At 42.5% G+C, this 71,723-nt stretch overlaps 3 protein-coding genes across 3 annotated transcripts in view; 2 read left to right on the top strand and 1 right to left on the bottom strand.

Annotated features, from left to right (window-relative positions):
- Window positions 1-17,422: 17,422 nt before the first annotated feature.
- PROK2 (prokineticin 2) lies at window positions 17,423-32,558 on the top strand. Its single transcript, XM_059387873.1, has 3 exons — window positions 17,423-17,727; window positions 21,326-21,451; window positions 30,850-32,558. The coding sequence occupies exons 1-3, from the start codon at window positions 17,632-17,634 to the stop codon at window positions 30,952-30,954; spliced, it is 327 nt and encodes a 108-aa protein (XP_059243856.1). The 5' UTR covers window positions 17,423-17,631; the 3' UTR covers window positions 30,955-32,558.
- Window positions 32,559-42,336: 9,778 nt separating this feature from the next.
- Window positions 42,337-44,895, bottom strand: GPR27 (G protein-coupled receptor 27). The gene has a single exon (XM_059390159.1). The coding sequence runs from the start codon at window positions 44,812-44,814 to the stop codon at window positions 43,681-43,683; it is 1,134 nt and encodes a 377-aa protein (XP_059246142.1). The 5' UTR covers window positions 44,815-44,895; the 3' UTR covers window positions 42,337-43,680.
- A 25,188-nt stretch (window positions 44,896-70,083) lies between these two features.
- The window catches only part of EIF4E3 (eukaryotic translation initiation factor 4E family member 3), a 44,851-nt gene continuing 43,211 nt past the window's right edge, over window positions 70,084-71,723 (top strand). The window contains exon 1 of the mRNA XM_059390160.1: window positions 70,084-70,231. The gene's annotated coding sequence lies outside the window, so the exon portion shown is untranslated. The remainder of the gene's footprint in view (window positions 70,232-71,723) is intronic.

The following is a 71,723-nucleotide window of genomic DNA, read 5'->3' as shown; positions in this document are numbered from 1 at the left end:
AATGGCTGCGTGGAAGAGTGGAACAGTCCCTTGTTTCTGATGGCATCATGGAGCCAGTGTACCATCCTGGAGAGTCACCTCCAGACTTCTATTTTTGTGAGGAAGACAAAAGTCCTGTTTGTTGAAGCCAGAGAAAATTGGGTATTTCTGTAATGGTGCAGCCAAATGTATTTATTTTTTTTAAGATTTTATTTATTTATTTTAGAGTGAGAGAGCATGAGCAGGGGAAGGAGCAGAGGGGGGGGGGGGGACAAAAGTGTCCATGCTGAGTGCAAAGTCTAACATGGGGTTCCATCCCAAGACCCTGAGATCACCTGAACTGAAAATAAGAATTGGACATTTGACAGACTGAATCACCCAGGTGCCCCAGCAGAATTTAATCTTAAGCAGCTCCCAAGCTGTGGAGGAGACATTGACCTTCTAGGAGAGAAGATCAGTTTCCCAGGAAGGAAGAAGCAGAGGATAAATACAGAAGTAAGCTGGAAGGCTTCTCACATTAGCTTCTCTACAGAGATACAGGGTCATTATGACACTTTAATAGAGTAGCGCTGAACAGACCAAGTACAAGAACATGGTTTATTATCTTTGTGGGAATCTTTACCTGCATTAATGGGTTCATTCAACCCAGGCTTTTCTTCACATCAGCACTAGTAACTTTGGGGGCTGGATCATTCCTTTGTATAGAGGCTGTCTTGTACCTTGTAGGATGTTTCCCAGCATCCCTGGCCTCTACCCACCAGTGGCTGAATTGTATCCTCTCCCCCTTGGTTGTGACAAATAAAAATGTCTCCAGAGGTTACTGAATGTCCCCTGAGGGCCAGCCAACATCACACCCAGTTAAATGCCAATGGCTTAACCTGTAATCTTTTCCTTTCAAAATACAACTTAAAACCTCTAAATGTTATCTACAAACTTTGTAATTAATGATAAATTACAGGGCCAAATGGGTGGCTCAGTCCCTTAAGCATCTGCCTCTAGCTCAGGTCATGACCCTGGGGTCCTAGAATGGAACCTCTCATCTGGCTCCCTGCTCTGTGGGGAGCCTGCTTTTCCCTCTTGTTCTGCTTGCCGCTCCCCCTCTCTATGTCAAATAAATAAATAAAATCTTTTTTTAAGTGATAAATTATGTTTAAACTACAAGAGAGCTATGAAGAAAACAATTCTCTTTTGTTCCTATAGGCTTATGTTCTTTTAAGTAAACATTGAAAACAAAATCTGCATTTACCAAAAAAAAAAAAAAAAAAAAAAAAAAAAAAGAATAGTAATACAAATCACAGAAGAAACTCACTTTAAGTGTGCCTTAGGTAAGACATTCTTCACCATGTATCTCAGTTTCCAAAACTACAAATGGAAGAACTTACATAGGATAGCTCAGAAGTATTTTTTTTCCTTTAAAATTAAAATTATTCCATGATACACTAAAAAGTTTTTTGGTGTCACCCTGGACTTGAAATGATGATTCAGTTTATAAAGATGTGATTCACATGCAAATTTGTGGAAAACAGGTCTATAGAATGAGGCATACTATTTTTTCTTCCAAAAGTCTTATTGAGGAATATAGGAATATAATTATTTTAAAGAAGGGAAATAGTCATTGATTTATATCTATATGTAAATATATATTTATATATCATATATAAATATGTTATAATATATATAAATTTTTATATATAAATTTACATATATAAAGTCTACAAAGCAATTGTCTATCATTGATTCAAGGTCAGGTTTTGATATTGTTATCTTCTGAAAGCATTCATTATCAGATTCTCTGCATTCTTAAAATCTGACATGGCCACAGTTAAAAAGAGAATAGGCCAAGGAAAGGTCAGTAAATGCTGAGGTGAGTCAATTTGCATAGGGGAGAAAAAGAGGGGGCTGTTTCCATGGCTTCTAATAGAAGCAGAGAGAGAAATGTGAAAAATGAAAACTAGTTTGCAGTGGCAAACAAAATGAACTGGTCTATAAATATTTCATCATTTTAGCCCCATAAAGTCTCATTGTTTGGTGGTAATCTTTATTATGACTAATCATGGGTTGCTTTTGTGTTTGTTTCTGGCTTGTTCTGCTGATCTCTGTGCCATACATCTCTGAAATAGCACCCACTAATTTCTTTTTAATTTACCTCACTGTGGTATAGAAAGAATATATGTAGTCATCAAGTAGGAAGTTAGAGTCGTAACTATCCAATTTAAATGAATAAAGTACATTTTTAGAGTCAAAGAGTATTGCATGGAAAATGGAAACCCAAAGATAAAGTCTTCAGTCGTGTTTTCCTTTTGGAATAGGATAATGATTTAAATATCCTAAGAGGTTAGGTCAACCATACCCAGGAGCAGTTATCTTGTTTCTTGTGTCTTGGTTGGGGAAGTGGGGGGTGTATACAAGGCCCATCAGCAACAGAGATGTGTAGAGTAACCCTTGCCTTGGCCTGGCTATGCCCACCCCCTTTCTTTGTTAACAGCGCCTTCATTTTCCCAAGGAAAACCAGCTCCTCTCACCCTAAGTACAAACAGCCTGGTGGGGTTACTCCCATATGTGTATCAGCATCACACCCCCAAATCAACGTCCAATAGCCCATTCTATCCCTGTGATTATAGAGATTGGTTCAGAGATGCGCACCTACCCCAGAATAATCCACTGAGACTAAGTCCTAGGATTTCTGTTGGAATTGTTGGGGCAGGGAACAGGTATAGAGCCCCGTTTTGGTAAATAAGAAACAGTGAGAGTGTCATTGTAGAAATGCTGGGGTTGTCCATTCAAGAGAGTCTCCTGGAGGAGACTGACCCAACCCAAAACCTGATTAAAGACCAACCTGGACTCACGCCTGGCCTTCTTTTTTGAGAGTGCACATATTCTTTCTTTGCCTAAACCAGTTTGCATTGGATTTCATTACTTGCCATTGGAAGGTTCCTGAGGAATTCAAAAGTCAGGTTCTGCAAACCCTAGAATGGACTACGGGCTCAGAGATGCCTGTGGATTGGAGTTAGAAGAAGAAAGAATCCACCTTAATTTAGGGATCTGCACGTAGTTGGCAAAAAGACAAAACACAACTGGGGAAATGGTTAACAGACCGGAAATTGAGGATACGTATTTGGGGGGAACACCCAGAGAGGGTTTTGGGAGCACCGGCAATATTCAAATGCAGCAGCTTTGCAGCAATGTGGAAGAATTTTAATTTGTACCTATACTGTACCACATGGTAGTCACTAGCTACATGTGGCTATTTGAATTTAGATTTAATTGAAAAATGTATTCCTCAGTTACGTTTGCCACATTTCAGGTGCCCCGCAGGCATATGAGACTCGTTGTATTGTTATGGACTGCAAGGATGTGGAATATTTCCCTCATTGTGGAAAATTCTTTTGGATCACACTGTGCAATTCTGGGAGTGACTGAAACCAGAAGTGGAAGAGCATAAAACTCTCCATGTGTGGAGCTTGGAGAAAATGCACATTTAGGGGAAGGTTTTCTGGCTGTATCCTGAAAGGGGCCACAGGTGACTGCTCACCTTGACCCAGTGACAGTAGTCCACTGTCTCCTTGACCTGTCTGCACCTCCAGAGAAGGAGCAGAGCACTTAGGATAAAAAGGCCTCCTCAGTTTGGGTCATGAAATCAGAATGCCAATCTGTTGCTTTAGGATGAAAACCCTCACTGCCCACGGACTGACACTCAGGCCCTCTGGTTCCCAGAGCCTCTTCCTCCAGGCATAAGCAGAGAGCTGCAGTGAGCCAGAGTCCGAGCAAGGGCAGCAGTTTGTGTGGTCTGAATGTGCTGTTCCCCAGGTTCCGGGGAGACCTGCCTGTCACTGGAGCTAGACAGGCAGATTCTTAGGCCAGAAGCCGCTAGCCCAGTGATGGTCAGCTTTGCTGAATTTGTATTCAGAGACTCCCATTTCTCTCTCCTTCCTTCCTTCCTTCCTCCCTTTTTCTTCCTTTCTTTTTTCTTTCTCTTTCTTTCTTTCCTTTTTTCTTTCTTTCTTTTCTTCCTTCCTCTCTCCCTCCCTTCTCTCCCTTTCCTTCTCTTCCTTTTTCTTTTTCTTCCTTCTTACCTTCCTTCCTTCCTCCCTCCCTCTTTCCTTTCTTCCCTCCTTTTTCCTTCTCTTCCTCTCTTTCTTTTTTTAACTCTTTATTTTGAACTGATCTTATACTCACAGACATAGCAAAAATGCTACAGAGAGCTCCTGAGCCTCCCCCCATGCTCCCCCAGCAGTACCATGTACATGGCCAGAGCACCTTTTCAGGACCAGGACACTGACATTGACACCTCTTCCTTTGATAAGAGCAAATGTCTCATTGGGTCGTTTTTACTGCATCAGGCACATTGTCTATTTCTCATAACAGCCCTGGCCTGCAGGTATGCCCATATTTAGCTCCATCTTCTTGATGAGAGAACTGATGCTCTAAGAGCGTAAGTGTGTTCCCCAAGAGTGGTCAGGCTGTCGGTGGCTGAGCTGGGACTGGTCGCCATCAGATCTAACCCCAGAGCGACACTTTCCAACTGTGACGGGGGTAAAAAGACTAACAAGCAGGCCTCAGAGACCAGACGGGAAGGGCTTTCTGCTTGTTTGCTTTCGTATTCTCCATCTCTGAGCGGATTCTGTGTCTGTTAAACCTGCACATGCCCCAGGTGGGGGAAGGGAGGGCAGTTGACTGTAGGCCCCAAATTGTGATGACATGGTTAACCCCCAAATTCGCTAGAACTTTCCAGTAAATTTATTGTGATATTTAAGAAAAGGAACCAATGGCATTCCAAATATAGAGTATATTGTAGATGTATTTGTATACCGTGTGAGTTCAGGAGCTCATCATTTGATATTATGGTTCATTATAATTGAGACAAATATTCAATAATGAAAACATACCCACCAGAGGCCCAATATTGAGGAAAACCAGAAAAACTGTAGATAGGCTTACTCTGAGGAAATATAATAATACAAAAGAATACACAGTGATAATGGCTCACATTTTTCAAATGCTTATATGTCAGGCACTGTGCTATACTTTAAATATATTTTAAATATTTTATATTTATATTAAATATTTATATTTATATTAAAATATATTAAATATTTTAAATATTTAGATAGGTCACTTCCTTTATTCCTTACTCCACAGCTCCATGATCTGAAAAAAATCTCCATGGATTATACATGGGTACTCATCCCTAAGAGATTTGACAACACAGAGTTGACAAAACACGATCTCATCATCATCACCATCATCTAATAGGTATCAAGCCACGTATGCCATGCAGTCTGCTTTCTCATTTAATCTCGTTTTAATACTCTCAGTCCTTTTGTTCTTGCCTGCCTGTCATTTCCTACCTGCTAGGGAGGTGTGAGGATACTTTAGCTTACAGTTATTGCGCTCTTATGACAATGCAGTTAGTGGATCACAGTTAGTCATTATTTCATTTAGTTCCCATAACAGCCCCCTGAGGACGGAGCCATCATGATCCTCGTTTTACCAATAAAGCTCAGAGACATGATGTCACAAGCCCTGACTCAGGCCGAGATGTATCTCAGGAGTGTTCGAGGGGTACATTCCAAGTGCTCTCGGGTTTTAGAAAAGGAAGTTGAATGTGGACTGTAGTCACGTGGGTGCAAGGGTTGCAATGCTTTGGCCTTCAGGAGCCAGTAACTAGTAAGACAGGCAAGGGACAGTCCTGCAAGAGTGACAGCAGGAGGGGTGTGCATACAGCTTGTGTGATGTCCAGGAAACACATCTGCCTGCTTGGAATTCAGAGGGGAGACTGCAAGACAGGGAGCTGGATTCCAAGCAGAGAACCTGGAGTGCTTTTCAGAGGGGTGTAGATTAACGAGTTCTTAGTTTAGAAAGTCAGCCCCTGTCGTGAGGAGCACCCTGTGATGTATGGAATTGTGGAACTGCTATGTTGTACATCTGAAACTAATATCACTGTATGTTCACTGTCCTGGAATTTAAAATAAAAGAAAATCAGTTTAGGACTCTGAACATGGTAATGGTGAGATGGTTGCTCTAAAGAGAGCCATCTGGTACAGGCATGTGGTGTGGACTCGTTCTTGGGGCACTTTCCTCAAGGTGCCTACAGACCCAGTGTGTCTCTAGTGGGTAAAATTGCTTGTGCTCTCTCTTCACAGCTTCCCCTGCCCTATCTGCCTATAAAAGCATCAGGAAAAAAGGGCAATCAGGAAGAATTTATCTGACAGTGGTCTTCCCAAAACTTGGATGTTCCACTAAGGGGGGAAAAGAAAGTTTGAAGTCCACTATTTTACAGAAACTGAATATATAAGGGATCCGTTTGCAAATCAGATTAGCTGTTAAGTAATTTAAGAATAACTGAATCAGGGCACCCGGGTGGCTCAGTGGGTTAAGCCTCTGTCTTTGGCTCAGGTCATGATCCCAGGGTCCTGGGATCCAGCCCCACATCAGGCTCTCTGCTCAGCAGGGAGCCTGCCTGCTTCCCCCTTCCCCTCTGCCTGCTTCTCTGCCTACTTGTTATCTCTCTTACCCTCTGTCAAATAAATAAATAAAATCTTAAAAAAAAAAAAAAAGAATAACTGGATAACCCCAAGCAGCTTGTGCTAGGATAAGATTTGGGGGGTTTCATCAGCTTTAAGGAAAACTGTGAGCTCCTCAGTCAAGGCGGGTTTCTGAAGCACCACCTGCTCTACAAGGAAAACACTTTTTAGCGCCCCAGTAAACCCGTCTTCTGACCTCACTCGCTCTCCTCCACCTCCAGCTATTATGATGGGGGTCTATTAAACAGACAAACTCAAAAGAAGTGGAGGGGAGAATGTGTAATAAGATCATAAAAGCACAATTACTATGGATCATTGGCTAGGGCTTGGAAATACTTTCATTATGGAGAATTGCATCTATCAATTCAAAGACATTTTAGAGGTAAACAAATGAGTTAGCAGTTTACCACTTAGGGTTTAGCTCATCAAAAGCCATTTTCCAAAACCCGGCATCCCCTAGCCTATGCTATCCTATTCACCAATTCACAGACCAAATGTTGGTAATACTTATATATACCTTTACTCTTAATATATATGTATACATTTAATTATATATATATATTTACTCTGCTGAACCATGTGTAGGGCAAATGACACCAGTAGATAGAGGCCAAGGGTGCTTTCACATCGAATGCATGATCTGATGGTCTTCTCTCACTGTAAGGACAGTGGAGCCCATAGCTAGCATGGCTCAACATACAGGGCACAAATATCCACAAACTAGTTTCCTTTTTTTGGAAAATGTGTCTATAACTGTTTTGTAAATGGGTACCCATACATCAAAGAGGTGCATGTATAGTTGGGAAATTTTTGAATTTTGAATTAGGAAGCAGGAGAACCATGATCTGCTCCCAGCTCTGTCTTCTAGTTCCTCTAAGGTACTATCTTCCAGATTCTTGGTTTCCTCATCTGTAAAGCAAGTTAGATGAATCTGAATATTTCAGCATTTCTTGTATTTGATTGAGGAGTTCATCTAAGACTCACTACATGGTCAAAGCATTTATTCTTAATTTAGTGAGTTTTTTGTTAAGGCTAGCATGTGGTCAAGTTAGGGGATTTAGATTTACCTAAAATTTTATTCCTGACACATGAGGAAGTGCTCCATTAACAATTGGTTGGAAATGCTGGGTTGCAGCAAGTTGGGCTGGTTTATTTTTGCAGGACTTCTCAGGGCCTATAATGTATTGCCAGAAATGGTGACTTCTTAGGAGGTCTCTTCCTACCTCGTAAGCAAGCAGGATGACTTTGACAGGGTAGTTATGTTGTAAGCAGAGGTACCAGTATTCTCTTCCAACTCTGACAAATGAAGCTGAAGAGTAGAGATATTGCTCACCTGTTTACTTACAAAAATAAAGAATAAAAATAAAAATAGAAAATAATAGCTCTTCTGACCTTTGCTGTTGTTGAGGGAATCCTTTTGGACAAAAGCTCTAACAAAAAATCTAGGATTATACCTGCTCTCTGACATTTTGTTCTTGAGTTTGGTCTCTTAGTTGATAGAGAGAGAGGGAGAAAGAGAGAAGGAAGGTTTTAAGATAAGTGTGAGGAAAATTCACATGATAGTCATAGTTCCTTGCTTCTGGTTATTGGCTACCTAAATTTTGTATGGCGATGTTTATGTAAACCAGAAAAACAGGGGGCAAAGCTATAATACTGAAATATTTGGTATTTGACTGACTGGCTTGAAACCCAGCTCTACCACTTAGAAATTATTATGATTCTGTGCAACATAGTTCAACTCCCTAAATCACTCTTTTCTCATCTGTAAAATGGGGATTGTGCTAATAGCTACCCCAGAGAGTAACTGGGGGTCTTATACAAGCTGTATTGAAATTTATTTACCATGTGCAAAGATAGAAATAGTCAGCCTTTACTTTTAGAAATAAAGGCTCTGTGAACTGGTTTGTGCCTTAAGTTCCTATGCCCACATGCCTTCTTATTCCAAGTCATTTTCCTCAGTGGAAAAATATGATCCAAAATTAGGGGAGAAAAACAAATTGCTAAGTGAAATTTACTTGCGTGGGATAGCTAATGAATGTTGACCTAAAATAATAAAGCAGTAATTACCTAGCCCTGGTTTTTATCTTAAAACTCTTTACTATATGAGCTTTTTCTCTTTCTCTGTGGAAAGTTCCTAAATATACTACAGATTTGCATAACAATCTCTTCCTTTTAGTAAAGTACGTAATATATAAACCTTAGCCTTAAGCCCTATCTTCATTGCTAAAAATGAATATTAAATACATTCAGCATTATAATGAATAAAACCTAAATCTTTTAGAAACAACTATTCATCCTGACCCCTCCTATTCTCTCAGATGAGTTTTCTAATAATTGTTTTAAGAAAACCTTTTCTCCGGGATTATATTCCAACTATTTAAAAATAGGTAAACTTTACTGTACATTATCACTTGAATAGACTAAATAATTTTAGTGCCTCTATAGACAATTGGCTTTCAAATTGAAGCACGGTGATTTATTTTTAAAAATAAAGAGAAATCATCAGCATTGAAGTAGATTAAAATAGGTGTCTTATTTAGAATTAGAAAAGTGGTTCATTTTTCATAAGTCACATTTAAAGCCTGGTTATTATTTTTAAAAAATATTTCAGTCTGATAATATGGGCTTGTTAACAAGAAAAGCCACTGTGTAATAGTATGGTGGTAAAAGATGAAAAGTGAGAAAACAAGCAGAATATCTATTTTACTTCATTTATTTATGAAGAGAGAGCATACACAAGGAGGAGGGGCAGAGGGAGAAGTAGACTGAATATGTATGTATGTATGTATGTATGTATGTATGTATGTATATATTATATTCTGTTAGTCACCATACAGTACATCATTAGTTTTTGATGTAGGTAGTGTTCCATGATTCGCCGTTTGCATATAACACTGTGCTCCATGCAATACGTGCCTGCCTTAATACCTATCACTGGGCCAACCCATCCATCCATCCCCTTCCCCTCTGAAACCCTCAGTTTGTTTCTCAGAGTCCATAGTCTTTCATGGTTCATCTCCGATTTCCCACCTTTATTTTTCTGTTTCCTTCTAATGTCCTCTATGCTCTTCCTCATGTTCCACAAATAAGTGAAACCATATGATAATTGACTTTCTCTGCTTGAATTATTTCACTTAGCATAATCTCCTCCAGTCCCATCCATGTTGATGCAAAAGTTGGGTGTTCATCCTTTCCGATGGCTGAGTAATATTCCATTGTATATATGGACTGCCTCTTTATCCATTCGTCTGTTAAAGGGCATCTCTGCTCTTTCCACAGTTTGGCTACTATGAACATTGCTACTATGAACATTGGGGTGCATATGACCCTTCTTTTCACCATATCTGTATCTTTGGAGTAAATAACCAATAGTGCAATTGCTGGGTCATAGAGTAGTTCTATTTTTAATTTTTTGAGTTCCCTCCACACTGTTTTCCAAAGTGGCTATGCCAATTTGCATTCCCACCAACAGTGTGAAAGGGTTCCCCTTTCTCCACAACCTCTCCAACACTGGTTTCTTGCCTTGTCATTTTTTGCCATTCTAACTGGCATAAGATGGTATTTCAATGTGGTTTTGATTTGAATTTCCCCTGATGGCTAATGATGACAAATATTTTTTCATGTGTCTGTTAGGCATTTGTATGTCTTTTTTGGAGAAGTGTCTGTTCTTGTCTTCTGCCCATTTTTTGACTTGATTATTTGTTTTCTGGGTGTTGAGTTTGAGAAGTTCTTTATAGATCTTGGATATCAGCCCTTTGTCTGTAATGTCATTTGCAAATATCTTCTCCCATTCCATGGGTTGCCTCTTTGTTTTGTTGACTGTCTCCTTTACTGTGCAGAAGCTTTTTATCTTGACGAAGTTCCCAAAGTTCATTTTTGCTTTTGTTTCCCTTGCCTTTGGAGACATGTTCTGAAAGAAGATGCTGTGGCTGATGTTGAAGAGGTTATTGCCTATGTTCTCCTCTAGAATTTTGATGGATTCCTGTCTCACATTGAGGTCTTTCATCCATTTAGAGTTTATCTTTATGTATGGTGTAAGAGAATGGTCGAGTTTCATTCTTCTGTATATAACTGTCCAATTTTCACATACCATTTATTGGAGAGACTGTCTTTTTTCCATTGGATATTTTTCCCTGCTTTGCTGCAGATTATTTGACCATAGACTTGAGGGTCCAAATCTGGGTTTTCTATTCTGTTCCATTTGTCTATGTGAAGGAGACTGAATCTTAAGCAGACTTTGTGCCTAGCATGGAGCCCAACGTGGGGCTCCATCTCACAACCCTGAGATCCTGACCTAAGCAGAAGCCAAGAGGCCAAGGCTTAACTGACTGCACCAACCATGCACCCTAATTTTACTTTTTTTAAAAAACCCATCTAAATGAAAATCATTGACTAAGACAAATGGGAGCCAGCTTCATATGAAGTTAACAGGCCCACCTATTATGCTATAATAATCAGAAGTCATATGAAGAAGACACACAAGAAAGTAAGTCCTCAATCAAGCTGGAATCACTTTAAAAACTAGAATTTAATATACAATAGTAATAATAGTTTGCTTGGTGTATATGGTGGAGAAAGTGTTTCTGGCTTCTAGTTCAACATGGCAGAAAAAAACACATTTATTGTCTTTCTTCCTCCAGCTCTACCAGAAAACATTCATCGAGTACTACTATGTAAGAAGCAGTTGAAATGGGAGTACATACAACAAGGTGAACATGCTAGAGGTCCATCAGGACCCCAGCATTTGGGGTAACTTTCCAAACCTGGGAAGCTGGTGGATTAAACTGATAAACCAGGAGAATTAAAGTACAGCCCATACAAGGCCCAGAAAATTCTCATGGTAACAAGTTTGACCTGAGGAACAGTAGAAAAACTCCAGATTCCTCCTTATTCTCTAAAGCAAGAGTCAGCAAACTTTTGATAAAAGCTTTCTATAAAAGGCCAGATATATGTTTTTAGCTTTGTGGACCATACAATCTCCCTCTCAAAAATACTGCACTCTGCTGCTTTGGTATAAAAACAGTCATAGACAATACATAAACAAGTGTGGCTGCGTTCTAATACAACTTGATTTACAAAAACAGGTAATAAGTCACAGTTTGCCAACCTCCAGTCTAAATTCTTACCATTGGAGCTATATTATATGATACAAAGAAAGGAAAAGATTTTAATGGAAACAGTCCAGAATTATTCCCAGCCCAGCCTTTTTTTCTATACCCCAGGCTTGTCTGACTGCCTCTCTCCACACTTGGGTATATTTTCTGCATCCCCAGCATCACTACTGTTGATACAAGGTGAATCTTGGGGATAAATCTGATTTTTTTTCTTCTCCACTCTTTATCTTAACCAATGGTAAACTCTACCTGCTTCACTTTTAAATTAATCAGTTGACTTTTACCCCTCTTTACTGATAAAGATGTTAGTAGAAGCCCCGTGGACCACTCCAGTAACCTGTCATTGGTTCCATCCTTGTCCATTCTACCCCACCGGCAATCTCTTTTCCACATTCCCATTAACTTGTTCAGCAAATATTTGTTGATTACCTACTATATGACAGGCATTCTTCTAGCCATTGGAGATAAATTGGTAAACAAAAGATATTTTTTAAAAAATTCTTGACCTCATAGAGCTTATATTCTGGTCTATGTGTAGGGTAAGTGGGACAAAGCAATGAACCTATTAATAAATAACAGAGTATGCCAGAAGATGTTCAGTGCTATAGGAGAAAGCCAAATATGGAAAGTAGGGTAAGGGGCTCTGGAGTGCTGGGGCAGTTGCAAATTTAATTGGAATGGTTAGTAGAGGCCTCCTTGAGAAGATGAGATTTGAGCAAAAGGGAGTCAGTTGCATTCCTGTCTATTTGGTAAAAGAGCAGTCCTGACAAAAGAAGTTTCAGGACAAAGTTCCCATGGTGAGAGCATACCTATGTGTTCAAGGATCTCCAGGAGGCCAATATGGACAAGCCAGCAGGAAGACAAGTGGTAATCAGAGTAGATGAAACTGAAGAGCTCAAGTCTCTGTGAAGGAAATGGGAAACCACTGCATGGTTTTGAGAAAAAGGTCTGACTTACAATTTTTTTAAAAGATGTATCCATTTATTCCAGAGACAGAGAGAGTGTGTGAGTCAGGGGAGGAGCAAAGGGTGAGGGAAAGAGGGAATCCCAAAAAGACTCCCTGCTGAGCACAGAGCCAGATGTGGGGCTCGGTCCCTGGACTCTGGCATCATGACCTGAGCTGAAAATCAAGAGTCAGCCTCTTAACCCTGACTGAGACACCCAGGTGTCCCCTGGCTTGTATTTTTAAAGAAGAGCTTAGGCAGCTGGGGCAATGATGGGATGTAGAGGGCAGGGGTGAAACCAGGACACCAGGCAGGAGCTGATGGCAGCAATCCAGGCTGGAGATGATGGTGGCTCAGAACAAGGAGAGTGGCCATAAAGAGGGCAAAGTGGTCAGATTCTAGATATATTATGAGGGCAAGGTCAACAAGATTCTGGATAGATTGAATATGAGTTATGAGAAAGGGTCAAGGATGACTCCAAGGTCATCCTCAGCAGGATGGATCTGCCTTCAACAAAACAGGTTTGGGTGGGGGCCACAGGAATTTGGCTCTGGACATGTTGCATCACACTTCAATGAAGGTCTTCTTTTCAAAAGCTAGTCTCATCATGCCTGGTTCATCCTTATGTTTTCTGTCTTCCCTGGCCACATAAAGATGGAATTCCTCTAGGCTTATGACCCTGCATTGGATTTCTACCACTTCTCTGCCCCATATTTGTATCAGATTTCTCCTTAGGCTCATTCTTCCAACCACGCTCGTCTCTCTTCAGCTCCTTGAACACAGATGCTCTTTCTAATCTCCAGCACAAGTTGATTCCCCTGCCTGGAGTACCCAGCACTCTCCACTTCTGCTGCCCCCATTCTCCATCCCATTTAAATCCTGCTCAAGCTTCAGATCTCAGCTTCTGCTTCTTTACTTGAAGGAAACCTTCAGGTCTCCCCCTGTGTCATGTCCTAATGCACTACATTTGTTTCCTGTAATTATGTAATTGTATGATTATTAGATTCACGGCCTTCCCACTAGACTGTAAGCTCCCAGGGGGCTGGATTTACATCTGTTTTACTCACCATGGTACCTCCAGTGCCTCACACAGTATCTGGCATATAGTTAGTATTTAGTAAATGTCTGCTGAATGAATGAATGATGGCTTATTACCCACCCCCGCAAAAAATGTTAGCCTATACATTTACTCTCTTGCAGAGTCTTTGTATAATTCTAGCATAAGGAGTACTGAACTAGGAAGAAACACAAGGGAAGTAACACATTATCATTTATAATCACCCAGGGTTTAGTATGCTCATTCAGGAATCCAAGCCATGATGGATCCCTCCTCTCCTGTAACATATGGCCTTGCTCACCAGACTTCTAGTTCCTCTAATATTTACATTGTCCAGTCCTTTGAAGACAGGCTGAGTCATGTGATTTGCTTTGCTTTGGCCATTTAAACTTGAGCAAAAGTGATTGGCATCAACTTGAGGCAGAGGCAATCGAAAGCAGGCATGCAACCCTCCAGTTCCACCCGCCTGTATTTGTTTCTGGTGGCTGCTGGAAGAATGCATCATGACGGAGTGGCTTAAAACAACAGAAAATCATTCTCTCTGGTTCTGGAGGTTAACAGTCCAAAATCAAGGTGTGAACAAGGCTATGCTTCCTCGGAGGTCTCTAGGGAGGAATCTTTCCTTTGACACTTCCAGGTTCTGGGCTTTACTGGCCAATCCATGGCAGTCCTTGTCTTGTGGAAGCATGACTCCGATCTCTGCCCCGTCTTCATGTGGTGGTTTCCTGGTGTGTCTCCTCTGTCTTTCTGTCAAGGTCCCCCTTGCCATTCTCTCATAGGGATGCCAGTTATTAGATTTGGGGCCCACCCTAGGCCAGGATGACCTCATCTTAAATTGATTACATCTGCAAAGACCTTCCTTGCAAACAAGGCCCCACAGCCAGGTACCAAGGGTGAGAACTTGAACATAGCTTTCGGCAGGGGTACAAGGGAACCCGTTCTCCCATGCAGCACATGCCGAGGTGGAAACTTCCTCAGCCTGGTTCCCTGGGTCGCTGCAGTGGGACAGGTTTGTGTCTCCCCATTCACCTCCATTCAGATCAGTGACACCCCCTGAGTTAGAGTGGTAGGCTGAAACACCTGCCCCAGGTCAAGTATTTATCACGATAGCTATTTGATGATGACGTTTTGCTGATTCATGCAAATTAAACATGCCTGTGCTGTATATCTATTTCCTGTGACCTGTCTCTGGACTGTCTTCCATACTCTATATTCCTCTTGATCCCTAGTTACTGAGTGCCTGCCGTATGCCTATCCTTGTGCTGTGTGCCAAGAGGGATGTATGGGATATTGGACACAAGGAACCCAATTATAAGAAGTATATAATCTAATCTCGTGGGTGAAATAGAAGAAAACTATCAGTGTTGGCTGAAATTATCAGAGGACACCAGATAATATGGCTTAATAAGAGGGAACGACAATAGGACATCTGGTTCGTTCTAGGTTTTATGGTAAGCCGTTTACAGGTGTTATATCCTTTCATCCTTGTGGAGGCTATACCCTGTTGGGCTGGTATTTTGTATCTGTTTTACAGGTGAGGAAACAAGCTTAGAAAGGCTTAAGCAGCTTGCCCAGTGGTCATTGAGGATTCAAATCCAGGTTGGTCTGATCAATGAATTTGGGTTCCTATGGACTTGACTGACCCTTCCATTCAGATCAGCCTTGGTAGCCTGCTAGTATATGGTAGTCTACACTCTTGAACTACACCAAGTTTGGTTTTCCTTATACAGTTATCCCTGGGCTGAACTTATCATGTCGCAGTATCAACGGCTTGCAGTAATAAATAGAATAAAATAGTTAAGCTACTCTTCAATTTCAATCTCAGCATTGTTAAATGGGCCTTTCCAACTGATTTGTCTGAACTAACCCAAACTCAACCTTTCATCTTTCCCTTTTAAGATGGCACTTTCAGACTTTAATTCTCTAAGCTGGCCATGGATGCAAAGATTTGTCATATCAGGAGCCATCATTTTTCCTCTACAGCATTAAAAGTAATTAAAAGAAACATGATCAAAAGAAACAACATGGAACCAACCAACCACCCCTATTTTTAAGTGTTTCCAACCTTGTTTCAAAACAGTCTTATGACGATTGTTTTCCCAACAGCCATGTATGAAGCCATCCACTTTTGAAATCTGATTTTCCTGTGTAGACACATCCTGTTTTCTATGCTTGGAGAAGCAGGGAATACCCAAGCTGGCACTTAGTTGTAGCAAATATGAAATAGACCATTTTTAAAAAATCATAGGAATGTTAAAACCCATGTTGACTGGTTTTTACATTTCCCCGGCAGCATTCCCATGCTAGTGTTGGCATGGAGACTGGAAAAGGAAACTTTCCACCAATCTGCCACTTGCTACTGTTTCCACTCACTTTACTGGGAGTCTAATTTTAACAATTTTTTAAAGTTAAAACAAGTTTAATTCTTTTTTTGTTTTGTTTTGTTTCGTTTCAGAATGTTTCTCAAACACAAAAACACAGGCAAAAAGATTTTAAAACTCCGTCAAAATTTTGGTTTTCCAAATATTCAGCTGTTTAACATTCAGATAATTGCCTTCTTTTTTTTTTTTTTTCCACATTTAGTCTGAATGCTTTGGCATGGGGAACCCCACAGTCTGAAAGTAACTTTGTCCTGACTCTCCTCCCTGCCTTTATTAAAGAGGCTGAAAGACGCATCTGCTTCCCAACAGTTTTTGGTCCCTAAGGGACCAGGGAAAGCCAGAGGTTCTCACCATACAGGAACATAGTTGGGCTTCCCAAAACCTCTGCGCAAGCAAAGTTGGCAGTGGTCACAGCGAGGTATTCTTGAAATCGTTTTCATTGAAGAAAAACTGGCCGTGATTCTTGGATCTAGGCTTGGGTCAGAGATGGAAGGCAAATTTATCACTCATTCTCTTGTGGGTAGCCTAGAACCCAGTAGGCACTCAAGTCCTGTTTGCGTGAATGAATTCATCACAGTGATGGTGTATGGCATCTCCCAAGACTGAAGGGTGATTTTCCTGGACTGGAAAGTAAAAGAGAGAGCTGCTTACCTACAGTTCAGGGGGCCTCATCCTGGCGGCCCCGAAGCCAGGCGTTCTCATTTCCATCCTCCTGAACTGCTCTGCCTGACGCTGGCGCTGGCGCGACGTTACAGAAGGGAGGAAATGCATGTGAGGAGAATCAGGGAGGAGAGGGTCGGGAACAGATGTGAGCATAAAGGGAAGCATTAGAAATGAAAGAAAGAAATTGGACGCCCACAGCTGGAAGGACAAACCGCACAGTGTCGTCAGGGATGTGGGATTAGGGGTGATTTTGCTTGCCCTTTGTTCTTTTTTCCTGTCTTCCACGCTTCCCCGTGTATTTGATGTGTCTTTTCTGTTCGGTTATTGGACCATGAGGCCAGACCCCAGTGGCCAGTACCTGGGCCCTGTGAAGACCTGCTGAACAACTGAACGGGTTCGGAGGCTCCTGTCCCTCCTCTCGCTGCCTCCCCGGGGTGTCTAACCGCCTGGCACGTAGTAGGCGCTCCCTAAACATCTGCACAGCAAATGAGCTGCAAGTTTTCGGCGCCGAGCACGTGGAGCTTTGGAAACCAGGGCAGTGAACGAGCGCGTCTCAGACCACAAAGCGACTGCGGCGCGTGCGAGGAGCGGCGGCGGGCGGAGGCGAGAGGCGGGAGGCTAGGCGCGGGGCCCGGAGCGGGGCGCCCCGCGGGGGGCGCTGCCTGCGTGGCGCCCGGGGCGGGGGCGCGGGGAGCCGCGCGCCGGCACGTGCTCGTCCCGGGGACGCCGGGCCGGGGTGGGCGCGCGTGTGCGCGTGGGGGCGTGGGGTGTGTACCCGCGCCGTGTCCCCCGCGCGTGCTGCCGGGCGGGCGCCGGCGTGAGTCACGGCGGGGCTCGCCTTTATAACGGCCCGGAGGCTCGCGCCAGCCGCCCGCCAGTCCGCCCTCCCGCCGCTCCGCGCTCCAGCGAGCGCGCCCCGGCTCCGCGCCCCCAACGGCCCCCCAACCGCCGCGTAGTCCCGAGGGCGCCATGAGGGGCCCGCGCTGCGCCCCGCTGTTGCTCCTGCTGCTGCTGTCGCCGCTGCTGCTCATACCCCCCGCCGGGGACGCCGCCGTCATCACCGGGGTAAGCAGCCCTGGGCGCACCTGTCCGCTTGGGATGCGCGCCCGCGCTGCGCCCCGGGGGGCTTGGGAGGGGAGCGGCTCGGGGAGGGTCGCCCCGGGCGGGGACATCTGCCCCAGGTGCCCTTTGGCGCTCTGGGAGAGGTGCCGTACTCCAAACGCAGCGGACGGCCCGGGATCTTAGGTGCGCTATGGAAGAAAAAGTGACCAAAGTGTCACCCACCTCCTTTATCACCACCTTCTCCCCCTTGCTTCCCTCTTAGAACCCTGCAAGCTCTCTCCTCGAGTTTGATCTGTTTTTCTGTTAAGCTGAAAGAAGTTTGCTTTTAGAGTCTTCTCTAGCACTTCTTCTAGGCGTTCCAACCTCGAACCGTAAAATTTGGGAGGCCCTTTCTGAAATGCACAGGGGGCAAGAGGAGTATCTCCCATTCCTGAGACTTAACCCTCTGGTCAAGGAGTTTGCTGCCCTTGCACCCTCCACAGAAACCCCTTGAAATAACTTGGTCTGAGGCCCTGTGTATGTTTTGAAAAGCAATGTGGGCGCTTCCTTCTGGTTTCCAGAGGGTACCCCCCCCCCAACTTCTTGAGGCTTTCCTTGTAAAATTTTTCCATTTCCAATTCCTGATAAAACACCACCAGGGCTCGGGCATAATTATGGAGTAGGTTACAATGTAGATGTTTGTTTCAACTTAGTGTAGTTGTCCTCATCATTTCTGAAAGTAGGAACTGAGTCAGTTCTCTTATTCTCACCAACAATTTTCTGTGTGGCTCTGAAGGATGAGTTTACTGTAGTTTACTTTGCATCAACAATGCAAAATCCCTACCGTTTCCTGATTGCTCAACTGCTTTACTCTTTTAATTTTTTTTTAAAGATTTTATTTATTTTTTTGGCAGAGAGAGACAGCGAGAGAGGGAATACAAGCAGAGAGAGTAAGAGAGGGGGAAGCAGACTCCCAGCTGAACAGGGAGCCCAAAGCAGGGCTTGATCCCAGAACCCTGAGATCATGACCTCAGCTGAAGGCAGACACTTATAGAGCCACCCAGGTGCCCCTGCTTTACTCTTTTTTTTTTTTAAGTCTTAAATTATTTTACACCTCCATTAAATTACCTAAATTATCTAAGTGCACATTATAGGATTTTAAATAAAACTTAACATGTTTGAATTGATGATACATAATGAAATATTGAAGTTTGAGGGAAATCTGTCCTGGTCTTGAGAAAATAAAAGTTCCATAGTCTCCCAAGTGAGTTCATAGATTTATAGCATCTTGAAAGCCCTTGTACAATAACAGTATTTGGTTATATCCAATAGGATTATAAGCATTGTGATATTTATTAAAATAGTTAGAGGTTTTTTGAAAGTGTATTTGAATAGCTTTGTCAGTCAGTCAGTGTGGTTGAAAAAAACTTTTTACAGGTCTTTCTAATATAAGAGCTGGAACATGATTGGTTTTTTTCTCCCACTCTTCCCCTGCTGGCTCATTTTAAATTTCTGCTAATCCTCTGAGCCCAGAATTCCTTTGCAATATAAGTATCTTTTTGTTCCATTCACAGGACAACACTATTTGAATAGATCTGCAATGGGTTAAGGATGAAGGGCATTAGGAAACAGCAGTCTAATTAAAATTATATAAACCTATGCATTTCTTTGTAAATATTGCCAAGAAGTGAAGTTTTTTGTTACAAAAGTGAAATTTTATCATATGGGGTATTTATCCGTTAGAGAGGCTTAGAGTGGACTTCTATGAGCTGTTTTTGTTTTTTTAACTCAGTGTAACCAAAAGAGAATCTTTTTAAAATTCCTCTAAGCAATGTAACAATAAAGAAACGTATTTATGTCTTCACGACAGGAACCATATGGAGCCAAATGAAAAACCTGGTAACTTATCATCCTCAGGATGTTAAATATCCAAGTGATTGACTGAATTTTGGAAAAATTTTGGCTGGATTTTTATTGTCTTTTAAAAAGGGCTAGTGGGGTCTCTGAATTCCAGGTCTTGAGCATCTGTTGACAGAAAATACTGCCTGAAACCTCCACCTTAAATATTTACCTTTTTTGGTAATAGGTGTAGCTATTTTGAAATTGATTTATGTTCCACATAGATTTGTTAAAACCATATTGGAAAAGATCACATACTGAACTTCTCATTTACAAATTGTCATGGCCACGTATACATGTCTCTGGCATACAGCTAAAAATTGGAAAATGGAAATGTTTGGATGTTTTCCTCTGAATGTCCTAACACCCCAAGGTGAAAATTGGAGTTTTGTCCACACAGTCATTTTAAATAGGCTGAGAAAAAAACTCTAATGAGGGAAATAAACCAACCTTAGAGTAGGATGGCTGATAATTTTAAACAAAAAAACATGAATGAGGGTAAGCCCATATACTTATGTTTCGAGACTTGTGGCTGGCCCCCAAACTTTAAAGGAGAAAAGCCTTGAAGGAATGTTTTAGTTGTTTCCAATAAATATAAAAAATTTATATTTTTGTCTAAATTATAGACTTTTTAGTTTTTTATATATATAGTACAGCATGTTTTTACCTTATCACTAGCAAAACAGATTATTAACATACCGTTCAAACAAAGCATCCTATTTTTTTGTTGGTTCTAGGAAGGAACAATAGTTCTTCAGATCTATTTTCATGCAAATAAATTCAGACAGCATTATTTATTTCTATTTAGATAGAGTATAAAATCTCCTCTATAGTGGATTCTTTAATTATTTGTATTTACAATTTTTATATTGAGAACAGATGCCTCGAGTAACTGTTGTTAAGAATTGCATCTGTCATTTGAATTTCTAAATCTGATTAATCTTAAAGGATAGTTCCAACTGATTTTGTAATGTACACATGATTATACCTTAAGCCAATAATTTCCTTTTTGCAGGTTACTCACCTGAAAACAAAACAGTAACCTAAGGCAAAAATCTTGGTTTGTCCATTCCCAACCTATGAAATTTCTTTCTTTAAAGATGAAATGTGAAAACAACCCAGTGGTTTGAGAAACATCAAATCTCATGAACCAGAATGCAAATATATTTGAAAGGGAAAATGAGCATTTTTAAAATTTACATCAATACCTTTGTGGGTCTGGAGCATTTCGTGCCAGATTTGGAGACCATTTAAATCCCTTTAAAAATAAATAAATAAATAAATAAATAAGTCCTTTTTAAAAATTGGGCCCAATGTATTCTGCGGTTAATAGTCATAAAATCTTGTGATTCGAATTATGTAGTTCGTAATGGCCATGTGTGGTATAAGACTAATCCATACTTGTTTTTCAAACTCAAAGCCAATTCAGCCACAAAACACTAGAAAAAGAGGTGATTTTCTGTGTGCTTATTTAAGATTTTCGTAATGTGTGGGCCATTCTTTAGGCCATTTTTTTTTTTTTTAACTAGGAAAATCTCTTCTGTTCAGATTTTATGGTAAATATGTGCAAGCAAATGAAGATTACAGTCCTTTTTTATATGTGTGATTATTAAAATCCTAGTGGTTGGAGATATAAAGAGCATTTTTGACTGCTAATTTTAGATTTCCTCAGCCAGAGTCTTGCCCGCCATCCACATTTATCTGTTTGTTTGTTACATTTCAGGCCTGCGACAAGGACCCCCAGTGTGCCGGAGGCATGTGCTGTGCTGTTAGTATCTGGGTTAAGAGCATAAGGATTTGCACGCCTATGGGCAAAGTGGGAGACAGCTGCCATCCGCTGACTCGTAAAGTTAGTACATACATTCGTATTCACGGTGGTTCTCTTACGTTGTGGTAACTGAACTCCCAGCAAGGCCTGCAGGACATGAAATCCAGGGTGTTGTGCTTGAAATTGTAGAAGATGGCAGTGGAAAACTCCCTCCTCTCCCCTCCCACTTTAAAGAACTGGGTCCTCTACAATCGTTACTCTAGTGAATCATTTTCATAAACTTGATGTCATGACATTGGCAACTTCTCAGAAAAATAATTTCAAACACGGGAATTTGCCCAAAAGGGATTTAGGACAAAAATACATGTGTGTAGTATAGTGTGTGCTTCTCTGCCAAAATCGGAGTACAGAAGTTCTTGAAAAGACTTTTCGTATCAGACCCACTGATGAGGCAGAAGTAAATAATTGTGTTTTGTTTCTTGCAGAAAATTGTGCATGATATAGTTATCCTTGTATCCTAATTTAAAAGTCCTTTATTTTCACTCCATCTGTGCAGGACACTGTTCATAATCGTAGAGGTTAATGATACTTAATTTTCCAACTTCTTCAGTTATCTAACAGCTCAGTGTCCCGATGACCTAAACGACACTTTTGAACCATTTTGGCAAGGAGCAGCAGGACCCGACGTAGGCGGGATTGGATGGTGCTTTTGAGGTGGGATGGCAGACACTCCTGCCCACGAGGCCAGTCAGCCACATCACTTCAGGGAGCCGGGTGGGTGAGAGGCAGAAGAGAGTAGAAAGGTACGTGGAGCTTGGAGAGTCTTGGCCGTTCTGAATCAAAACTTGAAAACGGTGGGATCTCAGTAAGATGCCCCAGGGACGCCAGGTGGTGGTGCCTTGCTCTCCTAGCGCCACCTCCTGGTTTTACCCAGCAACAAAGGGAAGTCAGGAGCCATAGAAGGGCCCGTCCGGAGCCAGGTGGCTTGTTGGAGGCAGAGCTGCGTGTGTCCACAGCCTTCTCTCCTGTTTAAAATAGATGGAATGTTTGCAAAGTAGTCTGCCTTCTGGACTCTGCTTTCCACCTTTTTTTTTCCCCACATGTGGTTTAGGGTGGACAGCTGTAGTAGAGCCTACCATCTCCGCTGTCCTTGACAGTTGTGGGTGACAGTTACTGTTTTGACGTCTCAGAGTGAAGGTAATGAAGTAAATGGGCTTCTGTTGAGTTCTGAGGGCTGTAATAGGAACCCCACTTGTTTGGGTTGCACTGAAGACTGAGTTTGGCTTTCCTGTGGTTTCCTTGAGAAATACTTCCTGTTCCATTTAGACCATCCCTCCCCGTGGCTTCACTGTCATTGTCACATGTGACATGCACCTTTTATTTTTGGCCACTTTCAGACAGGAAAGGTTGTAAACTGTTAGTGGTCTGTCTCAGTGCCTGACTCCCGGAGAGGCGGTGATACCAGCCCAGCCACCTTGGGCACTGATGACACTTTTGCCCACACCTTTATCAAGTGCAAGTCAACTTTTGTACATTGGAGGCACTGTCCTTGAAAAGTTTCCTCTCGGTCTTTTAAGAATGTTGTGGTTTTTGTTTTTTTGTTTTTGGTTTTTTTTTTTTTAAAGATTTTATTTATTCATTTGACAGATAGAGATCACAAGTAGGCAGAGAGGCAGGCAGAGAGAGAGGTAGAAGCAGGCTTCCCGCTGAGCAGAGAGCCCGATGCGGGGCTCGATCCCAGGACCCTGAGATCGTGACCTGAGCCGAAGGCAGAGGCTTTAACCCACTGAGCCACTCAGGCGCCCCAATGTTGTGGTTTTTGTGCAGTGTTGGTATACCCTTCCACTCCCTGCATACCAGAATTGTGCAGCCTTTTTGCTAAAACAAATGAATACTGACACATTCTATGCAACTGTTCTTTGCCATAGTAAAGCGCAGTTGTCCCTTGTGGAGGTCTGTGACATCCCAGACACCCTGCCCTAAATATTGTATATGAGCTTCTCGTTTCACACAATGAGCCCGTGAGGCACATTTGTTTCCTGCACATTCTGCATTCAACCATGATAAGCCTCAGAGGGACTCAGTGACAGGCTGAGGTCACCAGGTGAGAGGGCACACAGCAGCATGGGACTTCGTGTCTGGCTGGTGCTCCCCTGGTTGTGGGGTGTTAGTCCCCATACTCTCCCACCATCCTGAAAGTGGGTTTACCTCAACACTTTACCAAAGCTGGTTGGTGTGGGATGAGAAACAATGGTTCCTCTTGGGAATTTGTCACATCCCACAGTTCTGATGAGTTTTCCAAATCTGAGGTATTTTAATAAGAGAACCAAATTATCTTTCCCTGGTGTCTGAATAACTTCCAGTTCAGGTATATGAAGTGCAAGGTCATATCCGAGAGTAAACAATACCATTCTTCTCCTGGAAACCCAGGTACACCTCTACACCTTTGCTTTTAGTCACGGTTTTAATAACGAAGTCTTTAATAACAAGTTGTGGCTTTCATAGTAGAATTAAGTGATAAAAGAACTAAAGGACTAAAAAGAGGAAGGTTTTAATGTCAGCTCTTAAATATTCCCCTATTCAGATACCCATTTGGAAAGTGTTTCTAGAACTCGGTTTTATACCTTTTCCTACTGGGTACTTTTCTGTCTTAAAAATACATTTTCATATGTCATTTCTATTTTTAAACTAGGTCCTGGAGTTGTTACTTGCTCTGGGTGAAATTAACTTATCCTGGTAAAAATCTAGTTACTTCCAGATTATCTCTCTGCTATATTCTATTCAAAACAACCTGAGAAAAGAAATTTTTGTAAATGTGTCCTAGTGAATGTTAACATATAGTATTCAACTTCAAACTATAGTTTGATGGTTCATCAGTGAACAGTAAAAGTATAGACACTGCATAGAAAATTCTATTTTAATATGTGTTCATTCCTTTCTTTTTTCTTCCTTTTTTTTTTTAAGGGGGGATTGTGGTCACAGGGCTTGGTGTTTTAAAAACACAAGACTATGAATAAGTCAAGACTACACCTGTTTAAATTTTAAACTTTCCATTCTGGCTTGACTTAGTCATAGCCACAAATGTCTGTTTATTTTGATAAAGTGAGTAATATTTGATGAATGAAATTGCAGACTACAGGTAGGAATTGATAATTACAGAGTTCAGTTTACTATTTTATTTGAGATACATCCACTAATTTGTGGAGTTTACAGTGACTGCTAGGCTATACCTTTATAATTGTACAGTTTTTAAATTTACATTTGATAATTGAAAAATAGAATAAAAGATCAGTTTACCTAAGAAGAACAGGATGTAGGTTTTCCAAACACATTTTTAGTCAAATAAAATTCTTAACATATATTCATTTTTAATACTTAGGGATGAATTACTGAATCATGTCTGCAAGGAATATTTTGCCATTTAAAAATCACACTATTTTAATATTTCTATTAAAACTTTTCAGAGTTTACAAAGATTGGCTATTTCTATCCCATTCTGAGTACTGCTTGGCTTTGGAAGTTTATAATTATGTAGTTAATACTTTTATTTTTATTGCTTATTAGTTTATAATTTTCTTCAATTTAAGAACTGTGTTTCCTCCCCCAAAATTGTTTTTGCTTCACTTTTTTTTTTTAAGATTTTATTTATTTATTTGACAGAGATCACAAGTAGGCAGAGAGAGAAAGAGAGGGAAGCAGGCTGCTCCCTGCTGAGCAGAGAGCCCAATGCGGGACTCAATCCAAGGACCCTGAGATCATGACCTGAGCCAAAGGCAGTGGCTTAACTCACTGAGCCACCCAGGTGCCCTTTTGCTTCACTTTTTATGTTAACATTTTTAGTATCAATTTTACTTTTTGTTTTCTGGTATGCTTTTTTGTTTTTTGTTTTTTGTTTTAGCTACACTTTAAGATTTGACCAATGTATTTTCCTTTTCTGAAAAAAAAATTTGAAATTAAAACCTGGGGTTTGTCTTTGTTAAAAACAAACAAACAAACAAACAAAGGGGCGCCTGGGTGGCTCAGTGGATTAAAGCCTCTGCCTTCAGTTCAGGTCATGATCCCAGGATTCTGGATCGAGGCCTGCATCTCTGCTCAGCAGGGAGCCTGCTTCCCACCCCCCTCTCTCTCTGTGCCCGCCTCTCTGCCTACTTGTGAAACTCTTAAAAAAAAAAAAAAAAGATTTAAAATTATTAGCTGTTTCTGTCTTAAAAAAAAAAAAGATTTAAAAAATTATTAGCTGTTTTTGTCTTAGTTCCAACCAATGATGAAACATTGTAAACATACTTCCAGGATAAAGTATAACCTTAAAAAATATTAATTAAAATATGACTAATATAACGACAGAATTTAGTGGAAGCTGGGTGGATGAAAGCCCAATATGTTAATTTCCTCATCTTTCCTACCACACAGCTCAAGAGCCATTATCTGCATTTTCTCTCCTGGGGCAGCATCCCTGCTGTGAATACAAGTTCCTTGTCAGAGAGACTCAGGGGACATAAATACACTTCAGTGTGATAAGGTTTCTCAGCCTGGGAACTTGACAGTATGGGTCTGACACTCTTGGTGGTAGGGGCAAGCCTATGTATCAGAGAATGTTCAGCAGCATCCCTGGCCTCTACCACATGATGCCAGTAGTATCCCTCTCTCAGTTGTGACAACCAACCATGTCCGCAGACTATGACAGATGTCCCCATGATGGTTTGGGGCATGGACCTTGCCCTAGTTGAGCACCCCTGGCCAAACACTACATTGACTTTGCCTCACAGGACACAGTGTAGGAGATGAAGCAGCATCATTGCATTGGGAGCTCAGCAGCTACTGAAACCCACAGCTTGGCTTGCCCTCTCTTCCACACAGGATACTTGTAGCTGCCCCACTTGAGAGCTAAAGGGGGGGGGAGGGGAGGCTCCCCTTGACTCACAGAAGCTACCACCCTTACTCTTGCAAATATTTTGCACCTCTCTAGACCCAGAGGCCCAGACCTGCAAACCAACAGCTTCTCCAATCCAACTCGAGTTCCGCACAACCCACGAGGCTGACCCCCTTATTCCCTGTTTTTCTTTACTCTTGCTGAGGACGCAGAGCAGTGGGAGGCCAGATCCCATGGTAACCCTCTGTGCACAAGAAGATAAATCATTGCATCATTTAGGATTGTATGAATATATAATTATTCCAAAAACATTGGAAGAAACATTTTAAGAATTGACCGAATTAAAATACATTGGTGACCCTCCCAATTATCAAAGCTGGAAATTGTAAGAGAGGGACAGGAACTGAGACCTTTAGTTTGTATTTTATGTGCCATCATGCTATTTGAAGTTTTTTAAACTGTGTACTTATTGATAAAAGTTATGGTAACAAAACTGGCATTCTTTAAAATAAAATTGTCGTTTTTTATTGAGGTAAAATTGGTATATAAATTATAGAAGTTTCAGGTATACAACATTGTAATTTGACATCTGTCTGAAGTACAAAGTGATCACCATCCTTCACTATTCAGTTGACCCCCTTCACTCATTTTCCTACCCCAAACCTCCTTCCCACAAGAGACCAGCGCTTTCTATGTGACATGACCAGCCTTCTCTATATTTCTTTCTTTAGCAAAGTTGACTCTGTTTTGAGAGAAATCACAAACAATACGTGTGTTTTGGGTCAGTACTGTCTTCTCTTTACAAGTGCTGCCGATGGCTAGGAGTCGTGCCTTGTGGAAAGCACTGCAGGTCCGACCTCGGTTTCGTTGAGAATCTGCTGTTTGGCATTCTGGGCTTGTGGAAATGCTGGAGTGAGTTGATTCTAAAATAAACCGTCAAGTTGGGACTGAACGGTTGGCTCCTGGGCTCTCTCTGTGCCTCTCCTGTGTCCTTTCTTGTGTCTCTGGCTATTAGACACCTATCGACTTTGTCACACAACACGTGTAGAACTAGGGGATGCCTGTGTGGCTCGGTCGATTAAATGTCTGCCTTCCCCTCAGGCCATGAGGGATCCAACCCTGAGCCAGGCCCCCTGCTCAGCGGGGAGCCTGCTTCTCCTCCTCCTCCCAGCTGGCGTGTGCCTGGGCACACGGGCGTGCTTTCTCTCTCTCTCTCTCTCTCTCTCTCTCTCACTATCTCTCTCTCAAATAAATAAATAAATAAAATCTTAAAGAAGAAAAATATGTGTAAAGCTAGAAATGGAGGGGCCAGTGGAGAAATTGCCAAGTGTATCCCATCAGAAATGCTGCCCGTTGTCAGTAGGGGCTCGGCGAGAGAAGGAGATGAGGAAAACTGCTATGAGCAGGCACAGATGAAAAGGCTTGGCAGGGGGAGAGACACGGAGCAGATCTGGCAAAGGGGGAGTGGGCTTAAGAAGAAAAAAGAACAGGGCTGCAAGGTATAAAGATCCCTGCAGGACAGTGTGATCATGATGTCAAGGTTGTTGGGGCAGATCTGGGCTGAAGCCCATAGTACCTTGTCTCCTTCAATAAGAAAAAGGAAAATGCGTGATATTTTTGAAAGGATCACAGAGACCTATGACCTTGGGAGCACGTTGTCAGGGTGCTCCCTAGGCCCTAGAACTATCCTGGAACTATCCCCAGGAAGGCCCTCTGCGTCTTTGGCTTCACGTGAGTCCTTCTCTGTTGAGTTTGGTGGCGTGGGTCACTTTGGGCCTGCTCAGTGCCGGGCAGTGGTGTATGGAGTGAGGAGAAGCCACAGTACCTGGGAAGGACACCCCTCGGCCGTTAGGCAGAGCACGTCTGGGGAGATGGGAGGGGTCACCGACAGGGGTCACTGACAGGAGATAGGCTTTTGACAAGTATTCGCTTAAGCGTCTCCTCTGTGTCCCAGGCTAAGTGCCGCGTGTTCACAAATGAGATGTCCTTTCCTCAAAGAGCCTGGAGTTGGGGGAATAGTGGTATTTGAGAAAAGAGCAAAATCTGGAAGAAAGTGGGGCTGGGTTTGGTGATGACAGGTTCCCTTTCAGCTGGGTGACCTCAGTCAGCCGTGTCACTTCACCTCAAGAGGAAGCCACTTAGCTTGGGTCAAAAAAAAAAGGCAAAAAGCTAGCGTACAGGTTTGGTGTGACGTTCATGCATGATGCCTCATGTAGCCTGGGTCTGGCTGGCCACTGCTGTCATTTTTCTTTGCAACTGTTTTCAAGGGACTAGGAATGCACATAACAGGCCAGAGAGCGCCCATGGTGCCTTGGGGCCCACGTCACTGGACGGCAGGTACCCCAAGGGGCTTCTTTGGTGTTTAAACTATCCTCCTGGTCCTCTGTCTTCTGTCACTACAATTCACGCCACATAATGGGCCCAGGCCTTTCCTGTTTTGTTCTCACTGTCTCTTTAGCACGTGACATAAGGCCTGGTAGGTCGGGGACAGTAAATGTCTGTGGAGTGGGCAGATGAAGGAAAGCTGCTTGGCGTAATCTGTGCGTAGCAGTTTGACGCAGTCATTATAGGTACACCTCACTCAGGTCAGGCTCCTTTAGCTCGGATGTTGCTGCCTCTGTTCATTTTTCTCCACATCAGCATCATTGGCCCTTTGGGCCGGAGAGGTCTTCTTGTTGGGGTGGCCATCCTGTGCGTTGAAGGCTGTCTAGCAGCACCCCAGGCCTCCACCCACCACTCATGCTCCTTCCCCCAAGTTGTGACAAACAGAATTGTCTCTGGATACCACCTGATGTCCTCTGGGGGAGGGGGTGGGGTCACCCCCAGCTGCCCACGAAGTGGTCTTAGGTGTGACACAATGAAGCTCTCAAAGACTCAGGCCTAGAGCAGATCCGAGAGGCCCAGGGTTGGGACTTCTCCTGCTGTCCCCTTGTAATCCCCTGAGCCAGTGCAGCTGGGCCCACCTCCTCCGACACGTTCTCAGGGCCCACAAATGAGCCAGCCATCCACATGCCCCTGCCGCACACAGTGACAGAACCATTCTGAGCATGAGTCTGAGGGGCATTGAGGGCAGGCAGGCACTGTCACCAGACCCTTGACAATAAGGCCCTTGTCAAAAGGCAGAGGAACCTGGGGTGGCTCTGCTGCTTCTCCAAGTGCATATCAACGCCCACCTGTGGCTTCCCTCTCTTCCTTTTGTATTTATTGACCTCCGTCATTTCCCTGGTCCTTCCAGAACCATTTTGGAAATGGAAGGCAGGAAAGAAGAAGGAGGAAGAGAGGAAAAAGGAAAAAGGAGGTAAAAGGAACATGAGCACGGTGCCCGCCCGAAGATAGTGCCCACTGTACTGAGCCCTGACCACCGTTTGGACTACCATACAGTTGAGTCTGTCCTCTTAGTTCAGCCCCAAAATAAGGTTAGAATGGTTCTGTCACTGTCTGCAGACTTTTTTTTTTTTTAATGAACAAAGGAATTATTTCAAAGGCATCTGGAAGATGCGTCTCGGACTTTTTCATTAGGACAGATAATTGGTATGGGCTGACCTCTCTTGGTGGCATAGACTAGGAAATACACGAGAATGATAGAAAGCAGACAAAAAGCAGCAGAGTTGAGAAACAGACAGGATGCATTTTTTTGCCCTGTGTAAACCATAGAAGGATCCCTGCGGCATGAGTCTGATAGCTTGCCTCTCTCAACTTGTCCTGGACCAGAGTAATTTGCTGTCCCATTTCATTGACTAACTATTGCCTCCATGCCTGGGGAAAATCTCTCCCTCTAACTTCCCAAGGAGGCAGAGTCTCAAGAGGACACCATCCCCAGGGCAGAGAATGAATTTTATTCTTTGCCTCTGGAACATATATGTACTTTGAGGGACTCCACTGGCCCTGAGACAGAGAACCATGATGCTGGTTGCTGGTTGACCCCCTCAACCCTGCTTCACTGGTGGCATAGGCAAGACTCACTTGGATGCCTCTTAGAATGAAGCCAGTCTTTCTCTGCTGGATCTCCCTGAGCCTGGGTTTAGTTTGTTGCTTTTCTGTGACTCAGGCTTGCCTCCTTCCCTAGTTTCCCTTTTGCTCCTCCCCTACCCACACTGCTCAGAATTCTGACCCCTCCTGCCATCTGTGTGCAAATGTGTGTGAGTTTATACATTGCTTGTTTTCAGTGACTCCATATTTACTCGTTATAATATCATTGTTGTCATACCCTTAATGTCATCCCCTCCTTAAGGAGCTTACTAATAGGATGCTATAAAGAGAATTAAAATGAAGAAGTAAAAGGCAGTATAGCTTGGTGGTTAAAAGCTTGGTCTCTCTGGTCCAGCTGCCGGCCAAGCTTCAAGGTCTGCATCTGTGAGCTTGGGCAGGTTGCTGATCTCACTGTGTCTCAGTCTCTCACCTGTAAAATGGGTATAATAAAGGCATTTGTCATCTTCACAGAGTGGTTGTGGGATGAAAAAAGGATAATAAAGTGCAGAGCGTATTGCTTGATGAAGAGTTCCAGGTAACACTAGCTGTTCTTATTCAAAGAGATTTCTCAAGAATCAGGTTTTTGGGTTTTGTTTTTTAACATTTCCTGCTCTGACTCAGTTTTCTTCTTCTGTCTTAGGTTCCATTTTTTGGGCGGAGAATGCATCACACGTGTCCATGTATGCCGGGCTTAGCCTGTTTACGGACTTCATTTAATCGATTTATTTGTTTAGCCCGAAAGTAATCACTTGAGAGTAGAAACTTTAAATGTGAACAGCCACATGATGTCTGTAAAGTCTATTTACTTGTGATTGTGCCAAACAAATAATATGCCAGAAAGAAATGCTGTTGCTTCCTCAGCTATCCAAGTAACATTTCTATCTTTGATGTTTAAATGACTTTTTTTTTTAATTGAAAGTGGATTTTAATTTTGGATATGAATATAAAGTGCAGGGCATTATGGAACCAGTTCTCATTTTCCCGTCTGTGTTTTGATTTGGCTGACTTCTTTTAATGCCAATAACTCACCTATTTTCACAGAAATGAGAAGAATAAGAATTTGATATTTTGTCACAGGAAATTTTTTTTTCTTAAACCCTCTCCCACCAGCCCTGCCCACCACACACACCCACACACACACACACACACAGACACACACACACATATACACACACTCTAGGGTCTCTTTTCTCTCTTCAAAGAATTTTAAGGCTCTCACTTTATTTTTCACCATTTCCCTCACCAGTCTTCTAGCCTTTGAAAGTGGGGAGCAGGGTTGTTCCACAGACTCTCATTTGCTCACAGAATCACTGTTGAGACTCAAGCTTTTTGCCTGATACTTAAATAGTGAAGGGTGTGTAGTTGAACTAGACACTCCAGACTTCTAGATGGAGTAGAGGTTGGAGTGCTTCCAAACTTTCACGGAACCTGTCCATGCGACAAGACTTCAGGTCCACTGTGTGACAGGTGTGAGTGAGTCCAGAGGGAAGGGAAAGTCAAGTTAGTCCATATATCTAGATTCGGGTTTGTTTAAAAAAAAAAAAAAAACTAAAAACTTCTCCAATACGACATTTACATTTATTTCTCTTTCTCTTTATGAAGTTTTTTTTTGAAGTCTCACAGAGATGTTCCAGACGACATTACATTTATTTCTCTTTCTCTTTATGAAGTTTTTTTTTGAAGTCTCACAGAGATGTTCCAGAAAATGCCACTTGAAGAGGAAGTATTGATTTTAATCTGGCATAACCCCTGTTACCATTTTAAAATCGGTATTAAGTTGTAATTTAAACTTCATTTGTAACCAGAAGATCTCTTATAATGGATTACCTGACATTCTGCCATGTGTACCTATATCAATATTGCCGTGTAAAAATTCTGTATCAGAATAATGACAGTATTGTATATCATTTGATTTATTTTAATATTATATCCTTATTTTTGTCACTGTTGTCGTCAGTTTTTATTAAAAGCAGCTTTCTCTTATCTCACATTCTAAAATGGGCAAAGACCCCCCAACGCTGGGCAGATGGCACTCACAGGACCTGCTTGTCACTCACTTTCCATACAGGAAAGTTCTGTTTGCATGAATCTTAAGGTCGTACAAAAAACAATGTGTAAATCAGTAAGGTTTGGGAACATGAAGGAAGATTGTGACGTGCTAAACTGGCTGTAATCAGGAATGCACTCCTGTGATGTCACTGTTGATTCAGCAAATCATGACCCAGTGTTTATCACGAGCCGTTAGGCAGGAGGCTAGGTGCTAGCCGAACAGTGATGAAGAACCTTGAAAAACCCCACCAAGTATTGTAAATGGAATCAATGTTGCAAATAAACAACTTATGAAATGTGTTTAACTGACTAAACTTGACCATGCCAACCCACTGACTGTTGCCAAAAAAAAGAAAAGAAAAGAAAAAAATTTGTCCATTTTGTAGTTACTGATTCAGCCAAGGCTGACAGTTGCACGTTGTGTGTAACTTTAGCCTTGGGGCTAATGTGTCCTGTAAATGTATGGGATTTTGCTGTACTCATTACCATACCTGGGCATAGAAATATTATTTTTGGTTCAGTTTCCTATGTGTGCAAGAAGCATTCCTCAGTGAGTCTGTTGGAAAAAACACCGACTTCAGCAAGTGGAATTACAGATAAAGAAACATACTACAGCTGTTGGGCTAAATGTCACCTTCATATAATGGTTGAGACACCCTTTTTCATAAATTGTAAACACTTGATTGGATCAATCATCCATTTTCCCCCAAGTTAAAAAAAAAATCGAACAAACTCATAAAATTTTAGTTTTACAAATACCAATTCAATTTAAAAAAATGACTACAAAAGGGTAGACCATAGGACACAGCCAGGACAAGGAATGTAAAGTGTGTGTGGGAAACAGAACCGTGTCTCCTGACTTGCTCACCGCCATTCAGAGAAAAACAGAACTTCATCATTTGGTATCTCTGCTCTGGGTTATTATTTTTATTGGGGAATAACTCCTACAACTTTATTTGGTTAGTACTCTTTTTAGCTTGTCACCGAAGTTAGCACTTTTCAAATAATTATTTCAAAAAACTTATAGTCATGTTCCATGGAGATTTTTTAAGATAAATGCATGCAAAGCACACAAAGTCTTGCACTGTAAAGACTGTGGTACTGTTTCTTCCCATCCCCAGGATGCTTTCTCACTGAAGTTGGCCAGATCTCATAGGCCAGAATGTCTGCAAGGAAAGGCAAAGTGAGAATTTACATAAGAAGTTGTTAAAGTCAGCAATCTACTTTTTGATGTAAATATTGTGAATGGATTTTATCCATTCTAAGATAGAAATAGATCTGCCAGCACCAGCCAAATTCAGGTGGACCTTTAGATTCCTTTACAAACATTGACTTTCATGAAAACTGTCAATTCTGACTTCCTCTTTCTTTTTTTTTTCTTTAAGCATCGCTTTTTTCTTTTCTTTTCTTTTCTTTTCTTTTTTTTTTTTTTTTTTACCATGGAAGAGTTTGTGCCACAACTATTTCCTTACAGACCCTCTTATCTAACTGAAGACCTTCATCCTTCCCAGTGTTTCAGTGTTGTTCTCTGGTCGGAGCTCTACGAATTCAGTCAGTCCAGGGAGAGATCACACATGTAAGCCAATTTTCTTCTTCATTGGTTTTAATATCAGAAATTTCATCCCACTCAGAATTTTCTAACCTCAGTTTTTGAGAGGATTAAATTTGAGGACCATTTTGCTTTTAAAAACGGGATTTTTTTTTTTTTTTTTTTTTTTTTTTTGGTAGCTACTTATTTGATTCTCAGGTGCACCCATGATTGAGAGCCACTGAGAAAGAATAAAGAAATATGCTTCTATAGGAAAGCTACTGCTCCCCTGGGACATCCTTTGGCAAGACAACTTTCTAGTCAGATTAGAAGTAGCTAATTGTCTTGCCTTTTCTTGCCACCTTCAGAAGTTCCCATGATCCTTAAGCGTAAATGAATCTATTTGTTAGGGGGATTCCCCCCCACATGACTTCTAGAAGGATAATCACAGAAGGGTCCCGTGTGAGAGTTTTAGCTGCAGTTTCATAGCTCATTTGAGGAGTCTATTCAAAGTTTCTTGAAATTAGATGAGGGAAGCAGGCTGGATGTAGCCTAGCTGGTCCCTGGGCTCTGGACTAGCCCTGAGGCAGGGCGTGGAGCCATGCATCTCTTCCTCCAGGCAAACCCTCCCGGGTGACTGTTTTCCCAGCTGGCCCCTCTGCCAGCCCCACTTTCCAATATCTCTCCAGATTTCATTCCATCTTACAGGGCCCATAAATCATCCCAGTGCTCGAGAAAGTCCAATGTTGCAGCAAATTGTAAATGAGTAACTCCCATTAGTAAGCATTTAAATAAAACTTATATATGCCACAAGAGAGTAAAAGCCAGAAAGTGGAAAATCAGGATGTGAACCTGATTTCTGATGATAAAAGCACAGTTTCTTCTATATCACATGCATACATGAGTCCACAGCATTCTTCATCCCTATGAAGGAGCCCTGGGGCCCCTACTCATGAATTGTGCTGGCCAGGCAAGACCATGGCCTGCCCCCCGGAACGGCAGCTGGAAGGGATGTTTCCAGACATCCACTTACTTTAGTGGAGATTTCTGGACACCGACACTACAGACATTCTGGGCCAGGCCATTTTTTGTTCTGAGGGACAATCCTTATAGGCTGTTGGGCAGCACGCTTGACCCCTACCCACCAAATGCCAGTAGTTCCCCTGAGCTGTCACACCCCAAAATGTCTCTAGACTTTACCAAGTGAATGCATAGGGGTAGATAGTCCCCCTGCGAGAGCCACTGGTTTAGTCTGAAGACATTTTCCATCTGCTCGTATAAATACTTTTTTAAAGGATTTTTTTTTTTTTTTATTTGACAGAGACACAGCAAGAGAGGGAACACAAGTTCCCAAAGTGGGAGAGGGAGAAGCAGGCCTCCCAGTGAGTAGGGAGCCCAATGCAGGGCTCAATCCCAGGACCTTGGGATCATGACCTGATGAGCCCAAGGCAGCTGCCTAACGACTGAGCCATCCAGGGGCCCCTAAATTTTGTTTCAGTGTCAAACAAAATTTGAGATGACGGTATTAAAAGATAAGTTAAACCTCCAAGTGGGGCTCTACAAAATAGGTCTGCTGAAAACAAAGTATCATTTGTATTCAAAGTCATGAAAAGGTAAACATTGGATACATTTTAATAGCCAACCAAAGAACTCTTAGTTGTACATCAGCTCTGTACAGTTTACTGTTGCAAGGAAGCCATTTTTTATAAGCCACTCTTTAAAGCTTAAGGCAAAGGCTCACATAAAATAACCTCAGTCACAGATGAGAGATATCACAGCTTTATAGTGCACTTCTGAGCAAATTTCCACGTTGTTTAAATCCAGATTTTCACTGTCTTGAGTAAAATGTGATAAAATTTGTGAAAAACGTTTCTGTTGCAGAAACTCAGAAGCTTTACAAGAAGTTGGAGAAGACTGTGTTTTTGTATTGTTAGATCTGAATAGCTATTGGTAAGCTTCCCAAATTGAGTTTTCTCAGTGTGACAGGGAATGGACCTGTTCCCTATAGGTGGGGCTGAGGCTGGCTTGAGTGTATGTGGCTCATCCAAGCAAAACAAAAACTTTTTTTTTTAAAGATTTTATTTATTTGACAGAGAGAGAGAGACAGCGAGAGAGGGATCACAAGCAGAGGGAGGGGATGAGGGAGAAGCAGGCTTCACGCAGAGAAGGGAGCTCAAATAAGATGTGGGGCTCCATCCCAGGACTCTGGGGTCATGACCCAAGTTGAAGACAGACACTTACGGCTTAACACTTAATGACTGAGACACCCAGGCGCCCCCAAACCAAAAACTTTTTATTATGGAAATATTTAGACATAAAAGTAAGCAACCTAAGAAAATGCGTAAATCCATTTCCTGCTCCCACTAAAATATGTCTAAAATATGTCATCTACCCATGGATTAAGAAATTTTGGAGACAGGGAACGCCACTGAGGTCCATTACAGCTGTAAATTTTCTTAGGATGTTTAAGTGAATTTTAATCTCACCAAGAGGTGCTAGATAAAAACTTTAAATGACAAACTTTCAGTGAACAAAGCTGTTTTTTCAAGTAGCGAAAAGTAAAATAATATGCCATTAGCAGGAGACTAATTATGCCTTTGTATAATTGTGTTCCTTTCAATAGAGGCAGGTTATTAAATATATATCTAAAGGTGTTTAATTCTAATATCTTTATAAAACTTATAAGGTAACTTAGAAATTAAAAAAAATCTTTTGTCAGACCACATGTCACCATACTCATAAAGGATTAGAACAATTATGCAAATCAAATTCTAGAAATAGCTCCGGGTATCCCATAATTCCTCAAGATAGATATGCTAATTAAATGGCTCGTGACTGTGGGTTGAAAGAATTACACACTGTACAGTTTCACTCTTTATGTCACTCTGCCGAATACCTGGGACAGGGGTTCCTCCTCATCTCCTCTCCTTCTGCCTCTTCTACGAAGCATACCACCATGCAAATTGGTCAGTACTCAGGAAACACATGGGAGAAACACATGGAGGAATAAAGGGGGAAAAAATAAATATGTTACATGAAAAAGACAAGGAAAATTTTCATTTACATTTCATGATCTCCAGAGAATATTCTGTAAGGCATGTATTAAGTCAGCATTGAAACTTTGATAATTTTTCAAAGCCTTTTGAAATTGTAGCACATCTATATTTCAAGAAAATGAAACTGTTTATTACACTTTGCAGGTTCCAAGACAAGTCCTAACCAAAAAACAGTATGTGCTTCTCAGATATCATAACCGGGCAGAAAATAAGATTTCCCATCCTAGAAGGCTACACAGGCTGGCATAATTCAGGTAATAGAAATGAATCAGGTAAATTTTAAAACATACACTTAACCAATAGTTTGCATGTTCTCCACCTAGCGTAGGCTGGCCACTTAAATCTTAATTTATAAATGACTAAATTATTTCTCCTAGAAGCCAAATAATAATAACCTTAATGTACCTGTCTGTCTAATGTTACCAAGAAGTAAGGGAATTGCATTTATGCCTTGACATTGCAACTTAAAATAGTTTTACCTGTTTTCACTGTGTAATTTGAGGTGACTTCAAGACTTGGGACTTGTGCGTATAAATTTCAAGCTGTTTATCTGACATGACTGCAACCAGGACACAGCGTGAGTTAAATCCCTACTAAGTCTCTCCCCCTCCCTTATCCTTGACCCAAAGCACAAAATACCCTTTTCTGTGGGGTAAACCTGCTTCTCTTTCTTCTTTTGGGAGGGTAGTGGAGTGGTCTTCTTAAAGACTATCTGTTTGATTTCTATTAAGTTCTGACTCTTCTAACCAATAATGTCTTTGCTGGCTCTCCTTGAGGCAAGATTTTGTGTAACAAACTTTATTAAAATGGCTTCATTCTTTACTGGCACTTGAATATTTGAAGAGAAGTGTAATAGAAAATGCTGAGGAGAGAATCAGGTGGTTTTATTGCATTAGAGAGATTTACTTTATTTTTTTTTAAGTTTTTTCTTTTATTATTATTTTTTAATCCAAGGCAGAGAGAGAGAGAGGAAGTGAGTGCACACAAGCAGGGAGGGAGATCCAGAGGGAGAAGGAGAAACAGACTCCTCTCTGAGCAGGGACCCTGACCAGGGGCTCGATCTCAGGACCCTGAGATCATGACCTGAGCCAGAGGCAGACACTTACCCAGGCAGATGCCTAACGAACTGAGCCCCCAGATGCCCCTAGAGAGATTCACTTTAAAAATGGACACCAGAGTGGGGAAGATGTGGGAGTGAGAAGGTAACTTAAGAACATGAGAGGAGGGGAAACGTGGAAACTGGGCAATTTTTGTTCCAGTCTTTTGGTTCTTTCTGCTTTCCTCACTTGGGTAACCAAAGCATTCTAGCGTTTTAGCCTGTCTCAGACAATTGATTATGATGTCTGATCTCCTCATTATCCCCAAGCTTTCTATCTAGATCTCGCTTTGGGCATATATTATGTTCTGACTTGATTTGTGGTTTGGGGCATGCGTGCCAGGTTTTTCCACTTAGCTTGCTAACTCATTAGCAAGAGAACTAGAACTTCCATACCCCTGTGTCCTCCTGCACTGCCAACAGAAACTGCCTTATTAGCTTACAATACCTATTGATTACTGTAGATGGATTCATTCAAGTGGTTTTCCATTTTCTTGTAACTAGATTTATTAAATCAAAATCTTAAACATACACTGATCAAAACCAGCCCAGTAATAGGTATATTTTTAATCTTCCAGATTTATTTCATTCTAAGAAATAAAGTGAAATCTACTTTCTCCAGAGACAGGTTAATTTAACAGTTAACAGCAGGCTGAATGACCTGATAGTTGGAAAGAGTGATTAAATAAGTCTTTTTTTTTTTTTAACTTTGTAAATATGGTTCCAAGATATCTAGCATACCCATCAAAAGAGTGGAGGGAGTTGAATATTTTAAGTATTGTTGCAGTTAACTATTATTTCAAAAACCAACAATATTAGTGCCTAAAACACTGAATACTAGTGTCTGAAGCAATAGTAGTATTTATTTCAAGACCAGAGTCTGTAGATATGAGGTTGCTTGTTTGGTTAGGTAGCTCAACAATGTTAAGACAGATGCCTGTTCTTTTTATCTTTCTGGTCTGCTACCTTCACTGTGTCGACAGTATCTTTTCTCATGGCTGCAAGATGGCTGCTGTGGCTCCAAGCATCTAATCCTCACCAAAACATCCCAAAAGAAAGGAAGCAATGGGGGTGGGGGAAAACAAGAGAGTTCTATTCATGGGCTGGGTTGGACCCCAAAAGTCTTGCCTAAGTTGGAAAAAAGGTATAAGGAACCCCTTGGAGTCAGATCAAGTCTGCCTTGACTTCCATTCACTCCAGAAGCAGCTAATAGTGCTACAGTGGTCTAGAATAAGGGTGAGTAGAGAAGGTTTCCCATTGCCTCCTTTACCCTTCATGGAGGGAATCCTGAAACTCATTGGTCTTGGCAGGTGACAAAGAAAAACACATCTACTAGAGAAGGGTATTTTGCATCCACTACATTTTATAACCTAGGCCACCTTGGTGCAAAGACTACTCAAAATGCTGGTAAGATGATACATTTGCTACTCAACCCACCATGGCACTTGGATCTAATTTGTGGGTTTGGAGACTTGAATATTTTGCACGGTCTGTCCTAAAATGAACTCCCTCTCTCTTTGCATAGGTTAGTTCACCTTTTATATCTGGGAATTCATCCCTTACATCTGAAGGCTTAGTAGCAATGGAGTTGGGGCCAAGGGCCTGAGGACTTTGGACACAAGGAACAATACATGTAGAGCCATGTATAATACATGACACAGTATTATCTGGGCACTGTATTATCAGGGCACTGGCACTGATGGAGTGGCTGGAAGACAGGGCCTGGGGAAGGAATGGGAAGAGGTGAGACCTAAGGGAGCTGGGAGCCATGGCCATGCATGAGGATTCATGCAGGTAAACAAAATGGGCCAGGAGAGCCCAAGGAGGGGTGGCTGGGGCTAGAGGGGCCTGCAGAAATCTTGGATCTGGGGCCAGCACAAACCTGATGGTCAGCCAGGACCCAGGGGTATGGATGTAGAGTTGAGTTAGCCCTCTGCCATCCCAGTTCTTAAATATCGTGACTATTGCCTCTACCCTGGAGGGGTGGGTGAAGGATTTCCAGACAGAGAAGGGGACATGGGCTTTCCAAGGAGAGCTTATACAAAGGTCATCAGAGAAGGAAGAGATGGAAATGCACAGAGAGGATGAGGCCAGGGGCATGGAGGTGCTGGGCAGTGAAAGGCCTTTTGTGGCAGGCAAAGAAGTTTGCGCTCCATCCTATATGCCTCAGAAAGACCATAAAGGGTAAACCTAATCCTGCCCATCCAATCATCTTCCTGCAAAATGAACCCCTAACTCAGCGCTAGGACCCAGGACCCTTTTACCTCTTAGCAGGTAGGGAGGGCATTAGAAAAGGTAGGGGGTGGGGGTGAGACCAAAGACTTGGCAAAAATAATTGTGTCTTGTTTTAGTTCTCTTAAAAAGAGAGAAGAAAGGGGGAAAAGGAAGAAAGGAAAGGGAGGGAGGAAAGGATGGAGAAAGGCAGTAAGAGAAGAGGAACAAAGATAAGAAAAAGGAGTCAAGGAAAGAAAAGGGCAGTGGGAACCAATATGGCAAAACTGGTAAGATTTGTCAAGCTTGGATAATGGATACAGAGATTATTGTCATTATGGTTATTGATTTATTACAGCTTTCCCATTTGAGATATCTCATTTAAAAAAAAAAAAAAAAAGGAAACACGGGTGGAAATATAAATAATCCTGTTCCTGTGAAACTTTTAGACATATGATATGAAAACACCTAAGAATTCTTATTTTTGACCCAGTAGTTCCATGCCAGGACGTGCTGATGAAGAGTTATATACAAGAAATCTACTTTCTACTGGTTCAAGTTCAGGGAAAACTTGTTATCTCATGGGAGCAGGGGGAGAGTGGAGATGTGCTAAATTAACTTCCCAAATAAACAAATGAGCTATTTTAATGAAAGTCTTCCCCAAAGACCTTGTACCTGCCCTGGTACAATGAGTAGAGTATTCTGAAACACAACTAAACTTTTTCTTGATGATGTTTTATTAATATAATTAGCAATCAAAGTACATGTTAATAGAGTCATTGATCCAAAGAGCTGTTGAGGTGTGAGGGGCGTTTTGCCTCTACACACTATTCCCATAGACTGCTCATTTCTCTGCCTCTCTTTGTTCTTCTGTTCCCTTTACAGTTGGCTGTCATTTCTCATTACTCTTCACCTGAACTCTCATTAGAAATCATCCATCTAATCAGAATAAAACACAACAAAACCAAAACCAGATAACCGAGTTTATAGACATGGCATCTAAAATAGATCTTACATCTGAACACAAAGGCCTATTGGTCTCTCTCCAGCCAACTGGGGTAACTCTTAAGGATGTTCTTTCTTGGGTCCGACCTCAACCCCTCCTAATACGAAATCTCTGGACTCTGCAAGCACTTCACGTAATTATAATGAATATTAAAATTTGAGGATCACTGACTTATGGATTCTCCTATGAAAAAAATATCCATGAACTCAAAGCCATATATATAGGGCCCATGGGTTGTTCTGACAGGCTGCTGTGTAAGGCTGGATGTGTTCAGGAGTCAGATGACTTGGTCTCTGAGCCATGCCAGGTGTTAAATACTCTGAAAATCATATTGGCTTAGAGACTTCTTCTTTTTTTTTTTAACATGGATGCGGGGGGGGGGGGGGGGTTTAAGATGAGATTTACTTCCCCGCCTCTCTGTCTTCTGGTTAGCTGAGATTTCTGACAAGCGGCTCTTGGAGAATTAATATCTATCTGGCCTCATGATCTGGGAAGAAATAGGGTAATATTTAATCATATTTTCCAAATATGAGACCATCTTCACAGACTGTCTGCTACAGACAAAACAATGCCTTTGTCAGAGATAAACTGGCCACCCCTTCTTATTTTGGCTTAGGCCTCTGGGACTGAACACTTTATATTATGCTCAATTATAGTAAACTTCAAGATATTTACTGCACCTTATTTAGTTATTTTTATCAAAATGCTCACACTCGTGTTTTGTATGTTCATTTAAAAAGTTATAAAAGCAGTATATACATCTACTGTTTCTTTAAAGAGAAGATTTGCAGATTTTTATCTTGCATTTTAAGTTAACAAGACTCCAAATGTCTTAAATATGCTGATGGTCAACCAAATAGGCATGCACAAAAGGCTAATGGAACATGAATATCATATTTATTTATTTATTTATTTATTTTTTTTAAAGATTTTATTTATTTATTTGACAGAGAGAGATCACAAGTACGCAGTAGGCAGAGAGGCAGGCAGAGAGAGAGGAGGAAGCAGGCTTCCCGCTGAGCAGAGAGCCTGATGCGGGGCTCGATCCCAGGACCCTGGGATCATGACCCGAGCCGAAGGCAGAGGCTTAACCCACTGAGCCACCCAGGCGCCCCTGAATATCATATTTAGAAGTGTCTTACCACCAGTCACAACCTCAGGCAACAGCAACAAGAAACCACTCCAGAATGAAAATACTGGTATATTTGTATAATGCAAAGAGAAATACAGATATAAATCCTCAAAACGTAAGGTACATTAATAAAAATGTAGCATTATAAGCAAAAAATATTATACAGTACTTGCAGAATTTAGTCTTTCCATTTAAGATTACAATATGTCTAACAAGTATTTAAAATTATGGTTGTCATTATTAATTTAAAATATCCATCAGATGAACAGCACAGCTTAACCTAGCAAACATTTTAAGGAAATGCTTTGTCTTGTAGAAGTAGAGTATCATTATGTTTCATTCATTTATACCATGAACAAAAGAAGAACCATTTTCAAAGTGGAAATTCGTTTCATAAGACAGAATAAAACTGGGCTTCTCAAAGCACAAGCTGCTTCCCTAAACGTATTTTAATCTTTATTGGCAAAAAATACCTAAGCAATTCTGATTTCGTACTCTGCTTCTCAGAGCCTTCCCAATCCGTGAGCCACAATCAGCACAAAAACATGCAATACTGTATTTTCTTCACACCATCACTAACCAAAACACTTTTACTCTTTTAAAAGTTACAATTTTACAGAAATGTTTCCACTCAAGATTGGTATAATACAGAGAGCAGTTGTAGCTGATGTGTATTTTCTAGTAGTAGAAAGTAAGGTAGGAAACAAATCCCATTACTTGTTACTGCTTACAAACACCGCCTTGCAACTTTACACTCCGGTTTCTGCTCTTTAAATTCATTATCAATACCGAACAAAGTTTTCAACCCTTTCAACGAGCCAGGGCAGCGCAACGGACCCCACGGCCGGCCGGCAACTCAGAGGGAACTTAAGACAATTCCCCCCCCCCCCTTTCTCCTGCTTCCAACAGAAGACCCTCAAGAAGTCAAACTTGTGAAGTCCCCCTAGGTTCTTCTACTTCACTGCAAAATGTAATGCCACTTGAGGTTGTCAAAAATAGCTTCTGTAGAAAACTGGCCATGGTCTTTAGGAAACGTTGCATGAAGAAAATTAGTTTTAGCCTGTATTAAAAAAAGAAAGGAAGGAAGAAAGAAAAACACATAGAATAAAAGACGTCAGTCAGTACCAGTACAAAGACTCCAAGGCCTATTGTCAGGATGAAAATACACTTAGTAGGACAAAAGCACGGAGCTGGGGTAGGGCTGGAACATCGAAACCCATCCCTCCCCCCTCGAAAAAAGTAGTCTCTCTGTACAGCCCAAGTGCTGATCCACTTGGAGAGTCATCTCGAAGGCAACTTAGAAAATCAACAAGGGGGCCGCAAGGGGAGGGACGACGTCCCTGTCCGAGCCAAAGGGAAAGGCCGGGTGGGGCGTCCGTGGCTTGAGAGCCCCTCATAAGCCGATGCCTTTCAAGTCGCAGGGGAGGGAGGCCTGGGTGGTCTGGGGGCTCTGGCAGCAGGGGAACTGGGCCCTGAAGCAGTCTCTCAGCTCCCTGTTGAAGAGGAAGCACACAACAGGGTTGATGCCGGCCTGAGCGAAGGTCAGCCACACGGAGGCCGTCAGGTAGGCCTGGGGGACGGCGCCGGGCCGCACCAAGACCCGCAGGTAACTGGCCACGACGTAGGGCCCCCAGAGCAGCAGGAAGAGCAGGGTGACGGCGTAGAACATCTTGCACAGCCTCTTCTCCGTCTTGAACTCCTCGAGCACGAGGAGGCGGCGCGCGCCGCGGCCGGGCCCCGCCGGCCGGATGCCCACGAGCGCCGGCGGCGTGGGCCCGCGGCCGAAGCCCGCCGTCCAGTTGGCGGCCGCCTGGCCGGTGGCGCCGGGGCCGTGGAAGGTCCAGTCGTGGCTGACGGCGGGCACGAGGCGCGCGGGCCGCATCTTGCGGCGGTCGTGGATGAAGAAGAGCAGGCGGAGGTAGACGAGGTGCGTGGCGCCCACCACCACGGCCAGCAGCAGCAGGAAGCCGAGCGCGCCGGGGGCGCCGTCGGGCCGCTGCTCCAGGGCGCACGGCGCGTCCTCGTCGTCGCCGCCGCCGCCGCCGTCCAGCACGGGCGGGAAGGCCGCGGCCAGCGCCAGCGCCCAGGCGGCGCACACCAGCATGGCGGCGCACGGCCAGCCGGCCAGGCGCTCGGCGTAGAAGCGGTGGTGCGCGATGGCCAGGTAGCGGGTGACGCCCACGCCGAGCAGCAGGAAGGCGGCGTGGAAGCAGAAGAGCGCGGCCAGGAAGGCGAGCAGCTTGCAGCCCAGCGCGCCCGGCGGCGCCCCCGCCGCGGCGGCCGCACGCCGCGCCGCCAGCATGACGGCCGGGAGGCAGGCGAGCGCGCGCAGCCCGTCGGCCAGGCACAGGTCGAGCAGCAGGTAGTACGGGGCGCGGTGCAGGCTGCGCTCCCGCACGATGAGCAGCGCGAACAGCACGTTGCCCGCCAGGCTCACGCACAGCAGCAGGCTGAGCGTGGCCAGCTTCAGGCCCAGGGCGGCCGCCTCGCCGCCGCCGCCGCCGCCCGGCTCGCTAGCGTTCGCCATCGCGGCCTCCCCGGGCCGTGCGCTCCGCTCCGGGGCCGCTCCCGGCCTCGCCGCCCTCCCCAACCCCCGGGCCTCCGCGCCCGGGTTCCGCCGCCGCGCGGGCCCTCCGGCGAGCTCCCGGCCGGCGGGGCTCAGCCCGCGCCCGGCTGGCCCCTCCCGGGCTCTCCGAGCCGCCGCGCCGCCGCCGCCGCCATCTCAGGAATGATGCGCGCAGGAGGCGACGGCCACTCCCTGCACCTCGGGCGCCGCGGGCTTCACTGCGGACAGGGCCGCGCCGCCGCCCGCAGCCCCCCGCATCCTCCGCCTTCTCCTCCTCCGCCGCCGCCGCCGCCGCCGCCGCAGCCGCGCCTCTTGGCTCTGCCCCCCGCCGGGCCCGCCGCCGCCGCCGCCGCCGCAGCCTCTGCCGCCGCCGCCGCCGCCGCCGCGGAGCCCCCTCCCCTTCGCCGGAGCGCGCAGCGTGGCCGCCGCCGCCAGCCCCGCCGAGGCAGCCCGCGCCGCCCGGGGCCGGGCTGGGCTGGGGGCGCCGCCGCGGCAGCCGCGGGGCCGGGAGGCGGCCGGGAGGGAGGCAGGGCCCAGGACGCGAGGTGGCGACAAGTCGCGTTTGGCCCCAGGTAACGGGGGTCCGGCGGCGGCGTCCGGCGCCCGCGCTGGGGTCACGGTGGCCGTGCGCAGGGGGAGGTGGCTAGGGACGGCAGGGTCGGGGGGCCTGGGGAGGCGGGGGCCGAGCGGAATCTGGGGGTCGAGGCTTCTGGCCGCAAGCTAATGATTAACAGTAGCGATCGTCACCGTCGTAATCCTGTAACCGCGGGGTTCAGGCGAGCCCTGATGTGGCAGTCTTGGGGGAGCTCTACGAGAGCGTTATCTCCCTGACGTTCCCAGCAACTCCAAAGTTGGTTCTATCCTTAACACCACTTTCTACCCGAGGGAGCAGAAGCCTGGGGCTCGAGGGAGTTGAGAGCCAGCAAATGGCAGAGCGGGGACCCCGATGCGCTGGGTCTGATTGCCAGGGCTGGACTCTCAGGGACTCTGCCGCGTGCCCTACTCTCGGCCTCACCTGTGGTCCCAGTGAAGACTTAGGTCAGGGAACAGAAATACAGCATTTTCTCTCAGGTGCACTCCATGACACCTTTCTCCAGGGGAATCTCTTTTGTGGGTGAGCCTGAAAGGGCAGCCTGTGTTCCGGTCGTGAAACTCACCAGATTTTCTCAAGGTTTTGCGTGTGCCTTTCCCTCTGCCTGGTCCAGTCCCAGAGCAAGCTTCCCACTCTGCGGGCCATCCTTCTGACCAGTCCGCCTTGTTCGGTACCTCTGCCTGCTCATTTTCTTCACAGCACTTATCATTTATCGTTTGGTCGTTTTATTTCCTAGACTTCTCTCCTTCCAGCCTGTCTGTAAGCTCCATGAAGGCAAGTGGCCAGGTCTGTTTTGCTTTTGGGCTGTTTTTGTTGTTGTTTCTTTTGGTGGTGGTGGTGGGGGTGTCTTTGTTTTGGTTTGGGTTTTGGTACTACTCTATCCCCAAAACAGAAATGAGGAATATGTTGTTTCTCAGGTACCCTGATTTTTTTTTTTCTTTTACACAGAACATTATTTATTGCCCACCTACGGTGTGCATGACCGGCACTTTGATGGGCCTTTCCAGGAGAACATAAGCTCATGGAAGGCCTTGACCATCAGGCTAAGGAGTCTAAACTTGAGTCTGTAGGCAGTGAGGTGACCTGAAGTATCCCAAGGAGAGTGATACTGTTAGAGCTGTGCTTCAGGAAGATTCTTTCGGCAGTAGTGCTTAATTAAGAGGAAGGACAGAGTAGAGCCTGGAAGTCTAGTCCGAGTCTCAGACTGTAAGGTACACAGAAATCACTGGGATCCTGTTAAAATGCAGATTCTGAGTCAGTAGGTCTGGGATGGAGCCAGAGACTTTGCATTTCTAACAAGTTCCTAAGTGCCATTAATGCTACCAGTCCTCATACCACACTGAGTAACAAGCAACTCGAGGACAGTTTGGACCTTTTGTAAAAATTTAAGGGATGGCCAATGGCAGTCTGTCTTAGGACTCCTAAAGGGGCCAGGTACAAATAGGTGGCTGACCTTGTAGGTCTGCAATATTTGTTGACAGAAAAGAGAAATAGATTTTGGAGAATATTTTGGCTAGGAATTGCATATTGATACCGCTAGCCTGAAGGTGAATGTGTGTTTATTTTCTTCATGAAACAAGAAGTCCGGAGGTCAGTGGTTGCTGGCACAAGGACCAAATCTCTGAAAGTCTTTTAGCCCTTCCCTTAGGACCCATAAGCTGCTGACGCTCCAGCCATTGCTTCTGCATTCCAGGCAAAAACAAAGGAAAAAAAGGGAAGTGCAAAAGTGTTCCTGCCATTTAAGTAGGCCCTCTCTGGAGAGCTTTTGAGAAGTCCTCTCCTACTACAAATACATCATTGGCAATCCCTAGCAGGAAGGGAAATTGGAAAATTGTTGTTGTTTGTTTGGGGTTTTTTTGTTTGTTTGTTTGTTTGTTGAATGCCAGACCATAGCCAAGAATGAAATCCTGCCTTGAAGTGGACCTTAGCCCTTGGGCTGCTTCCGCCCTAAAGAAGGGATGCCTTCTTAGAACCCACACAAAGATGCCAAATCTGGTTACTGTCATGTTAATGGCAGCCTCTCTTTATGGGTATTTGAGTCTGTACCATATGCCATGCTGAATCCCCGATGTTAAATGTTACCTCATTTAATCATTGTGAGGGCCGGATGTAGTAGGTACTGGGACAGTCGTCGCTTTGCAGATGAGGTAGACAGGTTAGGTAATCTATTCAGGCTTTCCCTCCTCATACACGTAAGGGCTGGAATTGGGAGGCAGAGTCTTGACTCTCAAACCCATAACTTCTGTTTGTATTGCGTCTTAATCATAGCTGCAAAGAAAGTTCCTGAGTTTCTGGAAAGAAAAACAAGCAAAAACTACTGAAGTCCATGTTCACAGATTTATAGCCCCTTCAGAGAGGAAAGGATTTTTCAAAACCATCTAATCTGACACTTTTATTTAATAGAGTCTCATTAATGGCTGAGTACAAAGGCAAATCCAGGTCTTTCCACTCTTAGATTGGTTAGTTGAAATAATAATATTAATTGTCCTAATGAACACATGACATTGGACAAGTCACTTCACCTCATGGAATCTCAAATGTTGCCATTTACAAGACTTATAAGACAGGACGATGGGCGAACTGGTTTCTGGCGGTCATCAGAGATGATATTCAGTGTGTCAGTGAGAAAATGAAAGTTAAATGATTATATAATCCCAAATGGGGTGAGTTTATTCCTCAGAAAAGGACACAAAAGGAGGGACATCTGTTTCTTAAAACTTATATTTCCGTGTGTTTTCTACTTCTCCCTATGGTTCAATATGCTTCTGCTTGGGATTTGAGATTTGGTTTAGTTATTTGCCCAAGATCAAATAGCAGAAGCAGCAAAAGAAAATACATATATCATGGCTCTCACAGCATTTACATGACTACTACTTTCATTCTCAACATTTGTTCAGTAGATTAATACTTAAGGAAAAACTATTAACATTTTATTGCCAGAACCAACTTATTTTCCTTTTATTGTTTCTAGGAAGCATCAGACAAGAATTTAAAATATAGTTCTAAGGCACGGACTTAAGTTGCTGCATTTCAAAGCAAAACAGCTCTATGAGACTTTTTTCTACAACCAAAATGTCTGTTCTGCATATAACCAAATTCTTCCTTTTGTAAGTAGATAGAAAGGTTGGGATTCCACCCCCAAATCAATTATGTCACTTCTTTTGCTGCACCTGTAGACAGTGGTATTGGGAATCCAAACTGGAGGAACTGGTTGACGCATCTTGACAGTTAGACTAAAAAGTCATGGGTCCCGTGGTCATGGAAGCCAATTTGGCTGATCTCTCTTGTCCAACTTCAGATCCCTGACCAGTTGCCTGCCAATGGATGCATTGAATACTGAGTCAGAGAAGATTGATTTGATTTAAGCCCATCCTAACTCTTAGAAGACATGAGCTAGAGTCTATACCTACTGGATATTGGGTTATCAAAGGAGAGCTCTCACATTAGCCTCTCCACGCGAGGGAGTCATACAGTAGGAATGAAAAGGGACTGGGAGTTAGTGTACCTGGGTTCACATCTAAACCCCACACATTACGAGGGTGCATCCTTAGCCAAGTCCCTTGCATCCTTTAAACCTCTGAATCTCAAAGGCCTGTTCTGGGGAAGATTGTCAATGTGAACCATTACAAAGAGTATACACAGGGTGTGCACACAGGTGGTGTGTAATAAGTGATTACTACAGTAACTGTTTTTGCTGTTAGCACACTAGCTTTGGCTAACCATGTCTTGGTGAGCTTCTGTATTTTTGCCCCAGCTTAGACTAACAGAATACCATATACATAGAGGTTCCTCAGAATTTGTGTGGCGGTGTGAAGGTCAGTCTGTAAAATCAAGGGTACATTACTCGTGCCACGCTTCCTAGGAACCTCATTTCTGACTTCGAATACTCATTTTGCCTTGCAGGTGGGGAGAGAAAATGTAAACTTCTCAGTGCTTCTTGGGTTTCATCATGACGCCTGCTTTTTCAGGGTGTGTCGTAGTCCCACACTGCATGTTAGGCCATCCTTAAGGAGAGTGTGTGCCTGTGTAGGTCAGGTATTCCATCCGATGTTTGGTCGATCGTTGTTGTGGTTTTGTGATTCTTAGCGCCTCCTGCCAGACTTAGGGTTGAGAACCTGAGCGGCGACACCCATGATATCGATGTAACCACACACCCTCTCAGCACTGTCTGGGATACCAAGTGCAGGTCCCCTGTCTCTCAGAAACCTCCCTTTCCCCTTCTGCTTCATCCCCGGAGACTCCCTATCCACTCCGATAGTGGGAAAAACCAGTCCTTCCTTATGTTTCTAGGATTGGGTCCGTTCTCCTAGGAATCTGTGCTTCCAGAATTTAGGTGTTTGGAAAAATAAAAGCCAGGAGGCCACCTGTCTTAAACCTGTCGTAGGAAAGGAAGGCTGCCTGCTCTGTACTTGAATGTTGGGAAGGAATAGTTTGGAAAATAGGGGAAGAAGATGGTCAGCTCCTATCTCAAATATTGTTCTTGCTGCATGTATATGTTGAATGAATATCTTTATGTGTATACATGTGGTGTAGTGTAACACTGTAGTGAAAACTCTTTTCATGGTTGGGGTTCTGCACATGCAAAAGAATGAAGTTGAACCCCTGCTTCAAACCATATACAAAAATTAACTCAAAATGGGTCATAGTCCTAGGAGCAAGAGCTGAAACTATAAAACTCTTAGCAGAAAACATAGGAGTAAATATTCATGACTTTGACTTTAGATTAGGCAGTGATTTCTTTGATATACCAGCAAAAAGATAAATTTTAAAAATTAAAAATAGATAAATTGGATTTTATTAAAAACTTTTAAAGTTTGTCCTTCAAAGAATACCGTCAAGAAAGTGAAAAGACAACCTATAGAATTGGAGAAAATGTTTTCGGTTACATCTGGTGAGGGGCTTGTGTACAGGATATATAAAGAACTCATATAACTCAACAATAAAAAGACAAATAACCCAATTTTTTTAAATGGGCCAAGGAGTTGAATAGGCATTTTCCCAGAAAGATACACAAATGGCCAATAAAGTCAAGGAAAAATGCTTAACATCTTTAGTCTTTAGGAAAATGCAAATCAAAACCATAGTGAGATACAGCTTCATACCAACTAGGATGATTGTTATCAAAAAGACAGTAACAAATGCTGGTGATGATGTGGAGAGATTGGAACCCTCCTGCAAGAATGTAATTTGATGTAGGTGTTTCAGAAAAATAGTTTGGCAGTTCCTCAAAAAGTTAAACATAGAGTTACCATATGACCCACTTAGACTCCTAGATATATATACTCAAGAGAAATGAAAGAATGTCCACATAAAAATTCATACGCAACTGTTTATAGAAGCATTTTTCAGAAGGGCCAGGAGGAGGAAGCAATCCAAATGTCCGTCAGCGGGTGAATGGATAAACACAATATGGCGGGTCCATAGAATGGAATACCCACTCATAGAAAGGAATGAAGTGCTGATATCTACGGCAGTATGGATGAACCTTGAAAACATTGTGCTGAAAGAAAGAACCCAAATACAAAAGACTACGTACTATAGGGTTCTGTGTATACGAAATGTCAAATAGACAAGTCCATGTAGACAAAAAGTAAGTTGGCGGTTGCCAGGGGCTGAGGGTAGAAGAGATTGGAGAGTGCTAATGGGTTACTGGGTTTGTTTTGGGGGATGCTGAAAATGTTCTAAACTCAGGTGGTGTTAGTAGTTCCCAACTCTGTAAATGTCCTAAGAAAATACGGAATTGTGAAAAAATTCATAGTATAGTCAGGTCACCTCTGTGTCCTTTGGCAGTGTCCTTTCTGAAAGGTAGATGGTGGAGCACCTGGGTGGCTCCATCAGTTACACATCCAACTCTTTTATCTCAGCTCAGGTTTTGATCTCAGGGTTGGAAGTTCAAGCCCCAGCTGGGCTCCTCAGTGGGTGTAGAGCCTACTTAAAAATGAATGAATAATGGAGAGGGCCCTGGAAAACAATGGGAACTTCTTGTTCCTGCTTTCTGAGGGAATGTATGCCTTTAAGGTGTGAATTCATATGTCCTTTCCTGGGGTGAACCACAGAAGTAAATCGTGCCTTTCCCTGTGATCACGCGTTGCCTCTTTGGTCGGCTTCAGCTCTTACATGCTTTGATGCAGAAGTGAACTTGGAAGGAGGGGTAAAATTCTTATTTAGTCGCTTTATATTGTGCAGTCTGCCCACTAGAAGACTAGTCTTTTTTAGACCCACTAATGTTCTAGAGGGTTTTTTTGTTTTTGTTTTTGTTTTATTAAACATTTTATTTATTTATTTTACAGAGAGAGATCACAAGTAGGCAGAGAGAGAGAGGAGGAAGCAGGCTCTCCACGGAGCAGAGAGCCCCATGCAGGGCTCGATCCCAGGACCCTGGGATCATGACCCGAGCTGAAGGCAGAGGCTTTAACCCACTGAGCCACCCAGACACCCTCTAGAGGGGTTTTGCATACATTATACAATTTACTCCTACAAAGCCCTATACCCCTATTTTACAGAAGAGGAGCCCAGAGTCTCATGTTAATGAGAGCAGTTAATCACAAAGTCTGTGGTCACACAGCACAAAGCGGTGAAGCAAGGTTACAACTGAGACCGTCTGGCCCGATGGGCCCAAGTGCTTAGCAAATATGTACGGGGCTGCATGGATGAATTCATAATGAAGGAAAACCTATCAATATCATATAAATATCAAGCTGGGGGTTGCACCACCTGAGACAGAGTTGAGAAAAACCATTATGTTGTAGGCAGTATTTTAATCCCCTGAAAATGAACCCTTCCAATATGGAAAAGAAGCAAAAATCTGCACTAACATGTTATCACAATTTAAATTCTCTCTCTCTTTTTTGTTTTTCTGTCATCTTTTTTTCCCCTAAGATTTACGGCCATGGCTGAAAGTGAGAAAAAATCACCTTTCAGGTGACCCCTCTCTTTTCCCACTATGCTTAATAGCTGTTGAAACTCCCCCTAGTGGTTAAATCATGATGTGACCCTGAACTTGACTTTAGAGATTGAGTGTGACCCCCTGGACAAGGGTGCTTCTGGGAATGCAGAAGACTGTAGGGTCACACCTGTCCCTGGACTGTGCCCCTGCTGTGTGTGGACTAAGAGTATGAACCGCATGTGGCAGAGCTCTGCTGCTATAATCCTCTCTCCCACCTCTGTCCTCTTGACTCAGAAGTCAGATTGTGCATTGATCACTGTTACTGTCCAGACCAGGAACCACCGAGACGGTAATTTGTAAGATAACAGATCGTGGGGCACATCCTTATAAAATGCTCTGAGCTGTGGAAAGGAGACCCACAAGACACATCTCCAGAGATGTACCTCCTATTTCTTGATTTGCTGTCTTACCTATTATGCAACAACTTTCTTATAATGAGAAAGGAAAGTGACTATTTAAAATACCCACCCTCTGTACGCGTACACATCCCACACGCGTACCAATTCTCTCTCTCCCCTACCCGCCGGCCTTGGCACTGGGTTTTGATTTAGATGAGGCAGAGACAGACTTTTCATTGGCCAGAATTATTTCTGTTTTGAATTAATGAATTATTTGAATTCTGTTTTGAAACAGAATTATTATTGTTTTGGGGAGAGCAGCTTCAAAAGTAAGACCCAGGCTTAGCTTAGAGACAAGACAGATTTGGACAGTGAAACAAATCACACACTTGGGCACATTTCTTATTTGACATGATGGTTAAACAGCTCCATTTCTCTGAACCCTCACCCCCTCCCTGCCTCTCTTATATTGCTTTCCAACGTGCATAGAGCTCACTTAATGAGTACAAGCTCAAGTCCGCTTAGCATTAGTGAGATGTGGGATCATGAGATTCCATGTGGAATAGTGTAGATCACAGGGGAATTACATAATTGCATTTGTCAATTGTACCACCGTTTTGTTTTCCTTAAAATGAATAATTATCTTGTCTCTCCCCCCTCCCCGCCCTTAATGTGATATGTGCCACTTTGACCTCTGACTTTTCTGACAGAATCTTGAAGTTTCTCATCATCTGGTCGATCAGTGGTGTTTTCATCCCTGGAGACCTCTCTCCTGGAACCTTGTTTCTCTTCTTTCTGGTCTGGACAGCTCTCTGCACAGCTGTTGCCCTCGCCCTTTCCATCAAAATCATGCTGGCTTTTTCCGTTCCCAGCTATGTCACATCTCCCATTTCTGGACACCCACATCTTTCTCTTTCTTGTTTTGTTCTTTCATTTCATTCTTAGGTGGTTGTATGTACATCAGAAACTTCCTGAGAAAGGTGATTTGGAGGTAACTGTTTTAAACTTTTACACACCTGAAAATGCCCTTATTTTGCCTTTATTCTGCAGTAGTGTGGCTGGGAACAGAATTCTACCAGGTTGGAAATGATGACTAATGACATTGAGCACCTTTTCATGGGCTTATCTGCCATCCATATATCTTCTTTTCTGAGAACTCTGCTCAAATTTTTGTCCATTTTTTCCCCTTAAGTCTCTTATTTTTATTGACTTTTGAGAGTTCTTTATGTATTCTAGAAGCAAGTTTTTTTTCAGACACATGAGTCACAAATATTTTCTCTTGGTCTGTGGCTTATCTTTTTATTCTTTCAGTAGTGTCTTTTGGAGAGCAGAAGATTTTCATTTTCACAAAGTCCCATGTATCAATTTGGATTATTTTATAGATGTTGTTTTGGTCCCTTTCCTGCTTACACCAGAGTCACAAAGATTTTCTTCTATGTTTGCTTCAAGAAGTTTTATTTTTCTTTAAAGTTTTCCATTTAGTTTTATGCTCTGCATTGAGCCAATTCTTGTAAATGAGTGAGATATGGCTTGAAGTTTTTGTTTTAATTTTTCACATGGATATCCTCCTGTTCCCAGCACTCTTTGTTGGAAGACCAGTAGTGTTCATGCAATTGCCTTTGCATCTTGGTCAAAGAAATCAATTGTTCATACATGTCTCTATTTCTGGACACTCTCTTCTGTTCACTTTCTCTAGCTTGATGCCAATACCACACTTTATTGATTATTGTGGCTTTTTAATAAGCTTTAAAATCAGAGAGTGTTATTTTTCCGGATTTGTTCTTTTTCAAATTGTTTTGACTGTTCTAAGTCATAAGGATTCACGTATGGATCTTAGAATCAAGTTATCAAATTCTACAGAAAGGCCTATTGAGATTCTAATTGGGATTGTGCGTAGATCAGTTTGGGGAGAATTGACATTTTAATGATAGTACAGCTTTCTGTATGTGAGCAAGGCATATGTCTTCTTATTTAAGTCTTCTTTAATTTCTCTCAGTAATCTTCTGTTGTTAGCACTCAGTTCTTTACATCTTTTGTCAGATATTTTCTTAAGCATTTCATAGTTATCATAGTATTATAAATGGCATTTTGAAAAACTTTAGTTTCTATCAATGCCATTATGTAAATACATAATTTATTTTTGTGTATTTATCTTGCATCCTGAAACTTTGCTAAGCTTACCAATTCTAGTAGCTTTTGTGGGTAAGTTCTGTGAGGTTTTTTTTTTTTAAATAGATAAATGTATTATAACCAAATAAAGACATTTTTATTTTTTTTCTTTTCCAATCCAGATACTTTTTATTTCTTTTTCTTGCCTTATTGTACTGGTTGGAACTCCTGGTGCAATGTTAAATAGAAGTGATGGTCTCTTCTCTTGGTCTCTTCCCCATATCAAGAGAAGGCATTCATGTTTTCACCAGTAAGTTTGATATTTGCTGTAGGATTTTGTAGATGCCTGTAGATGAGAAAGTTCCTTTCTATTCCTGTTTTGCTGAGAGTTTTTTTTTTTTAATAAAAAATGATTGTCAGCTTTTGACATCTATTGAAATGATCACATGGATTTACTAGTATAATTTGTTAAGTGATGTGTTGTATTGATTGACTTTCGTATGTTAAACCAAGCTGTATTCCGGAGAGAAATCCCAGTTGGTCATGATATATTATCCTTTTTATAGATTCTTATATTCTACTTGCTAAAATTTTGTTTGGAATTTTTGCATCTGTATCCATGAAGGTTATTGATTCTTTACTTTTTTTTTTTAGTGACACTTTTCTGGTCCTTGTTTTGTCTGTTTATTTTTGTTTGTTCTGAGGGTGAGGCTGGCTTAATAGAATGTGTGGGAAGTACCCCTCCTTTACATTTTTCTTAAGAACACTTATTTATTTTAGCTGGAAAAGGGCAGAGGAAGAGGGAGAGAGAGTCCTGATCAGACTCCATGCTGAGTGTGGAGCCTGACGTGGGGCTCAGTCTCACAGCCCTGAGATCATGACCTGGGCTGAAACCGAGTCAGCCCTTCAACCAACTGTACCACCCAGGTGTCCCTGCAATATTTATTTATTTATTTATTTATTTATTTATTTATTTATTTATTTATTTATTATTTGACAGACAGAGATCACAAGTAGGCAGAGAGGCAGGTAGAGAGAGGAGGAAGGGAAGCAGGCTCCCTGCTGAACAGAGAACCCGACACGGGGCTCGATCCCAGGACCCTGGGATCATGACCTGGGCTGAAGGCATTGTCTTAACCCACTGAGCCACCCAGGTGCCCCCCTGAAATTTTTTTTTTTTTTGAAGAGTTTTTGTGCTTGGTATTATTTTTCCCATAAGTGTTTGGTAGAATTCACCAGTGAAACCATTTGAGCAAGTTTTCTTTGTGGGATGGTTTTTAACTGTATATGTCATTTCTTGTATGTATGTATGATGTATGGCAGTTCAAGTTATCTGTTTCTTCAGTAAACTTTGGGAGTTTGTGTCTTTCATGTTGTTTGTCCAGCTTATCAATGTTATCATTGTCATAAGGTTAATAATCTTCCCCCATTATCCTTAGAATTCCCTTATTATCTATAGACTCTGTTAATATCATCTCTTTCCTGATTTTGCTGATTTTTTTCTGTTTTTTTCCTTGAACCGTCTGACTGAAGGTTGATCAATTTTTTGTTTTATCTCAAAGAACTATGTTTTTGTTTCATTGATTTTCTATGTTTTCTACTTGCTGGGTTCTACTCTGATCTCTATCATTTCCTTTCTTGGGTCCAATTTGCTCTTCATTTTAGTTTCTTAACATGAGTTAATGATCAAGTTCATTGATTTGAGACCATAACTTAAGCATTTGTATTATAAATTCTTCCCTAAACTTGTGTTGTAAATTCTACTATAAATTTACTGCTTTAGCAGCATCCCACAAGTTTGACCTGTGTGATTTCACATGCATTTCTTTCAAAATACTTTCTTTTTAAGATTTCATTTGTTTATTTGAGAGAGAGGGAGAGCAAGAGCAGGGGGAGAGGCAGTGGAAAAAGCAGGCTCTCCACTGAGCAGGGAGCCCCATAAGGGGCTCCATCTGAGGACCTTGAGATCGTGACCTGAGCTGAAGGCAGACACTTAACCGACTGAGCCACCCAGATGCCCTGTATTTCAAAGTACTTTCTAATTTCTTTTTTGGTGTCTTTTTTAAACCATAAGTTAAATAAAAGTGTTTTATTTAGTTTATAAATATTTGGGGATTCTCAGAGATATTACTGTTACTAATTTTTTGTTTAATTCCATTGTATCAGGAAACATACTTGTATGACTTGAGTTCTTTTACATTTATTGAGAGTTGTTTTATGGCCCAGAGTATGGTTTGTCTTGCTAAACATTCCATGTGCCCCTTAATATATATTGTATGGTTGTTGGGTAGAATTTTCTGTAAACGACAACCAGGTTAATTTGAATGTTTTATATTCAATAAAGTTAAAATATTTTATATTCTTACTGATTTTTTGTCTACCCATTCTATCAATTACTGAGAGGAGTGTTAAAATCTTGGGCTGTAAGTGTGGATTCACATATTTGTCCTTGTGCTTTAACAGTTTTTTCTTCATGTATCTTAGAGCTGTGTTGTCAGGAGTAAAAATGCTTAGAATTGTTATGTCATCTTGGTGAACTAACTTGTTTATATAATTAATTTAACTTCTTCATTCTCCATACTATTCTTTGGTCTAAAATTCTCTTAGTGTGATATTAATATAGCATCTCCAGCATCTCCAGCTTTCTTTTGATAAGAAGTAGCACAGTATATCTTTTCTACTCTTATTTTTTTTATTTTAAAATTATTTTATGGTAGATTATGTTCATGAAATCAAGCTAAGGATCGAGGTAACTTACAGTTTTGCTTACAGTCTAAACCTGGGATTTAAGGTGTGCACCTGTGTTTGCGCATGTCCTCAAGTGTGTGGTTTTGAATGAATTCTTACAATTCTTTTGTTCTCTTAACAATTTTTCTCATATATCCTTGGCTCATAGTAGGTGCTCAGTAAATGAAAGTTTTTGTATACTACCTGTAGAAAGGAAAACATTTTGATCCTTTTACTTTTTACCTATTTCTGTCTTTACATTTCAAGTGTATTTCTGGTAGGGAGTATTATTGGTAGGTCTTGCTATTTTATCCAGTCTGACAAGCCCAACATTTAATTAAGATATTTAGACTCTTCACATTTAATGTGAATTTTAGTGTGGTAAGATCAAAATCTATCATCTTGCTATTTTTTACTTGTCTTACTTGCTCATTGTTCCCTTTTCCCTGTTTTTATACCTACTTTTGGATTAATTAGATGTTCTTTATGATTTATTTTTTGTCTCTTTTGTTGGATTATTAGCTATAATCTTTTACTTTGTTATTTTAGTGCTTTATTTAGGGTTTATAGTGTAGTCTTCAATGTACCATGGCCTATCTTCAGGGGATACTGTGCACACATATACACATATAGTATACAAGCTTACAAATAGTGTACTTTCATTTCTCCAAACTTTGTGCTATTGTCACATATTTTTCTTTCATTTGTGCTTTAAATCTCATACTGCCTTGTTTTTTGTGGGGTTTTGTTGTTGTTGTTGTTTAGACAGTCCATTTTCTTTTACTTTTTTATTTTTTTAGTCCATTGTCTTTTAAAGGGATTTTAAATGTAAGGAAAATTTTCATCTATTTACCCACGTGATTACCATTTCCAGTACTCTTTACTCCTTTCTGTAGATATAATTTCCCTTCAGGTATGATTTTTCTTTTTCTTGAAGAACTTCATGTGACATTCTTTGTAGCATGGGTCTGCTGGTGATGGATACTTTCAGCTTTTGGATGTCTGTAAATATCTTTTTTTTAAAAAAATTTTTAATTTTCACTGTTTTTTCTCTTCCATCTTCTTGATTTGGTTTACTTTACTCGTCTCCTTTTAGTTTATTAATGTAGGTATTTATGTTATTGATGTCAGACTTTTTTTCTTTTGTAAAGTAAGCATTTCACACTCTAAAATTCCCTTTCAGCTGTGTGTACCTGCATCTGACATATGTTTGTATGTTATATTTTCATTTTCGTTTAGTTGTATGTATATTTAAATTTTCTTTGAGATTTCCCTTTAGTCGATGGATTATTTATATGTAAACTGTTAGTTTTCATGTGTTTGGAAATTTTCCTGCTGTCTTTCTATTAGTGGTTTCTTTTAAATTTGTTGAGGTTTGTTTATATCCAAGATGTAATCTGCATTGGTGAATATTCCAGGAGCACTTAAAAAAAAATGGCACCTGGGTGCCTCAGTGGGTTAAAGCCTCTGCCTTTGGCTCAGGTCATGATCCCAGGGTTCTGGGATTGAGCCTGCATCCAGCTCTCTGCTCAGCAGGGAGTCTGCTTCCTCCACTCTTTCTGCCTGCCTCCCTACCTACATGTGATCTCTGTCTGTCAAATAAATAAATAAAATCTTTTTTTTATTAAATTACTTTATTTATTTTCAGAAAAACAGTATTCATTATTTTTTCACCACACCCAGTGCTCCATGCAATCCGTGCCCTCTATAATACCCACCACCTGGTACCCCAACCTCCCACCCCCCGCCACTTCAAACCCCTCAGTTGTTTTTCAGAGTCCATAGTCTCTCATGATTCACCTCCCCTTCCAATTTACCCCAACCCCCTTTTCCTCTCTAACACCCCTTGTCCTCCATGATATTTGTTAAATAAAATCTTTTAAAAAATGTGTATTCTGCTGAAGTGCAATATATGTCACTTACGTACTGTTGGCTAAACTGTGTTATTCATTTCTTCTGGAAACTTCTGGAATCTTTCTTCCTTGCTTGCTGATTTTCTGCCTAGTATTTCTATCAGTTGCTGATAGTGGGGTGTTTAAGTTCTGAAATGTAATTGTCCATCTCCTTTACACTCTTTCAGGGTTTTCTTTGTTGTATTTTGAGGTTCTGTTGTTTGGTGCACACGTACTCGGGGTCATTATGTCTTGAGTTGATTTGTTCTTCATTATGTGGTATCTTGGCTCTGGTAAACTTTGCTTTGAAGTCTACTTTAACAGATATTAATATAACCACTCTTAACATTTTTTAGATTAATGTTTACATGATATATCTTTTGCTATCCTTTTCTTTTCATCCTACCCATATTGTTTGTTTGAAGTGAGTTTTTTTTTAATAGATGGCATATTATTGGATCATGAGGGGTTTCTTTGTTCTTGTCATTGTTTCTTTGTTTAATCTCCTCCCCCCAGGATGATAGATGCCTACACTCCTGTGTTGGCCTTGATGACTTGGGTGGGAGATGGGATCATAGATGTTCTGTGGTGTTTGGCTGTTGTACAGCAATTCTTGTCTGAAAGTTTTCCTTCTTGGCAGGCTGCTGCTTTTCTTGTCCTTTGGCTAGAGAGAAAGCCAATTTTTCTTGGGCTTTATCTGCCTCTGCTCATTGGCATTTCGAGGATGCCAGCTCTTCCAGCTCCAAATCTGGGATATATGAGGCACAAAGAAAACCCACAGCACTCACCACCATGTTGTTCCTTGGGTGCCAAGGCTCCTAGCTGGTGTGCCACCTTCTTGCCACTTTTCACAGTCCTCTTCTGTTTAGTTTATACGCAGTATTCAGGATTTTTCACTGTACCAAGTACAAGGAAATGGGAAAAGCATGTCGACTCCATCTTTCTGGAGGCAGCGTTCTTTCCCATTGTTTCAGAAGAGACATTTCACTGCATCTAGAATTCTAGGTTGGCTTTTTTTTTTCTTTCAGTGCTTTAAGTAAGGAGACTGCTTCCCTATCTTCTTGCTTTTATTATTTCCTATGAAAAATCTTCTCAAATCTTCATTTTTGTTTCTCTGTTCATAATTTGTCTTTTTTTTTTTCCCCTGGTATTGAGCAATTTGATTATGCTCTGCCTCAGTGTAATTTTCTTTATTATTCTGTGTCTGGAGTTCACGGAGATTCTTAGACCAGTGGGTTTACATCTCTTAAGCAGCCCCTCTCCAAAAGCAAATGACTCAACCAACCCTACGGCAAATGCTCCACTACTGTTCATGTGTAGTTCAACTCCGTTGTTCACCAGATTCCATATCGTTATTTAGTAGATGTACATATGCCGTGTACACCAGGTACACAGGCCCTTTTCCTAGGTGTTTTAGTTTTAAACATTTGAGAGCATAATTTGAAAACCTCCCTAAGTCAAAAGCCCATCTCGTCTTTTAAATGTTAGAGAGATAAATGGAGGGAGGTGGAACTTGTCCTCCAGAGGTGAGTTGGCAAATGTAGGAACACAGACTTGGAACCAGGCTGACTTGGGTTTGAACTCCACCTCTTGCTGTGTGATTATGGGACTGTTCTTTAGCCCTTCTGAGCCTTCAGTGTATAAAATAGGGATGATAATCATACCTGCCTACAGGACTATTATGTGAAATAGATAAGTAAATGTGGAACATGGTTAAGTACTCATGAAATGGTACCTATTGTCATTGCTGGTAGTTTGTTTTAATAGCCTTTTTTAAAAATATTTTATTTATTTATTGACAGAGAGAGACACAGTGAGAGAGGGAACACAAACAGGGGGACTAGGAGAGGGAAAGCAGGCTTCCCGCCGAGCAGGGAGCCCGATATGGGGCTCAATCCCAGGATCTTGGGATCGTGACCTGAGCCGAAGGCAGACGCCCAGCGACTGAGCCACCCAGGTGACCCAATAGCCTTTATTTTTAAAGCACTTTAGGTTCAGGGTAAAATCAAGCATCAAGTACAGAGATTTCTCTTAAACATGCACATATACAACTTCCCTTACTATCAAAATCCTCCTGTAGATTTGTACATTTGTTATAATCAGTGAATCATCATTATCACCCCCAAATCCATGGTTTACATTCGGGTTCACTCTTGGTCTTGTATATTCTGTGGGTTTCGACAGAGGTAGGATGATATGTGCTCACCATGGTAGTATCATACAAAAGAGTTTCATGGCCCTAAAATACCCCCTTTGCTTGGTCTGTTGATTCTCCCTTCCCCTAACCCTTTTGCTATCTCTGTAGTTTTGCTGTTTCCGGAGTGGCATCTGTTTTGACTGATAGGGTATAGGGCCTTTTCAGGTTGCCGTCTTTCACTTAGTCATATTCAATTAAGCTTCCTCGTGTCTTTTCATGGCTTGATAATCCCATTTCTTTTTTGTCACTGAATGCTATTCCATTTAATGGGCGTACCACTTCCATTTACCCACTCACCTACTGAAGGACGTTCAAGGTCGCTTCCATATTTTGGCGACTGTGAATGAAGCCGCCATAAACGTCTGGGGGCAGATTTTTATACGGACACATTTTCAACTACTTTTGAGTAAATACCAAGTAGCTGTATTGCTGGACTGTATGGTAAGAGTGTGTTTAGTTTTATGGGAAACTGGAAAGCGTCACCCAAAGTGGCTGTACCATTTTGCATTTGCATCAGTGTGATTAGAGTTTCCATTGCTCCGGGTCCTCAGGGGCATTTGGTGGTGTCAGTGTTTGGGTTTTGTTCATTCTGATAGGTGTGTAGTGGAATGGAATCTCGTTGCTTTAATTTTCAGTTTCCCAATGACAGACAATGTGAAGCCTCTTTTCATATGCTTATTTGCCATCTGTATATTTTCTTTGGTGAGCTGTCTGTTCAGATCTTTGCCCATTTTAAAATTAGGCTGTTCATTTTCTTCTTGTTGAGTTTTAAGAATTCTTTGTTTATTTTGGAGCTGTTGGCATTTTGATTTGAATTATTATTGTCTTCAGTGCTATATGGGTTTTCTTGACACCTCAGCATTCTAGGCTGCAAAAATTTTTTTTTTTAATCTGTTTTCTCTTTTTGGAGGGAAGTAGAGAAATTATCTTCACCTGAAAAAAAATTAAAAGAGTTTTCCCCAGGATTGCCTTGATCCAAAAAGAATTTCAGGCTGCCTCTTAGGTACAACGGTGGCCTCATGGGGCTTCCATGCTGTAAATCCCTCCCTACAAAATTAGCTTATTCCATGTGTTTCTTAATAATTATCTTATTAAGTAGTAGGAAATACCTGCTCAGCACAGCATTGCCTTTCTTCTGTGTCTTCCATAGGTGTGTGTAAATGAACAAGGACCTCTGCTCTAATCAGCCATGGTGACAAGTAACAAGCCACCCTAACTTCTAGAGGACTGTGCTGGCCTAGATCATTCTATAACAAATAGTCACTAATGCTACTGAAGATAAATATGTCCCGTTGCAGGTGAAGGATGTATTATATTCTCTGGTTTCCCTCCTCCCACCCCTTCACTATGTGTCAGGAGATTTATATCAGGGGATTCATTTTCATTTTATGTCTTTTTATTTACGCACCAGTTCCTTTGCAAGTAATTTTAATTCTCCCTTTTATGAGAGTGAGGTTTTGTGTCTGTGTATTTCTATATAAAATAAAGGAAATGATTGTTTTTAATGCAGATTTGAAAGAAATATAATGGATTTCAGCGACAACAATTTCTCCCCATTTAGAGGAGATGAACACCTAGTTAGATGAAGAACGTCATTTCTCGTATAATTTGAATACATCCTGTTTCCATGACAACTTGTACTTACCAGCTTGCCTGGTAAAAGAAGTGTTTGAATTCTTTCTTTGAGAGAAGATTTGACCAGACACTGGGATTCCAGTTTTTTAATTCCAGTTATTTAATTCCAGTTTAGGGGTATGTCTCTTCTTAACATGGGCTGCTTTTGAAAGAAACAAACCCAAAGATCATTGGGGGGTGGGGTGGGGAGGTAACTCCACCTTCAGAATAAAAGGAGAGGATTCCCAGGCCACTAATGAACCCAGGAAATGATATTGCTGTAGGTTGTACTCGTTTTCTGACTTTCTCCAGTTAAATCAAATCAACCGGGTGATGTAACAACTTATTAAGATGCTATTTGATTTGAGAGAATGACTCAGTTACTCATTGCCATCTGGACACTATAATCATTAGGCTTGTTTCCTCACTATGAACTTAGGTCTTGCCTTTATGCGTGGTCTGTGCCCTCTTAGTGCTGAATTTTGATTCTTGCAAGGAGTATGGTTTTATTAATGATTTTCCCTCAGAACGAACGATAGGAGATTATTTGCATCATTAAACTATGCTTGTGCAAAACATGAAAAAGATAGTACTATATTTTATGGACAAGATGATGTTTCATGTCATATGAAATATTTTTCCATAAGGCAAGAAAGAATGACCCCTTAAGGGCCCTTTTAAGGGCATTTTAGGAATGATAGAGAGTTAACTCCAAGTTAAGATAATTCGGAGTTTAGTTCTGAGGGACCTGGAAGGTTTTGAAAGGACAGAAGTGATTCTTAGCGATCTCCAAGATCGTGATCAATGATAATAAATATTTGTGACCCAAAACACATGTGCACAGTGGTCTGTGGGGTACCAGGTTTATCATAACTCCCATTAGAAACCACATTTTTAAAAGATTTTGTTAGAGAGAGAGAGAGAGAACACAGTGAGCCAGAGAGAACAGAGTGGTGGGAGGAGGGGCAGAGGGAGAAGCCAACTCCTCTCCTCGCTGAGCAGGGGGCCTGCTGAGCCCAGGACCCTGGGATCATCACCTGAGCTGAAGGCAGACGCTTAACCGCTTAACCGCCTGAGCCACCCAGGCACCCCTGAGTGTGTGTATATATATATATATATATATATATATACACTCAACCCTGAGATCAGTAGTCCCTGAACCAGCGTGGTGCCCCAAAACTAAGGAATTGTTAAAGATAACCATACCACGCAACTTAATGTCATGTGCATAATATATAAAAAATGAAAGCCAACAGGAAAAAAGGAAAAAAAAATCACAATATCTCTATGTATTGGGAATACGCAATTCTAGCACTTGGCTAATGGAAAGAGATTGAGTAGCTACAGAGATTTCTTTGACCTCAAATTCTGTTTCCAAATTTTGATTCCTAATGTTGCACTTTGCTCAGTAGTTGCAGTTCTGAAAATTTTATGCAATTCCAATTTTGGGGGGGAAACAAATAATATGGCTTTACTCCAAACTTGCTTTATTTTCCTTTTCTAATTGCCCATCAATTGATAATAGCTTTGCAAATTTTAGAGGACTCAGCTCTTAAGAAGTAAATGACTTATAAAATATTTTAATATTCACTTTAATGAATGTTTTAATCATAGATTCATTATCCAGATATTTGTTGTATATTCAGTACACGAGGAATCTTTAAAATACTCTGCTTGGCGGGGGAGCCTGCTTCCCTTCCTCACCCTCTGCCTGCCTCTCTGCCTACTTGTGATCTCTGTCAAATAAATAAATAAAATCTTTTTTTAAAAAAATGAAGCTTTGGAAAGCACAGTGCCTTTCTCAAGAGTACAGGCTTGCACAAGCTTCCCCTAAGTGAACCGTAAGTGAAGGCACAAAATCCGATCTTATCCTTGAAGAACCTCTTCACTATGAAGAAGTAAGCAGCTTTCTGCGGACTTACCCCACCGCGCAAGCCAAGCGTCACCTTGCCGTGGGGACTGGAGGCCTCCTGCTTGCATGCGGGCCACCAAGTACTCTGTGGACACGCTCCTGGTGTGACCAAGGCTTCTGGATCGCCCAGGACAGGTTGGGAGGGGGGTAGTTCTAGGATGTATGTTGCTGAAATTGGGACAGTCTCAGACAAACTGGGATGGCTAGTTCTATACACTCTTCTCTCAATCTCCGAAGAGTGCCAAGAAGAACACCTGTATCCAAGTAGCCTAGAGGCTGTCACGTTAGCTCTGCTGGGAATTGTAATAAGGAAACAAGAGCCAGTGACTGTGTGGCATTTTGTGGCTCGTGGAGGACCTCACCTTCAGGCAGCACTGGGAAGCCAGTATTAATAGTCCACGCATTTTTTCAGTTGGTGAGAAAGAAGACTCAGAGAGGTTGATAGATTTGTCCCAGATCACACAGCTGTTAATTGTGGGCTCAAACACACACTAGGAGGTCTTCTTCTGATCACGTTACCCCTCTACTGACCATCTCTCCTTCCCTTTAAAACATTTCCAAAGACCAAGCTGAAGCCTGCTGGCTTTCCTTTTTCAGGTGCATTCTCCACCCTGAGCATCCTCACAGCTTTGGTTGATTGAGAGGCCAGGGGAGCTTGGATAACTACTCTGTGATAGGGATCCAGTGATTTGCAGAGAATTACACTTGCTGCAGTGTTGCACGTAATGGGGACAAACCTTGGTAACAGTCTGCATGCCAGCAGTAGGAGTGGGTTATGTTAACCTTAGATATGAAACCTCCAGTTACTTATTCAGAAGTAACAGAGAACTGGAATCCAGTAGAAGCCAATTGCGGCCAAACCACTGGCAAGTCCAGAGAACAAAGGAGAGGAGCACTCTCCTCTGGAAGAAAGGGGGAAGCTGGCAGGCTGTTAAAACCAAAAATCCACTAGAGTCCCCTGGGAGCTCAGAGTATAGAGACTTTCCATTGGCTGAGTTGTGACTGCATCTCAGGAGCTGGGCTGTTGCTGGAGGAGGAGAAGGAAAGCCTTCCTCCTGCTGGGGTAGTGGTGAAGGTGGGTGTATTGGCTTGCAATGTACGTCTCTTCCTGTTTGGTATGCAGTTAGCCACAGTGGTAGTGCTGAGAGCTTCCTCTGGCCTCCTGACTCCATTTTACATGAGGTTTCCTGTGTTAATTTTCACAGCTAGATGAATTGTTGTTCTTCCAGTCAGTGAACTGCTGTGCAGTCACAACAAAGATCCCTTAACCTGAATTCTTGGGCCACAGAACCAATGTTCCTGAAGTCTTTGGGACTTCTTTCCTAAGGCAAAGCAGGCCGTGATAAGGGGTTTGGGCTCCTGCTCAGCCATGCCTCCAGAACCCTAGCTATCTTGCCCCTTTATGGAGTTTTGTTTGATCACGGAGCTCCTGTGACAGAACTTTACCCTGGCCCTTGAAGGATGGAGAATTTGGGTGAGCAGAGAAGAGAAGGCTCAGGGAAAAGTGGGGAGATGAGAGTGCATACAGTAGGTTTACTGAGAGGGGAGTACATGGATCACATCAAGTCGAGTCCCCCATGTGCCAGACGCTGCACAAGGAAGTGGGGAGGCACCGAGGGGGGGGGGGGCGGTGGGAGGAGCTCGCAGGCCTGCCTTCGAGATCTCCTGCCCTGGCAGAGCTGAAGATGCAGCAAGGAGAAGACGATGCATCCAAATACAGATTATATATATATATATATCTCAAAATACATATACTTGCTCTATGTTAATACATATACATATGTTGGAAATATATTAATATATCTTCAAGTATATGCAAATTTAGGTATGTGTATATATAATGGAATATATTTGGAAATATACTTGCAAATGTATTCGGAAAGGTGGCTGGAGTAGGAAGACTGCAAATGCTAGACTGGATTTGCAGACTTCAGCCTGTGGGAGAGAGGCAGCCCTGCAGGTTGAGCAAAGAAGCAGCGGGGGAAAGGTGCTTTTTAGGAAGAGTAATATACCATCCTCAGAAAGGATAAACCGGCAGAGGAGAAAGATTAGACATTGGGAAACAGATTCACTGACTGTTCCTTTCAACCAGCAGCTGTTGTATACCCAGTTCTTTTCCTTCACAGACCTTGGCGATGTGCCATCCACGTGGCCAGACCTAGGCTGGGTACCAGGGGCTGGTCCTCTTGGACCAGATGTCCTGCGGTGGGTGATGGGCAGTAGATCCGTGCAGCTATGACGCACGTTTGGGTGGGCATCAGTGGGGATGAGGACCTGCTCTGGAGCTGGGTGGTGGGGCAGCCCCTGCGTAGGAGGCCAGGGTGGAAGAAGAAGCTAGTCATGCAGAGCAGAGACCGGGTCCGTTCAGCAGAGGAAACTGCTTGTGTAGATGCCTCGAGGCTGCAGAGAAGCTGTGAGGAATGGGGCGAGTGCAGCCATGTGGCTGGAAAGGCAGGAAGCCTCTAGAAGACCCTGAGCCCTTTCTGCAACCGGAAAGAGATGGTGAGAGCCAATAGGAAGCTGGCGAAGCACGTTAGGCACGATTGAATCGGTGCATTGGAGACAACGGCTGAGACTACTGTCTGGCCCTGGGTTGGAAGGGCAAGTGCCGGAAGCAGGGAGACTGGTCAGAAGCGTGTCGTGATTGGCCAGAACTCAGGAGGTGAGGACTGGGAGTGGACGTTATTGGTGGGAATAAGGAAGGAAAACCAATGCAGGCGCTGCAGGAAGAGCAGAACCAGGACCGCGTGCGTGGCTGTTAGGCAGCTGTGGATGTGGAGGGTGCGTCTGCGGAAACTTGATGTCCCATTTTCCAGGCGCAGTGGTTGCAAGGACATCAGTGTCCTCATCGCAAATACTCAACAAATGCTATTTCGTTTACCCCTTTCCCTTGCCCTTGCGGCTCTGAGCCAGACCCTCAGGGGTCTTCTGGATTCTAGACAAGGAAAATGGGTCGAGCTTTTCCTGTGTGCAGCTTACGAGGTGCATAACAAACCTGTTTTCTCCTACTCGCCTCACAGCAGCCTGTGGAGTGAGGAATCTGGCATTCAGCAAGGTTAATAAATGACCGAGGTCACACAGCTTACCCGTGGCGGGATCTTGGTTAAAGCAGGCTTCGGTCTCACTAAAGCAATAACTCTTAAACCACCTCATAGCCTCCCGGGACACCCTCAGTGCCCCAAAGCTGTTTCAAGCCTCCTCCTCGTGCCCCCGCCCCGCCCCTAGCCCGCCTCCTCCGGGCCCCACCTGGGGGCCTCTGCTGGAAGATTCAGCTGGGCCTGGGCCTCCTTGTCCCCTGAATCTTGAGAGACTGAGGTCTGCCATCTAGTGGCTACTGCTTTCCTTTTTATTCAGCGCTTTTAAAAGAAAGGAAACCGGGAGTTCCCACATAGAAGACAGGCCTGCGTATTTATAGCATCACACCCTGTAAACAGGAAACTTCTCAGTCTTAGAGAAGGAGCCTGGTAACGTAAACATAGCATATTGGCAATGAGTTCCGCCGCCCATTCAATAAACATTTAAATATATATATAATGCATGTATGTGTATATACATATATATTTAAGTGTTTGTGTTTATATATATTCATTTATACACACACACACACACATCTATATTCATTCCACTGGAAAGTAAGCTCAGTGAGACGGGGATTTCTTTTGTCTGTATTGCTCACTAATGAATTTCAAGAGCCTAGAACAGTGACATTTGCGTAGCAGACATGCAACAAATATTTACTGAATGTACAATAAACAAGTACCTAGGATTAGTGCACCTTTACTGTACACTTGGTACATGGGTGTTTTCTCGTTTACTCCTGGCGATGACTTAAGAGACAGGGAATGTCAAGATGCGTGTGCCTTAGATGTAGAGACTGAGCCATAGAGGGACAAGAGGTTTACTAGGTCTGGGGAGAGCTGCTGGGTTTTGACCCAGGCTTGCTGGCTTGAGAAACACTGCCTTGAACTACGTGCATAGTGCCCCTCGTCTGCTCTGTGTGCAGGCGTTGTATGCGACACTGCCGCCATTTTGATGGGCGGTAGAGGTGCCTCCAGGGAACCACTAGCCGTTCCCCTCCTGTGTTTTGACTTCCCTGAGTGAAGTTTTCCATCCCATAGTTTTATGACAGGAGCAGCAAATTGAGGGAATTCAAGAAAGGCTGGCCGGCCAACAATGAGTCCCTGTCACTAGCTAGCTGTGTGGCTGTGTGACCTTGCACAGTGCCCCCACATCTCAGCTTCCTCATTAGTCAAAGGCAGAAACAGAGTTAGGATGCCTGCCTTCCCTTCTAGCTCCAATATTCTACTATTCCTGTGACTCCCAGGGAGCTGGATGAGAGTGTAGAGAGAGGACCACTGGTTCCTAGGCAACCAGTACCCGCCTCACCCATGTTGCCATGGTGACGATGGAAGTTGGGCTGATGGGATTACCAGCTCCTGCTAATTGCATATGAGAGCTCAAGGTCTCTGTCTCTTGCTTGCTGGCTGGCTTGCTCTTACTTTCTCATTCTAGGAACGGTGGAAAGATCTCTCCTCCATCTGCAGCATCCCCAAGGCAGCCCTAGTGCAATGGAAAGCAACTGGAAATGCAGTCTAGTTGTGCCTCTGAGTAGCTGTGTGACCTTGGGCAGGTTACTCGGCTTCTCTGAGCCTCTCCTTCCCCATATGGAAAATGAAGGTGTTGGAATAGGGACCCCCATCTAAGGCTCTTCTTAGCTCTCAAATCCTTTGATGCCTAGGGAGCATGTCAAGGGAGCAGACCACATTGTTACTAGGCAACCAGCAGGCACCCTGCCCAAGTTGCCTTGGTGACTGGATACTAGAGGGGAGGGGAGTAGCTGCTGCAGCTAATTGCTTAATTATTTATGAATGCCTCAAGTCCTTTTTGTTGTTTTCGTTGCTAGGGGCTGTGGGGTCACCTTCTCTTCCTCCCTCCTGCTACCCCAAGTCGTCTGAGGTGCGCATTACCCAGTGGGAGAGCACGTTGGCCTGGATCTCAAGTTACTTGCATTCTAGTCCTGCCTCTGTCATTTCCCAGAGCTGTGGCCTCGGGTAAGTCACCTCACCTCTCTGGGCCTCAGTCTCCTCATTTGTAAAATGGGGGGCTCACTGCGATAATCTCCACATTTCCTTTTTACCCTGAATTTCTAATTCCTGCTGTTCAGTTGTGAAGTGGGGGAAGAGGAGGGGGAATTTTCCTAATTTTTTATCTTCTAAGGAGGAGTCTGAAGAGCAGTAACAATAGTTAAGTCTCTTACACATTTCAAACAGGAAGGGGATGAAAATTAGGCCCATTGTTCTCTGTTTGCCTCTCATCCTAGCCTCGTTGCCTGACCTATTTTATTAATCTTAAGGTCATTTAAATTTTATGCTTTTGTACATCACCTCCTTCCAAAATGGATCTGCGGAGTTCACAGTGTAAGATGCATATGTGCAGCTAGGTCATTAAAATAAATATTGGAGTAAGTTAATATAAAAATACTGATGCTGCTTCATTGGTTATTACCAATGTTCTGATTAGGCATCAGAGGTAATTCTGAGCATCCTGGAAGCCAAAGCAAAAAGAGGGAGGCACATAATTGTTATTTAATAAGGAAAAATTGCCAGACAGATCCTTGTTGTAAATTCTGGAAGTAATTTATCATGTGGTACTTAGTCTCTTTGAGAAACTGCAGATAAAACTTTTAAGCTAACCCTTTGTTGTCAACAGTATTGTTGAAGGACAGAAGGAAGAAACTAGACTAGACAATTTGGCAAGTCTTTATCTAATTAGAAGGCAAAAAGTCCCTTCCTACCTCAGAATTTTATGAAGATAACTATCACTTAATAAACATAACTTCAGAATCAACCATTACTTCTAAATCAGTTATATAGAAATCCATGTACCCACTTTGCACCATAACTTAGCAATATGTGTCAAATTTTTTTAATGCAGACCAAAATTCTACTTCTCCTAACTTATTCTGAAATAAACTTGGGCAGCTGAAGAAAAACACTGAATATAAAAATGCTTATGATAGCATTATTTATAAAGGAAAATGACTGAACCACATAAGTCTTGAGGGCTAGTGAATTAGATTACATTATTTCTTTACAATGGATTGTTTTGTAGCCCTTGAAGTAAAGGTATATTTTTTGATATGGAAAAAAGAAGATCTTCAAATACATAATGTTAAGTACATAAGGAGGTGCAGCAGTGGTATAAAATGCTTCTATTTCTCTTATAAAAGATACAGATAGGTATACAATTTCTGTATCTAGATACACACTTTCATGTGCCTACTTGCGTTTTTCCGGAAGGAAACTGTTAACAGTGGTTTCCTCTGGGCAGGAAGATTGATAGCCTTGGGTGGGAGGGAGACTTACTATTCACTGCCTTATTTTTACTATGTGGACCTGTTCATTCTCCACTTAGAGAGGCAGTAGAGCCTGGCAGTTAAAAACCTAGACTCTGGGTTCTACCCCAGTTATATCACTTATTAGCAGTGTGACTTTGGGATTAATTTACCTTCTGCATTCTTCATCCATAAAATAGTCCTTTCCT

The sequence above is a fragment of the Mustela nigripes genome, chromosome 2 (assembly GCF_022355385.1).
Source record: "Mustela nigripes isolate SB6536 chromosome 2, MUSNIG.SB6536, whole genome shotgun sequence".
Lineage (NCBI taxonomy): Eukaryota > Metazoa > Chordata > Mammalia > Carnivora > Mustelidae > Mustela > Mustela nigripes.
This window is presented reverse-complemented; position numbering and strand designations above follow the sequence as displayed.

Excerpts from the sequence above, each read along its gene's own strand:
- PROK2 (XM_059387873.1), top strand. The coding sequence starts at position 17,632 with ATGAGGGGCCCGCGCTGCGCCCCGCTGTTGCTCCTGCTGCTGCTGTCG. Across the intron at positions 17,728-21,325 it reads ACGCCGCCGTCATCACCGGG|GCCTGCGACAAGGACCCCCA; the intron begins GTAAGCAGCCCT and ends GTTACATTTCAG. Across the intron at positions 21,452-30,849 it reads GCCATCCGCTGACTCGTAAA|GTTCCATTTTTTGGGCGGAG; the intron begins GTTAGTACATAC and ends CTTCTGTCTTAG.
- GPR27 (XM_059390159.1), bottom strand. The coding sequence starts at position 44,814 with ATGGCGAACGCTAGCGAGCCGGGCGGCGGCGGCGGCGGCGAGGCGGCC.